This window comes from Malus domestica, chromosome 03 (assembly GCF_042453785.1).
Source record: "Malus domestica chromosome 03, GDT2T_hap1".
Taxonomy (NCBI): domain Eukaryota; kingdom Viridiplantae; phylum Streptophyta; class Magnoliopsida; order Rosales; family Rosaceae; genus Malus; species Malus domestica.
This window is the reverse complement of record NC_091663.1, coordinates 18620550-18692638: the sequence shown is the minus strand read 5'-3', so window position 1 is coordinate 18692638 and position 72089 is coordinate 18620550. Positions and strand designations below refer to the sequence as shown.

Below are 72089 nucleotides of genomic sequence, written 5' to 3'. Positions count from 1 at the left end.
GCTGTAATATTTTGGTTGAGAGGTTAGCTACTCTCAAGGGGAGATTGAAGGAGCAAATGGGCTCTATTAACTGGGAAACTCTTATTCAGCAGGTATTCTACTTGGATTCAGGGAGGGCTTATTTGCACACCCGTGCTCCTTTGTTGGACTACTACCATAATAGCATGTTATTTGCAGTCCCCCATAGGATTGAGGGAAGCATGAATAGCAATGGCCTTGAAATTATTGCTGCATGACTTCTTTTCTTTTTAAACATTTAATCAACTTATTGATTTGTTACAAATCCCTGCCATGGCGCTTCACACACTGCATCACTCTCTTTTTCTTTTTAAACATTCAATCAATTTATTGCATTTTTCCCAAATTCATAAATACATCATTGCAGTGTATCATTATTCTGTCAAAATGCAGGCATCCTTGGAAGCTGTGAACTTATCAGCAAGTTCTTACTATGTCCCTGATTTTGCTTCCATGAAGTACCTTAACTATGGCGCTGCTGTGAGTGAGGCAAGTTTGTGTTTAACAGTCTGTCTTCATTTTATTCTTGTGTATTTTAGTTCTTTTGCGCCCGTTGAATTTTCGACAACCTTTTATGGATGCAATGCCATAGTGCAATGTCACAGTCACACTATTAGGATGAGTACTACCAATTACTATCAGTTAAAATTTCTAGAGTAGTAACAATGAAACTACTTGATCACAGGTGGAGGTAAATGTCCTGACTGGAGAAACCAGAATTCTGCGATCAGATATTATCTACGATTGTGGTCAGAGTCTGAACCCGGCTGTGGACTTAGGACAGGTTGGCATGATTAAACTTACATGCTACTCGAAGTTTTATAATGATTTTCTGTGAATTAAGATCTAGAGGGGACTTTGGTATCTAGCGTCTTTATGGTCTGTCTATTCAAGGCATTGTAGCATTTTCATCATCTAGTCGTCTTTGGAATAAGAATCATAGTTTTCAACTTTTCTGTAATCTGCTAAGATCCATAAAGCCAGTTCACTTGCTCGTAGTCGATGTGGTTTAATTAAGTTTGACATTACATGTTTCTTGCAGATCGAAGGTGCTTTTGTTCAAGGTATTGGGTTTTTCATGCTTGAAGAATACTCGGAAAACTCAGATGGGTTGGTGATTTCAGAAGGTACGTGGACTTATAAAATTCCTACAATGGACACCATACCCAAACAGTTCAACGTTGAAGTATTGAACAGCGGGCATCACAAAAAGCGTGTGCTCTCTTCAAAAGGTATGCCATTCAAATATTTCTGAAACTCTTTTATGTTAGTACCATGCCGTGCCTTGCACACTTGTACTTATCTCAAATACAACTGATACCAGAAAAGATTTTTGTGTAAATAAAAGTACGCGGATTTTGATAAAAAACAGAGATATTATGTTATTACAAAAATTGAAAAGTCGAAAACTTTATGTTATTGCAGAATTTGAAAGTCGAAAAATATATGCTTGCCATATTTTTTTTAATTTTCAATTTATTACAAACGTTTCAATTTAAAGATCGCCAAATTTGAAAAGTGTCGTGAAACACATTGAAAATCATTTGTGCAGCTTCTGGTGAGCCACCATTACTTCTTGCGGTTTCTGTTCACTGTGCTACAAGGGCTGCCATTAAAGAATCAAGAAAACAGCTTCTCCAGTGGGGCGGCTTAGATGGATCAGCTTCGATATTCCAGTTGGATGTCCCCGCTACCATGCCGGTTGTGAAGGAGCTGTGTGGGCTGGAAGCTGTGGAGAGGTACTTGGAATGGATCACTGGCAGAAACCAAGGTTCACTCGACCGGCAAATGGTTCGTCATTCTGTGTAAGGACACTCTTCGGATTGCTGGAAGTGGAATGGGGATGTTTTCCGTTTATATTTACGCCTTAACCAACAAGACATGATACCCTGCAAAATCAAACCCCTAAATGAAATGTGACAAAACCCAATAAGCAAGGAAGCTCATGTGAGTAACAATAACAGCAAAACATAGGTGGTGCCGGTGGTGTATCCAATCGGATTCTCTTGAAGCGATCTCGTCTTTGTGGTTCTCTCGAAAATGGTAGTTGGGAGGCTTACCCTATCTTGGCAAGGGTTCTTCAGCTGAGTGGGGCTTTCCAGAATTGTCGCTGCTCTTGGGTGCCAAGATCAACCAACATGGCGGCAGATGCTCTTGCGTCGGCTGGTATTACAAAGATGTGTGATTTTGTGTGGGTCGATAGGCCTTCATCTTCATTAGTTCATGTCTTGTGTAATGATGGTCTCCCGTGTCCTCATTAGTTTAGCTATGGTGGTGTTTGGGGTGACACTTTACTTGGTTGAAGTGTCTGTTGGTTGTATCCCCATTCATTGCCTTGTTCTTGGTTGGTCTATCATGGTGTATGCCTCGTGGTAGGCTTTCTTGTTCCTGTTTGGCTTCTTAGCCTTGGATTGTGAATTCCTAGCTTTCAAAAAATAAAAAAAGATAGATATAGAAAGGGGGTTGAAGACTAAACTCACTCATATCGGCAAAATTAAGCAACAATCCGTCAATGTCGAGGATATCAGCCTATAATTCCATGAAATCGTAGGATGAAGGAGAAAACTCCAATATTCACAATTTTCAATATGTTTTTTGTAATTTAATACACGTTTTTGAGTTTTATATTACACTAGATCAAGGAAGAAAATATCGGAAATATCGGTAGTCCGAAAACACGGAAATATCGATGGAAATATCGGGATAATATCGATATCGATAAAAATTACATGGAAACCACGGAAATTGTAAGAAAAACTTGGAAATTTTTAATGAAACTTTGTAGGATGTTTATTTAGTCAATTATCTATTAGTTTATCACAAAAAATTGGAAGGAAATGCATTGCATGATGGATTTAATTGATTTAAGTTGATTATATAGCGAGCTGGCAAACATTGTGAGTGTAGAAAATATGTAGTAATTAATGAAAGAAGTTTAAACACACCATAATCATTTATATATAATTAATTAGTACAATATTTGGAGGTTTTATTTAGGATATTAAAAAAAAAAGGAAGTGAATAAAATGATGAAGAATAATGTGCCGAATTTGACACTTTAAATTTCTTACACATAAGAATAAGACTAAACTTTAATTTAGATGCCGATTATGTTTTTTCAAGTTTATATAAAGTAAAAGAATTGAATTTTGGAAGCCAGGAGTGTGTCAATTGAATTTTGGCCGGCATGCAAGGTATCAATCTCTTCGTCTCATCGAGTAGTACAACTTTCCTTTTTGTTTCACTCAATTTCGTTGAGTATTGAAAAAGTTATACTCATTTGAATCTTACCCAGTTTCCGGCGACCTCAGTGGCTTTCGAGGCAATTTCCGGCCAAACCACAACGAGTCAGACGTCGTGTGAGGTACCATTCTCGTCGTCTCTTCGAGGGCTACAACTTTCCTTTTTGTTTCACTCAATTTCGTTGCGTATTGAAAAAGTTATACTCATTTGAATCTTACCCAATTTCCGGCGACCTCAGTGGCTTTCGAGGCAATTTCCGGCCAAACCAAGGCGAGTTGGCCGGCTTGCAAGGCATCAATCTCTTCGTCTCGTCGAGTAGTACAACTTTCCTTTTTGTTTCACTCAATTTCGTTGAGTATTACAAAAGTTATACTCATTTGAATCTTACCCAGTTTCCAGCGATCTCAGTGACTTTCGAGGAATTTTCCGGCCAAACCACGACGATTCAGACGTCGTGTGAGGTACCATTCTCTTCGTCTCTTCGAGGGCTACAACTTTCGTTTTTGTCTTGCTTGATTTCGTTGAGTTTTGACAAAGTTATGGCCGTTTAAAGTGGGTGTAAATTTTCGGCCGAAATTCTGATTTTCTCCTATTGGGAGAGTCCCAAATCGCCCATGCTTGCTCACTGCCCTCGCAATTTGTCCTATAAAACCCACATTCCCCTGCTCAGTAAGCCATATCTTGTTCGCCCTTTGGGCTTTGATCAAGTGAAGTATGTGTTGAGTTTTCTCAACATATTTAAGTATTTTTTAGTATTATGTGACGATATTATCGATAATTTCGAAAATATCGTGATATTATCGATATTATCAATAATATCCTGATATTTTGACGAAAATTATTTGGATAGTTAAAAAAATATCGGATCTTCAAAAAAATGATAATATCGGCGATATTTCGCTGATATTATCGATTTTTTCTTCCATGTACTAGATGAATAGATTGTTTTTAGTATAATGATATATATGTATATATATTATCTAACTTTTATACAAAATATTTTATTTCAATATGTAAAATATCTATTCGATATCGAAATATCCGCCAACGTATGCGCAGCACTTACGCATAACCGCGACCAACACAAGATCCCAGCAAAACCTCCCCAGAAGCAACATCCAACTTAAATCACATTTATGCCAAACAAAAGACGAATCAATCAACAAAAAAAATCAATGCTAAGTGGCAAGATGGCAACTGTCGGACCGAAAAAAAGAATGCTGTCCTTTTCTAAAATTGTTAGATCAGTGATTATGGAGCCAGTTACTACTGTCATGCTCTCAGCAGAACCTCCCTTCCCCTCGAATCCGTCGAGCTAGCTCTAAATCCTTCTTCACTGGGGACACACAGGCAAGTGAAACCGGGTCAAGTTGTAAATTTTACATAGCATTTGGAGAATAACAATTAATTAAGCAAACATTAAATTCCAGAATTACTTACTAAGAGTGACACGCCTGGCATGGATTGCACAAAGCATCGAATCCTCAAACAGGCGGACTAAAAAATCCTCGGCTGCCTGCAAAGGTAAAAACCAGTATGCGTTACTAGTTTGCCTTCTAATAATCTACCCTAACTTCTTCATGCACTGGCACAACAAAAGCTTTAGAGGAATGCTATAGTGGCCTATGGTTGCATGGCATGCTTGGGATAATGAGAACAACTAAATGGCATAAGCAGCTGAGGAACCATCAAATGTACTTTCCTAGACGTCGATGATACCTACGCAGGATCGCTCATCAAGCCTGCTTATTAGAACTGACAAGAATATACTACAACTCACTGAAATTGGAAGGCAGATATTTACATTTGCATGGTAATTCTGCTACTACCAGGTGAAATTTCCTTTGAAACAAATAAAACATTTATTCACCTCTTGAATTGCTTGTAAAGCTTCAGGTGTCCAACGTACGGGATCTTTAGACATATTGATGCTGATCTCTCTCACCTATAATGAAGGACAACAGTGTCAGAATTTTGTGATCAATCAACAAATTTCACTAGCAAAACTAGCGCATGAAATCTAGTAGATATTATCATCACACGAAAAGTTAACAGAAATCTAATCACATTCTTGTTCACAAATAAAGCTTTAACTCTGAGATTGAAAAGATGTAAAGGGCAACTTGTCTAGACAATTTAAAATGCAAAATCAAATATACATCACAAGGAGAACCGAATTTGTTAAATTGGCAAGTACATAAATATCATGAGTGGTTCTCTGATTTCTGAACAGAGAAGTGCGACTAGCTGGCACAGGCATAACTCCTAGCACTAAACCTATCAAACATCTATGAGCACAAAAACATGCATATGTGGGTACAAGTGTGCAATACATCAACAAGGGAGATAAGAACTCACGGTTCTGATAAATGGAGCAGCGGGGATGATCAGATTCCACGTCTTCTGGTAGTATCTGATCTCCCGAAGAGCCACGGTTCCTGGCCTGTAACGCCATTTCTTCTTCTGTGTTGGTGGAGGATTCCTCTCAGATGGCTTCTGCTTCTTTGATTGAGGCGCTGCAGATGTAATAACAATAAACATTCAAAATAAACTCATTTCCACTACCATCATAACCACAACAATCTATCAGTGTCAAACCAATGGAAAGATGTATGGATAAACAATGAAGAAACAAAAATTTACTTTGAGGATTCCTCTCAGATTGCTTCTGCTTCTTTGATTGCGGTGCTGTAGAAGTAACAACAACAATCATTCAAAATCAATTCATTTCCATTACCATCATCACCACCAGCATCACCAGTGTCAAACAAATGGGAAAATAGATAAATAAACCATGAAGAAACACATATTTACTTGCTTGAGCATTCGTCTCAGGTTCCTGCTGCTCTTGAGATTCAGAAGCTATAAGGCAACAACAACAGACATTCAAAATCAACTTCTTTCCACTATAGCATTATCATATATCACCACCATTGTTGGCAACAAACTAATCAGAAAACAGATGAGAAAAAAAAAATGAAAAAACATATTTACTTCTCTGAGAACTCCTCTCGGATCTCCTCCATGGTGCAGATGGTTCCTTCAATTTATTGAAAATAAATAAATTAGGAATGTCAGAATTACAGATACGAAATTTTTCTTCAATGGATTAAGGATAAGTGATTAAGTTTCAAGGGCCTTAACTATTAGGATTTTAACTCAAGAAGGTGAGAACTAATGGGAAATTAGACCTAAACCAATAATATAACACTAAACTAAGTGCGTGGCTTAAATATTTTAATGGTATTTTTAATTTTTATACATATTTTATTTACCGCCTTTTTTTTAGCAACCAATCAGAGAAAATTAGAGGATTTCATGAAAATAAAAACACTAAGCAAAACTCCGTTTGGGCAACAAGAAATGAAGTGCGAGAAAGAGAAAGAGAATACCGGTTGTTTTGCAGGCGACGCCGCGGAGGTTCCGCCAGTACCTGGAGAGAATAACAAAAATTAGGGTTTCGGAAACGAAATAATCAAAATCCTCAACCCGCGCACACAAATCCAACAAAATCCATACATGAAGAGAGAGAGCGAGAGAGAGGGGTACCAGCAGCAGCTTCTTTGGGAGTTGACGATTTTCTGGCGACGGATTTTTTGTGGGCAGTGTGCTTAATCCTCGCCATTGGCGTCCAACTCCGAGAACCAAAAGGGAAAATAAAAGTGAATATTTAAGGTGATTGCATTTTGATTTGGCGTCCGCTTACAACAAAACAAAAAATCTCATCCGTTTCTTCCCGGTTCCTGCCAGTAAAAATGAAAAGCCTCCCGCTCCGTTACATTTTTCAATTTTTCATTATTCAAACAAAACCAGATACTTTTTTTTTTTTTTTTTGAACGAGTAATATTATATACTAAGAGGAAGGGTGAGCTTAGCCTGCTAGCAATAATGTGGTTTAAACTCGTTTTTGACGTGAATCCAATCTAAGATGTCTCACTTACAATTGAAAATGAATATCACTAGACCATAGTACTAAGTAGGAACAAAACCAAATAATTGAAAATTCCTAAATTAGCCAAATTTATTTAGAATTTTTATTTATACTATATATCTTTTTTAATAGAAGCAATATATTTATGAAAATTACACTAAAGAAGTTAAATGGTACTACGTTTTAATAATATTTATGTTCACTTGTTGTAAGTAGGGCTGGAAATTTTTCCCAAAGTCCCAAACCAAACCAAAAAATCCATATCCGATAGCGAAAATTCCCAAATCGATAATACCGAAATTTTCGAGATCTATACCAAACTGATCTTGAACCCTTCGGTAGTGGAATCGAGATTGCATATTCAATTGTTTGGGAATTCCGAACCAAATCGAAAAAATATATATATATATATATATATTTCTTTTGGTTGCATGCATGTTGAATGTTGAATTTCAGTAGTATGATAGTAAACTATATTTAGAAATAGAAGTATGAAATTAAGTTGTTTGGAACTTTAGAACGTCTATTTGACTTGGTATGAATGAATTGGTATTTCAATTTGTATGAGGTGAAAAACCTAAATTTCAATTGATATGAAATTGGGCAACAAAAGTTCAAGCCGAAAGCCCAAATTTTAGCCACAGCATAAAAATCTCAAATTTCAGCCCAAAAGCCCAAAATCCAGTCCTGATTCATTCTGAAGTACCAAAAACATTTCAGGAATCCCAAAATTTCAGTTCAGGATTAGTCTTCAAATTCTCGTCCCGAAAATTTTCGATTTGGGATTCGGGATCCCATACCAAACCACCCCTACTTGTAAGTGAGTGTCTTAAGTTTGAATCTCTTGGATGACAAGTTCACAATCAATTTATTCCATAACGTAGTGGTTTCAAGAGTAATTTCAACTAATTTAATCCACCAAACAATCTGCCACTTGCATCTATACTTTACTATATTTAGGAGAACTCTCTTTATCAATCAAAAATGGTAATGGTATGCCCTATTTTAATAAGGTTAATAATTACTTATAAAATGCGGATGATTTTTGTGGCAAACAATAATTATACCTACGCATTCAAATGTGGGTTCAATCCTTACCGATATCTCTCCCCTAACAACTAACTATTTAACCAACTAATGATATCGCTTTACGCAAAATAATAATAACAACAATTACTTATACAATAAATAAAGAGGAATAGAGCATAATATTCAAGTGATATCTTATAAATAAGATGAATAGATCATATTATACAAAACCCTTGTTGCTATCTCTTCTAAATAGATACTGACTGACAATGAAGCTTTTTTCTCATATTGCCAGAATTTGTTTCATGTCCAACGAATTGGTAAGAAATTTCCGCTGAAATTATAAATGAGGTCTGCTAAGGGTTTCATGCAACAAGGATTTCTAGCAAGCTTACTTGTTGATGAACTCAGCAGAATATTTTGTTGTCATTTGGGTGTGTTTCGTAGGAAATAATGGAGGAGTGGAGATGTATGCCATTTTTTTGAGTTAGTGAGTGAAGAGATAAAAACACCAATGTTTATTTTCTTTTATTTTCTTATTCTTATTTATTTAAGGGCAAACTTGAAAGTTTAGTACAAAATTTTTTTTAGTTGGGTGTAAAGATAGGATAACTGGGTCCAAATAAAATTTCTCTATTGTATATTGTTAAGATGAATTGTCATGGTGGAATAAATAAGGGACTTGAATCAAAATTTTCAAACTAACAAGGTTTGAGTCTTAAGTATACGTTGATGAGGCATTGAAAGCTAAATGTCTAAGTTCCAAGTTTGTGATGCTTCGACAGTAGATTATATATTCTTGGACCACGGAAGACTAACATCTATCGAACTGCAAGCACAAAGGCATATAAGAAATTCAGTCTTTAGGACATTACATTTATGTAAGCCTCAACTTTCAAGTTTGTCAATTTTCTACAACTTTTCTCTTTGATTTGTCGTTATAACAGATAGCCATGTCATAATCCTTAATTGTTTGATGTAAAATATACTCTCTATTTCGACTTTGTTATGACAAACACGTGAAGTGAGTTACTTCTTCTATTTGTATATAATTTTCTGATAGTTTTTTTTTATCACAAATGTCTTTGAAATTGACCCACACCATCAAGATTGTCCTTTAAATTGAGAATCGATCTCTGTAGTCTCTGAAAATAGGTGTCATAAATCAATGTAGTCATTTCCTTCATAATTCTGTCAAAATTTTTCTTATATGCCGATGTGGCATATAAATGGGACCCACAAGATTTATGGTTTTTTTATATAAAAAATAGTCCCTGAAATTGACCCACACCATCAAGATGATCCTTGAAATTGAAAATCGATTATTGTAGTCCCTGAAAATAGGTGTCACAAATCAATATGGTCCTTCTGTTAAAAATTTTGTTGCCAAAATACCTTTATGCATAATGGGATTATCTCATGGCAAAACTCATCGTTCTCCGTGTCACCAAGATCACCAAGGGAGCTCCCAACAAGCTCTCCAAGATTATGGTTGTGAGGATGTCGATCGCCCAAATGATAACGGTGATGTCACAGAAGTCATCACCAATCCAAGCTGTCACCAAAAGGTGGTCTCGATGATGGTCTAATTCAATGAAGGGGTGTAAAGATGGGTGTCTTGAGAAAAAAAAAATTTCAGAGAAGAGACTGCAAAGTCTACCATACATGGAGGTAGAAAAGTGTGGGTTGGGATCAGAGGTAATTGCGAGACTAGGTTTCTGGGTTGACAATTTTTTAAATTATTAAACCTATTTCTAATTTAAAATAAATTTAATTAGATTCAGCACATAATAGAATTTTTTATAGAATTGTGACAGAATGACCGTATTGATTTGCGATACCTATTTCTATGGCTACATTAATCGATTTTCAATTTCAGGGACCATTTTGATAATATGGGTCAATTGTGATAAAACGACTTATGGGCCCCGTTTATGTGCCACATCAGCACATAACAGAATTTTTTACAGAATTGTGACTGAATGATTACATTGATTTGCGACACCTATTTTCAAGAACTATATTGATCAATTTTCAATTTTATGGACCATCTTAATGGTGTAGGTCAATTTTAGGAACCATTTGCAATAAAAACTCTTTTTTGATATTTCTCCATCAACGACCATGCATCCGAATGATGACATGATGTCTAATATTGAGGCCCACAATACTCACCAACTATAATCACAATCAGACCTACATTCATCGAAAATAGAAGAAAACTAAGTGAATTGTATTTTCAAAACAACCATAAATTTATGAAACAGCTCACGTTTGAGTTAATTTTCCTCAAATTTTTTGCGCGACTCTGGGACAAATGTCTCACAAGCGTCATGGTGCCTGTAATAAAACCATTTCAAGTTGAAGTGGAAGCACTAAATACACCATCGCCAAACCACATCTTGAGATTCAACAAATTGTCAATCTATAAGTTGTATCGTTGTTGTTAAGCTTTTATTTTTGTTAGGCAGCTGGGTTATGTTGGAGTGGTAAGGGTGGGAGAGGTTGTGGGTAGGGGTGGGCAAACGGGTCAAGGACCCACGGGTCGAGGCTGGTATAGGGCGAGTCTAATTTTTTTTATAAAAGAAATGGGTCGAGCGGGGCGAGCGGTGGTATTTAAGGGGTGAGGTAGGTCTAAATCTTTAGAATTACGGGGCCCCGAACAGGCCCGTTTCTAAAATGGAATGATCAACAATCATCCAATCTCACTCGTTGGATTGGATTTGTTTCTCCAAGTGACCTAGTCTCTCCCTCCTCTTCCAGACTCCAACTCGGTTCATCTTTTCCCACTCATCTCCTCAACGACATCACCGATTCACCAAAACGACCTCTAGGCCACAAACCTCATCTTCTCAACCCTCCTTAATTAACCATTTCCGTTCCCAACTTGAAAGCCTCTTCGACTCATTTTCCTTCTATCCTAAGTCCCAAGCCTAAGATGTTGACAATATTGAAGATCCGCTGCCTCTCAACACCTGCAAGTCGAGAAACCATTAGATCCGACAAACTAAATACAAGAAAGTGCAAATGAGTCAGAGATTGGGAAAAGGTAGAGACATATCATCGAATCATGAAGTTGCGGCGTTAAGGCCGATTGAAGTTGAAAACAGAGAGATGACTTTTCACATCTCAGCTCCACTTCCGCCGTAGCACAATATTGTCCGCTTTAGGCCCCAACCACGCCCTTCCGATTTTGTTTCTGGGAACTCACACGAGCAGAACTTCCCAGTGGGTCACCCATCCTGGGATTGCTCTCGCTGTGATCTCGTTTAACTTCGGAGTTCCTAAGGAATCCGAAGCCAATGAGCTCTCAAAAACCCTCGTGCTAAGTAAAGATGGGAATATACATATTAGGCTAGTAGATCCATTCCCCTTGGGCGATGTGGGATGTAAAATCCACCCCCCTTAGGGACCCGACGTCCTCGTCGGCACACATCCCGCCAGGGATTGGCTTTGATACCAAATTGTCACATCCCGGTATTGTCCGCTTTAGGCCCCAACCATGCATTCACGGTTTTGTTTCTGAGAACTCACGCGAGCAGAACTTCCCAGTGGGTCACCTATCCTGGGATTGTTCTCGCTGCGATCTCGCTTAATTTTTAGGGTCCACCACATCCCAGGCTCCGCCTCCTCCTTAGCACGATATTGTTCATTTTAGGCCCAGCCATGCCCTCACGGTTTTGTTTCTAAGAACTCACACGAGCACATAACTTCCCAGTGGGTCACCCATCCTAGGATTGCTCTCGTTACGATCTCTCTTAACTTTGGAGTTCCTAAGGAATCCGAAGCCAGTGAGCTCCTAAAAGACCTCGTGCTAGGTAGAGATGGGAATATACATATAAGGCATAGAGGATCCACTCTCCTTAGGTGATGTGGGATGTAACATGAATGAAGTTGGAGACAGAGAGACGATTGAAGTTAAAGACATTGACATTGGCAGAGGCTTAGGTGATGTTGTTGTCAAATGGTGATTGTTGCTTCAGTTTTTCATTAAGGGAAAAGGGGAGAGAGAGATAGAGAGAGAATGAAGATAATGTGAAAAGGAGAAAGAAAAAAGACTCTGGTAGTATGCCTAAAGCAACAAAAAAAAAGTACTTAGACCTATGGACCCGTCTCGAACTGGCCGTTTGAAACGGGCTAGGTTAGGTCTGGTTCCAAAACTCAAAATCCCTCTACCCCACCCAACTCGCCCCATTACATTTTAAAACAGGTAGGGTCTGGTTCTTCCAAATTTGGGGTCGGCCCCGCCTGTGGCCAACCCTGGTTGTGGGAATGGCCGTTAACGCGGGCGGTCGGGGAAGAGAAAGAGGTTATGGTAGTTAGTGCGTCGGTGATTGGCTAGGTTGTTGAGGAAGGGGTATGGGTTTCTAAGTCATAAGGAATGATGTAAGTTTTGGTTTTTTTATTCGGAAAAGACTTGGCTTCTCAAAGATTGAGGAGGAACTCCTCTTTAATATACTTCGTGGCCAATTCACGATACTTCATGTTCATGCTTATGATCAGAACCGACCGTTCATATTATAAATCATCATGTAAAGATCATCTCTACAAAAAATTAAAAAACTATGATCAAACTGTACAAAAATAAATGGTAAGTATCAGTAAAACTATTACGAACCATTTACTATAGTTGATTGACTTAACAAACTTAGTTTTAGGGGATTTTTGGCAAAGATGATCTTACAGAGTGATTTATAATATAAAAAGTTCCAACCATAAGTACAAAGTTTTGTGAATTGACACAAAAATTGACCACGAAGTGTTTTGAGTAGGAACTCCTCAATCTTAAGGAGCCAAGCTTCTCTCTTTTACGTCCCCAACACCTTTAATGCCCCATTAGTCACAATCCTACGTAACCGAGCTCGACAAATTTTTTTTTTATTCATTGTTATTATTTTCATGATTTAAATTATCTTTGAAAATTGATTCTTTGATCCACATGGTATCATTTAATTGGACATGTGGGTCTACAAGTGTGCATGTCAGCACACGAATAGCAGTCAAAAGGGAAGGAGAACATTGATTTGGTACATCAAATTTCAAGTACGATATCAATCAATTTTCAGTTTCAATGACAAAATTAAGGAGTTACGAATATTTTTCAGGTACGATATTAATCAAGAGTGCTACTAGACTCATTCCAATGTTTTATTTATAGGGGTGGAAAAAAAAACCGAAAATCTTGAAAATTTCGGTACCCATTACCAAACCGATCCCGAAAATTCGGTATGGGAATCGGTTTCAAATTTGCATTGTTCGGTAATCCCAAACCGAACCGAAATAAAAAAAATATATATATATTATTTAATGTTAAATATATATTTGGAATTGTAATAGCCGTCCGATTTGGTTGAGATTTAATCTCAACTGTTGAATCCAAATAATCCCTAACTCAGAGTCGGAGACTCAATCACTCTCTCTTGACCTCACACCTCACCTTAGTGACCTCACCGGCTCACCCTCCTCATCGTCCTCGACCTCACCACTCTCTCGACCTCACCTCACCTCACCGGCTCACCGGCTCACCCTCCTCGTTGTCCTCGACCTCACCTAGTCACCCTCACTCAGTCACTCTGTCGACCTCACCTCACCAGCTCATCCTCCTCGTCATCCTCGACCTCTCCCAGTCACCCTCACTCAGTCATTCAGTCACTCTGTTGACCTCACATCACCTCACCTTGCTGGAGAATAACTTGTTTTGGAACTGTCTTTATCGCTGTCGTGCTGAAATTTGCCGCTAAGGAATTCAAAGTATGTAATTTTCTAATTGATCATTTGAGTATTATTGGAAATTTTGGATTCTCATTCATCAATGTCTAGACAAGTACCTAGGGAATTTAGAGAATGGTATATGTGGGATGTAGATTAAATAGGAACCAAGATGAATTGCAGAATAATTGAAGCTTTGAAACTTTGCATGCATTCTATCCACATTTTAGAAAATTGAAAATAGTATAAAAATCAGCATGAATCAAGTTAATTTCAATTCTTCATTATGTTCCCAAAATAAAAATTTATAAAATTAGGATGTTTTTGTGACTGATCAGACTTGTTCAATTTGGGGTTTTGCCGAAATTCAATGTAAGTCTCGAGTCTCTATCATGTATATAGGTTGTTTTAGTGATTGAAGAGATTAGGGTGGTGTTCAATTTTGAAGGCGAGTCTTAAATTGGCATGAAACAAGTTAATTTCAATGTCAATATTATATTCCTAAAGTAGACTCGTATAATTTAGGATTTTGTTCAAATTATAGAGCAGGTCTTTAAGTTCCAGTGTGAAAGCTATTTTTTTGGTCAATGGGGGGAAATGAATCTTTGAATATGCAACATAAAGGAGCTTTGGGAGCTGTAATAGTCTAATTTCTATGAGTTGATCTTGTAGCTGTTATTTATCGTCCTAGATTTTTAAGCCATTTTATGCCTCATATTATCGGTCTCTAGTCTTAATTCATATGCCATTTCTGTCTTCTATGAGTTTTTATCTTCTAGTATTATTGGATTTTCCCTTCAAGTTATTCCTAGTAAGAAACAACTCTACTACCCAAATTGTTTCTTGTTGTATAGTGAAGTTTCTGTCCAATAAACTTAGTCTATCTAGAGTTTGTTCCACGGGTATAGTATAGAGTCTAGCAAACAAGCTTTCTAATTAATTATTTCGGGATTCCTGAAAATTTGGTTTGGGAATCGAGACAAGGATTTTGGTTCGGTATCCCATATCAAACCAGCCCTACTTATTTTCCCACCCAAGTTATAATCTCACCCACCATAAAAAGTTTAAAAAATTGAAATATTATTTTCCCACCAAATATTATTCCTAAAATAACCTTTATATCGAAATTGTTTTTATTTTTATTTTTATATTGAGTAAAATGAAATCTACAAAGAAACGATTCAATTGATCAAGATGCACAACGAGGATCGCATATATACAATTCTACTTACATCTTACACAATTCATGGATCCTCTAGCATGCCACCAGCCCCGAGAATGCCGTGTTCCACTTCATCTGCGCCTCCCACCGCGGATTGTGGACAGACAAGCCTTTATCCTATTCTTCAAGGTTGTTTGCTGGTACTAACATCAATAACAAACATATCAAATTAAAAAGGCCAAAGGTACTGCGGACTTGATTTTTTGAAGATTTTAGAGAGGTAAGTTGTTTTAGAAGATTGGGAAGAACGAACTTGTCAACCTAGAGAGTAGGAGTTTTTCTTTTCTTTGGTCTTAGATGTCATTTTACAAGAGGGTGAAATTGGTATTAACTTTTTTATTAAGAGGTGGGTGGGGAAATAAGATAGTGAGGTGAGTTTATCAACACTCTTAATCAAATCACAATAATTTGGTCAATTTTAAAAACTGTTTTTGATACAAACCAAAGGACAAATAAGAGAGGAAAGTTCAAAAGAAGTCATTCGAAATGATCATTGCTCTATATTATGACAAATTAAAAAATCAATACTCAATTATATAAATTTAGGTATCAAAACTCCAATTGCATCAAGATTCATGGTCTAACGACAAATTTTGTCTTCTAGATGTAAATCTCTTGAATAATCAACAAAATTTTATTTAATATTATAAAGTAATTATTAAAAAAAAAAATCTTCACGCGGTTTAATAATTAGAAGGTCTTCATTACGGAGGAGGATTCTCTCCCCTCCTAATCTCTCTCTCATTCCCTCCTCTCCTATTTGAACATTTAGGAGTTTAGCCATATCAACACCTTATATTGATTTTTTTATAGAGACAATAAGATAAAAAACAATATATGAGAGAAGAGGAGGGAATAAGATGAGAATAGGAGGGGAGAGAATCTTACTCCCTTTATTACTGCAACGACATATTTTTCTTTGCCTTTTTGAGTAATTGTGCCAGTTTAAACTATTATAATGTTTCTGTTCCAATTGTACAATATTCACTTTTTGACAAATTCAAATTTGGCGTTTTGAATCCACACCCACATTGATTAAAGATGACGCCCACTCTCTCAGTATTAGAAGATTTTTTCTACCTACTCAGACGGTATATCACGTGTCATAATATAAATAATTTTTTTATTTTTTTTAATGATATTATAATATTTTGTAATGTGTCAACTTGTGTTTCGAAGGCATCAACAATTTCATCTTTGGTGAGTATTTATCTTTGAGGAGAGAATTTTTAGTGCCAGAAAAACGATTCGATACACCAAATGTAATATTACAATTAGGTAAAATTTTATTTTTCAAGTTTTCAACTTATTACACTAGATATACCGAACTATATTTCTAGCATATTGAAAAATTTCTCAACTTTGAGTCCCGTCATGGAATTGGGTGCCACTTTGATGATCATTTTCTGGTTGGATTATTATTCTTATTTATTTTTGTGGATAATCCACTTGACTACAAAATCCTGAATTATTGTGACCTCTACTAGTCTTCCTAGACACTGCCAAATGCATATTAATGATGTGAAATCAACTAACACACAAATTAAACCCTCATATTGACAATTGTAGTAAAGATGTAAGTAGGAATCGTTCTAGGCCGGGGATTAGGAGAGATTGCTAATCTACTTAAAATTGACTTAAAACACAAAACTAGGCTTGAAAACACTTAATTAGACTCAAAGAACTTAAAACGAACTAAAAAGACTCAAAATAACACAAAACAATCAAATAGACTCAAACTAAACACTAGAGAGTGATTTGGACGAAAATTGATTTTAACTTGACTCAAAACACTTAAAACACAATTTGGACATATTCTAACTAACTTGACACAACAAAGTTTAGGGGATTGGGTTTTTGACGAATTTAAAGTAAAGACAAGTAAATTAAAGACTTAGACAAGTTTAGCACGAATTTGGGGAAAAAGTATGGGTGATTGGCTGGCTAGCGGGTTCTTCTTCACACATGACACACTTGCACACAAATCGATTTCCAGTTGTTTTTTCAATAAACCATGAATCTCAACACCCCAGATTAACCGTGAACAGCACTAATTAACCTTCAGATTTTCCTTAAGTCATTGAATTGAATGGACAACACATCGGCAACCAAATTATTCTTCAATAGTCCCCTACATGAACAACAAAATAGAGATACAATCAAAGATCATTAAGTTTTATGAAAATCATAAGCATTGACAAGGCATTCGTAACTATGAACAACATGATACTCCTGCCAGGAATCCACTTAACGTGATTGTGACTAGCAACCTCCATTACTTATGAATATAAGTTCATAACGATTAGGTGAAACTCCCTTATATTCTAGCATCAAATTCATGCATGCAAACTAAGTATGCATCCTTAATCCATAAACAAGAATAAGTTTTGAATCAAACAGTTAAGTAAATTGCATTCATGATTTATAGAATCACAACTAAAAGCAATCAATTCATATTGCAAATATGTTCATGGCTTTGAATTTCCCCCTAGCTAAAACGAGTTTAACTCCTCATGTTCGCAAAACAAAGATAATTAAACTTAAACATTGTAAACAAAAGATGGATTACACCTAAGAATGTTCTAGCAATCCAATTTGAATGGCAAGCACGTCCTAAGGTCCTCCTTCTTCTTCTTTGCTGCGACCAAGGCAAAATGCCGATAATATCGGCGATATTTCGTCGATATTATCGGGTTTTCACGGTACTGATATTTTAATAGGTATCCAAGCGGTTTTCGTCAAAATATCGCGATATTTTAGAACTGTGCTACTCGGAGAAGAACACCGGAGCTTCTACAGCTCCGGTCGACTGTAAAAGAGGACCCTAGACTCCGATCTAGGTATCAAAATGAAATAGAAGACAAGATGAATGTTTTTATATATTCCGTTTGCTGTGAAACAGTCGGAGGTGTTCGGAAAGTTCGTCGACACCCACGGCCTCGCCGGAGATGGGTGTGCCTATTCCCGAGCCGATTTCGTCCCAAAACCTTGGAAAAACACGAGATAGAACTTAAAATTCACATCTAAGCTTCAATCTAGAACAGAAAGAGGTAAACCCGAAGCTTATATAACCGGACAAATTCAAGAAACTCGGCGGAGGGTTTCTGCGTTCGCCGAGTTGCAGAGACGAGAAAAAGAGGGAGAAAGGCGAGGTTAGATGTCAGTTGAAAGATTTATGGAGACCATTTTCATATTTAGAGAGAGGTGGGCACTATATTGATGTCATGCTGTTATGGAGGATTGGCTCTGGTTTTCTCTTGCAGAGCATGGAAGAAGAAGAGAGATGGATGAGTGAAATGAAGAGTCTTTCGTCTGTTCTTGAGAAATGCGAGGGCTCTCGAATTTCTATACTGCATTCAGAAATGAGAGAGAGATTTGACCTTTCATTTGGAATCCTAAGGAACAAATGCATGGATGCGCGACACGTGTTCTAAGCTGACATTTTTCTATGGGTGTTTCGAAATAATTATTTATTTTGACATAAAGTGAGAGAGCTTTGTCAGAAAATACTAACAGAGAGCTGTTGGCTCCGGCACAAGCAAAAAAAAAAAGCTGGTGGCTCTTGGCTCAAGGAGATGTGCAGACAAGGAACAAGGAACAAGGAATCCAATCTTCAATATAAATTTTAAATAAAACCCCCCACAATCATATAATTCTTAAATAAAAAAAATAAAGGGTAATAAGTCAATCATGTATCTTACCATGCAATGTATAAAGTATAAAATATTATACTAATTCATTATATATAAATGATTATGGTGTGTTTAAATTTCTTTCATTAATTACTACATATTTTCTACACTCACAATGTTTGCCAGCTCGCTGTATAATCAACTTAAATCAGTTAAATCCATCATGTAATGCATTTCCTTCCAATTTTTTGTGATAAACTAATAGATAATTGACTAAATAAACATCCTACAAAGTTTCAATAAAAATTTCCAAGTTTTTCTTACAATTTACGTGGTTTCCATATTATTTTTATCGATATCGATAATATCCCGATATTTCCATCGATATTTCCGTGTTTTTGGACTACCGATATTTTCGATATCATCGATATTTTACACCTTGGCTGCGACACAAAGTGTGGGTGAAGGTTTGAGTGATGGATTGTATGAAGGGATGTGTGTTTAGAATGTGATGTGTTGATGGATGCCTTAGAAGCTGCAGCAATGGCTTATATTTATAGGAGAAGGGAAGACATGGCTGGGAATTAAATTGGCAATGATTTAATACTCCAAATCCTCCAAGAAAAGGGTAACAAGACAGAATCCCAAGAGGAAAAAGGGATGTAGGATGTGGCAAGGAAAAAGGGAAAGGGGAATCCCTTGCCGTGCAAGGGAAAGGGAGATTTGGTGCGGCATCCCTCTTTGACTGGGATTAAGTCTTCTAGAATCATTTATTTAGTGTCCTAGAATAATTAGAGATCCTCCTTACAGCTGAAAATTAAGTGTTGAAGGATTAGGAAAATTTAGGACAAAATAAGGTAACTTTGGCTAACATTCCTTTTTTCTTGCTTGCATCCTTTACTTCATTTTCTTGAATTAATATCTTCACATCTTCAACATAATCCTAGCCTCTTTTGGTTTTCAAATTCGTCCATCCACCTTGCTCTACGCATGTGATATCCATTCCAAGCCCAAAACTGCTCCAAAAAGCTCCAAAATGCACATTCTTGCCACTTTAGCCCTGTGGACCTACAAACACACGAAAATAGTTTAAAATACTAAAATAACTAGGAACTAACAACATAAATGCAAGAAAACAAGTTAACTAAGTCGCATAAATATGCTCATATCAATTAACGAGGGCTTTTTATCCAAAATGGTCATTGAAATTTACATAATTCCTCGTTTTGGTATCTGAGATTTGAAATCAATAAAATCGGTCCCTGAGTTTGTCCGTCATCAATTATTTTGGTCCTTATGTGAAAAATCTCGATTAAATAAGAATAAAATGATCAAAATACCCTTAGTTTTTGTCAAATCATTTTGTGTATCTATCTATCTCTATTATTAAGAGAAGATGGCTTGTCAACTTTTTGCCCCATTTTCTTCCAATTTTGCCCTCACTTTTGAATACACAATGTTGAAATGAGGAGGGCAAAATAGTAATTTTGTATCTTTTGAACTTTTTCCCATTTTCTTCCAATTTTGCCCTCATTTTTTTATACACAATGTTGACATGAGGAGGGCAAAATAGTAATTTTGTATATTTTGAACTTTTCCCTTTTTTCCTATTTTGCCCTCATTTTTTATACACAATATTTACATAATGAGGGTAAAATGGTAATTTTATATCAAAATATTTACATAAGATAAAAAATATGCACTTATTAAGAAAAATTATCTCACCATCATTTTTTCATACACGTAAGTGAAATCATGATGTTTTTTGGATAGTTTGAATAAACTGAAGCGATTGCGCTTGAGGAGAACATAAGAGAAGGTGGGTGGTTTTTCCCTTTTTTTCCCTATTTTTCCCTCACTTTTGATACACACTATTGACAAAAATGAGGGCAAAATAGGAAAAAAATGGGAAAAAGTTGATAAGGAGGCTTCTCTTAATAATAGTATAGAAAAAAATATGCACTTATTAAGAGAAATTGTTCACACACACAAAATGTGTGCTCTCTGCTAGTAGTTTATTAAATTAAGGGCATATTTATCATTTTGATCCTTATTTAACATAATTTTGCACGAAATGACCAAAATGATTGATGATGGACAATCTCAGGGACCACTTCTATTGATTTCAAATCTCAGGGACCAAAGTGATGTGTTATGCAAATCCCATAAACCATTTTGGCTAAAAAACCTATTTACGAGTTTGCCACATTCTTCACATAGCATTTCGCCCTGATTAATAACAAATGTCATGGTAAGAATGTGATTGGAACTGAAAAACAAGCTCAATATCATTTTTATTTAAAATTGAAAACTGCTTAATCGCGAACATAATTTCAGACACAATATGTTACACAACTCGAATATAGGTCTCAGCTGGTACTCAACTAATAAGTCTATTTCATATAAATTAAAACAAAAATAGGTAAGTCTTAGTTTACTATCCTTAAGTTTTGTGATTTTCAATATTTGGTACATGAAGATTTTTTTGGTCCCAGAGTCATACCTAAAGTGTTAATTTTATGACAGTCTTATACATCGGTTAGTTTGGTAGTTAAGTCTTCCATTAACTGATGACGTAGAGTCCATGTGGACAATGACTGAACGACACGTATCATTAAAGGGTCTATGTGGAAATTAAAAATTAAATAAATAAATAAAAATTCCCTCTTTTTCTTCTTCGGTTCCCCCTTTCTGTCTCCCCCTTTCTGTCTCCCCCTTTCTTTCCACAACCAGCACCACACCATTCCTCTCTTAAACCCCCATCCTCATCTTCCTCCTCCTCATCATGCACCCCAACCCAGACTCAAACCCACCAAGTCCTCACCCACCGAACCCAAATCCTGCAAGTTTCCACCGTCCTCAACGTCCAATATGTCGTTTCTTTCTGTTTTGATTTCACCACCATTAACCACCATGATTCGTTAATGGTGGTATTAATTGCACCACCATTTCCCCTCCACCGCATCCAGTTCCACCGACACAACATCAAGCAGGACTCGCGCCTCGAAGGCCTCATCAAAATGGCAGAAGTTTTGTTCTTCATGGCGATTTTTTGCTTGATTTTGTGGTATTTTTCTTGATTTTGCATAATTTTCTTGCTTTTTGAAGGGTTTGGATTTGTGGGTTTTTCGCAGACGATTAATCTAGCGGCGATCTGTACTCCGGCAGACTACAAAACGCTGCCCGCTCGACACCATCTACAGCAACTTCATCGATGCTCTGCCGGTGGTGGGTTTTCGGCTGCTGCATTTCGGTTCTTGGTTTCTTGGTTTTTGGGATAGTGAAATTTGATAGCGAAATTTGGGATTTTGGGTTGGTGGGGGTGGGAATTGATTGAAGTAGATGTGAGATTTGATGTGGGTTTTCCTTACATTTTGCTATATTTTGTGATTAATTATTGTTAGGTGAAGTACTGCTCCGAAAACAAGAAGATTTCCAGAAATTGGTATTAATTGCTATATTTTGTGATTAATTATTGTTAGGTGAAGTAGTGCTCAGAAATTGATGTGAGAATTGATTGAAGTTGGTATTAATTTCACCACCAAGATTTCCAGAAATTGCAAATCTTCCTTGCGTGCTTCTGAAACAGCACATGATGGGAGAGACGTCGGGCTGCCTTGGAGGGAAAATGGTGTTGAAATTAATACCACCATTAACGAATCATGGTGGTTAATGGTGGTGAAATCAAAACAGGAAGAAATGACGTATTGGGCGTTGAGGGCGGTGGGAACTTGCGGGATTTGGGTTCGGTGGGTGAGGACTTGGTGGGTTTGAGTCTGGGTTGGGGTGCAGGATGAGGAGGAAGTGAGGATGGGGGTTTAGGAGAGCAATGGTGCAGAAAAGAAAGGGGGAGACAGAAAGGGGGAACCGAAGAAGAAAGGAGGGAAATCTTTTTCTTTTTTTTTGAATTTTTAATTTCCACATGGATCCCTTAATGACACGTGGCGCCCAATCATTGTCCACATGGGCGCCACGTTATCAGTTAACAGAAGATTTAACAACCAGACTAACGGATGTATGAAATTGTTCTAAAATTAACACTTTAGATATGACTTTGAAATGAAAAAATTTCATATACTAAATGTTGAAAATCATAAAATTTAAAGGGTAGTAAATTAAGATTTACCAAAAAAAAAAAAAAAAAAAAAAGGGATAAAATCTCATTTTTCTCTACGCCCAGTGTGAGTTTAACATTATTATTATTATTATGTGTCGATCATCAATTTGTAAGTTCACAATTGACAGGATGGTAAAACTGAACACGACTCGTTAGCACGTCTAAAACTGGATGCTTTCTCTTTATTTTGTTTCTATTTTAGACGTTTTTCTTTTGCCGGGTCAGTTAATTTGTTTAAAATTGTATAATTTTAGGAAGAGATAAACGCTTCTTATTATGTTTTTGGTTTCTATTTTTAGATCGCGTTCTACGTAATACGTCGTGTAAATTCAATGACTCGTCCATTGGTGACATATTTTACCATTAATATAATAGCATGCGTAAAAAAAATTTGTACATGATGGTGTACTTGAGATTCTTTGATAAAAAATCTTGTATGACGTCACTTTTTCATAATTAAAATAAAACATCACCGAACACGTGCTCCGGCGGCCATAAGCTAAATTTTCTCCCACGTCGCGGATTTTGTTGAAGTTTTACGTAGAGATCCTTTGGACGGTTGGATAATAGGCGAGTTGAAAAGAACAAGTCAGAAGATATCCGTAGATCATAAAGCTTCTTTCTATACGCAAGCACCCCCTGCAGGTCTCACTCCACTTTCTATCAGATCTCTCCCTCTGGAGTTTCTCACAATGTAAGTAGAAAGAAAGCTCTCATCTTTTCGAAATACTTGTTCTTCTTTGTCTACTTAATTTTCGCTCCTTTTCTTCCTCTATGTTTTCTAATGGAGCCCTCTTGCTTCTGCCCTCTCTGCAGATTACAGCTAACCCAGAAGCTCCAGTTAAGGTTCAACAATGGCGAGATTCTCGATACCCTTAGCGGGGCTTCTACTCTTATGCTGCTGCTTACTGTCAGCTCTGAGACTGACACAAGCCGACTACTTCAAATATAAAGATCCAAAGCAGCCACTGAATGCTAGAATCCGAGACCTCATGAAGCGAATGACCCTCGCCGAAAAGATTGGTCAAATGACGCAGATCGAGCGCTCTGTTGCAACCCCTGATGTCATGAACAAGTATTTTATTGGTAACCAAACCATCTTCACCCACATTTTCAATTCTTCATCTCACCCCATATGCATATTGTTCTGTTTGTCAATGCTGGATTTTTATTCCATCGATATTCTGATCTGATCTAAACTACGAAGGGAGAGATTCGAACTTGCGTGCAGAGAAGGAAAATGGTGAAATTACAGTAATGTCAATGTTGGTTTTAGTAGCAAATGAAATGAAATGATTGTAATTTGTAAATGTCTTAGTGGGATAATGGTGTTTTCTACAGGGAGTGTCCTTAGTGGTGGTGGGAGTGAACCAGCCCCAAAAGCTTCAGCTGAGGCATGGGTCAATCTGGTGAATGGCCTCCAAAAGGGATCTCTATCTACCCGTCTCGGGATTCCCATGATCTATGGGATTGATGCGGTTCACGGCCACAACAACGTCTACAATGCTACTATTTTCCCTCATAATGTTGGACTGGGAGTCACCAGGCAAGTCACATTCATTCTCACCCAAATAATTCGAAATCAACAGGCTTCATTCAAGCATTACAGAACGTGTATGATCTTTCGGTCAAATTATGTAGTTTGATGTTTCTAATCACTGTACTCATGCTTCATTTCGTGTGTTTTCCGTTTCAGAGATCCTAATCTTGTTAAGAGAATTGGGGAAGCAACTGCCCTTGAAGTCAGGGCAACCGGAATTCCTTATGTCTTTGCCCCATGTATTGCGGTAATTGATCAGTCTTATTATACAAAAGCCATAGTTAGAAACTCCAAAACTCAACCGAGCATTCCACTAAAACTATGTATTACTACTGTTCTTGCAGGTCTGCAAAGATCCGAGATGGGGTAGGTGCTACGAAAGCTATAGTGAAGACCATAAGATTGTTCAAGCAATGACTGAGATAATACCTGGTCTGCAAGGAGATATGCCTCCCACTGCTCGAAAGGGGGCTCCCTATGTTTCTACTGCAAAGTAAGACTTCGTTTTTTTCTCTTTCCAGCTTTAAAAAATTTGCTACTTGAGATCTTTTTATTGTTTTCACTGTTTAGGGTGAATTATTTGCGTCGTGATGGTTCTTATCCGTGAATAGTTTGAGAGTCTCAGACAAGTACCTCTACAAGCATATTTATTTTGATCATAATAACCACATGGTAGGCCTGGTCAGAGATTAGTGGTCAAGGTTTGATTGAGTACTAATACTTGAGTTCATAGAAGGCCTTAGCTGTGGCTCGATTGGTCGGATGCAAAACATTTATAAAATGAAAGTGACAGACTGAGACCATGCCTTGGTGTTCTTGTAGTTATATTTTAGACTAGAATTTGACCTAGAGCCGTCTTTTAATCGCTGGAGAAAAAATCAATTGTGTATATAACCTACCTGTGATGTATTCTATCATTATTTCAAATATCTGGACATAAAGAAAATTGGGCGTAACTCGTTTTCCTTACCATTTCTCTAGAGGGAAGGTTGCGGCCTGTGCTAAGCATTATGTTGGAGATGGTGGCACAACGAAGGGCATCAATGAGAACAACACTGTGATTGATTTGAATGGATTGCTCAGCATTCACATGCCTGCATACCTCAATTCCATCCGCAAGGGTGTTGCAACAGTTATGGTGTCTTACTCGAGTTGGAATGGAAACAAAATGCATGCAAATAAAGAACTTGTAACCGGATACCTTAAGGACAAGCTACGTTTCAGGGTAAGGAAAGTCATTTTACATAAATCGTCTACTGTGGTTATTAGATTATTACTAGTGCCGAGCATGACTTGTTTCTTTCGGCGGGTGCTGTCAGGGTTTTGTCATATCAGATTGGGAGGGTATTGACAGGATTACATCTCCTCCCAAAGCTAACTATTCATACTCAGTTCAAGCTGGAGTTGGTGCTGGAATTGACATGGTTAGTCTAATTAAAAGTGTAACTTTTGGCCACTGTATTGTAATAAACTTTCCGTCTGCTGTTTACATTAGAATACTACCTTCTCAAGCTGAGATATGCTAGGTTTTTATCTTCGTTTGCTAATGTATATCTGGGGTTGTTACAGATTATGGTTCCCTACAACTTTACTGACTTTATTGATGATCTAACATATCAAGTCAAGAACAATATCATCCCAATGAGCAGGATCAATGATGCCGTGCAGAGAATTTTGAGGGTTAAGTTTGTTATGGGGCTTTTTGAGAATCCCTTGGCGGATCTCAGCCTGGCCAGCCAGCTGGGAAATAAGGTCCGTCTTTCTAACTTTACGATACAAAATAACTTTGTTCTCTTTATCTGCCGTATTCAAACCCTTTTCTTCAAATGCTGGCTTTTCACAGGTACACAGAGAATTGGCAAGGGAAGCTGTAAGAAAATCACTTGTTCTGCTAAAGAACGGAAAATCTGCTTATAAGCCAGTGCTTCCCCTTCCCAAAAAAGCTGGGAAGATACTAGTAGCAGGAAGCCACGCGGACAACTTGGGCAATCAATGTGGAGGCTGGACAATCACATGGCAGGGCCTTGAAGGAAACGATCATACGATGGGTACGTGTTGAATTGACAAGTATGCGTTCATTCCTCTTTTGAATGATCTAGCAACCCATCTCACTGTTTGTTGGAAAGAATTTATATTTCTTACTCACGTGATCAAACTTTCTGAGCATAAAAAGAATTGCTCTTGCTTACTGTCAGTGATTCAATGCTGTAACAGGTACCACAATCCTCAGTGCTGTGAAAAGTACAGTTGATCCTACCACCCAAGTTGTCTACAACGAGAACCCCGATGCTAACTTTGTGAAGTCCAACAAATTCTCCTACGCTATTGTTGTCGTGGGCGAACCCCCATATGCTGAAACATTTGGAGATAGCTTGAATCTGACCATACCACAACCTGGACCAAGCACAATTGCCAATGTCTGTGGAGCTGTGAAATGTGTCGTTGTGGTTATTTCTGGCCGCCCTCTAGTGCTCCAGCCCTATCTTGCTGGAATTGATGCACTTGTCGCAGCTTGGCTTCCAGGAACTGAAGGCCAAGGTGTTACAGACGCATTATTTGGTGATTACGGATTCACTGGCAAGCTTGCACACACATGGTTTAAGACGGTAGACCAGCTCCCAATGAACGTTGGCGATCCACATTACGACCCTCTATTTCCTTTCGGATTTGGTCTGACTACCAAGCCAACCAAGAATTAGTAACACATGGTACCATTCGTATCCGTTCATGAAAAGTTGTTAGCTGTTCCATGGATGAGATTTTGTAGATCAACATTCCTTTCCCACGAGAGAGAGGGCATAACAAAATGTTGTATCATTACTGTCGTCGATTTTTCTGGAAACCGTAGAGGGAATGCTGTTTGCACCAAGTATTTGCAACTCAGTGTCATTGTCATGGTTAAAAGTTATTCAACATTTAGCATTCTCAATTTGCTTCAATGTGGCTTTTGAACAAGAGATAATCTCTCGTTTCATTAAGTCACCACTGTTCGTTTTACTGTCAGTACAAGTCACCACGTGAGAGATTTTTTTTGTTTATCCTGAACACTGTCACGTGTTATTACTATTCCACTCAAATTTTGATCCATGAAAGATAATCTCGGGTCAATGAATCTTAAAGTGAGGCTAATTCAATTATTATACATAGAATTCATATTACAAAGAAACACTAAAAAAAAGGGAACTTTAACGAAAAGCTCCCAGTACTGTTCACTTTAACGAAAAACCACATTTTTACACTAAAAAGTCAATCCAGGTACTATTCAATTTACCCTTTATTTTGTCCTTATCATTAAAACTCAAAGTTTTCAAGCCTTTTTTATTAGTTTTCCTTAAAAAAAAAGGATCCTACGATCGACTATGAGACTTTATTTCAACTTCTTTACATCTCAGAAAAACCACTAAATTTGCTAAGATTTCCTTCAACCGCAGGACTAATTTAGCTTTAGATAATATACCCCAATGCACATGCACTACTTAGACCCATTACTCAAAGTTTGCGCCGATAGTGATGGAGCCCTACGTATCGTTGACCGATGCTCTCGTGGCTGCGTGGCTGCCCGGAACGAAGGGCAAGGAATTGCTGATGTCCTATATGGTGACTCTGGATTCACTGGAAAGCTTGCTAGGACATGGTTGAAAAGGGTAAATCAGCTCCCTATGAATGTTGGTGATAAAGATTATGACCCCCTCTTTCCCTGACTTACAACTCAACCTATTAACGCCACTAACTCAACTTCGGCAAACTTGCAAGTAATTGTTAAATGAGAAGAGCAACTTACATATAACTGGTTCACCGTCACTGTAACTTTTCAGTCCAATAATGCAATGCAGCGTTGAGAAAAACCAAACACATGACATTCATTATTGGTTGGAGACGTCACGTGACACCTATTTTATATAAATCGTCCCCGTTAAATGAGGCATTGGGTTGCTAAATTCCTCATTAAGAAGAATCAAGTCATTAAGAAATTCTCAACAAACTAACATGGTGTCCGATGGCCGCTCCAAGGTTATCTCCCTCATCAACTTCTGTGGCGTGGTCAAGTGTGTTGTTATCGTTATCCCTGGGCACCCAGTTGTGGTAGAGCAATTAATTTCGTCGGCTGATGCTCTCGTGGCAGCATGGCCGCCGGAACTGAAGTGAATACCAAGCAATTACAGACGCTCGCTTCGGAGATATGCGCAAACAGAACTAGCATGATTAATTTTGTGCAATTGGAAAGTTATAAGAGTTGTGTTGTGCTAGAACCACATACCAAAAATAAACATTGTCCAACCAAATACACATTTCATCAACTAAGCATGAAGCATCATGTAACCTTTTCCAAAGGGAAACGAAACGAAACGAAACGAAACCAGCTCACAGAACCTAATTTCCTTAATCATATGCACACATACTCTCATGGTTCATAGTGACACCGGAATTCCGTGGAATAGTTTAGATTATAAGTATTATGTACTCATGGTTCATTCTTATGAGCAATACCTTATACAGGAAATTGTCAATGGATAAAGCTAATGGTTCTTCAGCATCTAGAATCGAGCCAACACCAGCAAACCTACTTTGTACAACATCTCACTCCTCTCAGTGTGAATTTACCGAAATACAGATTGCTCTAGCCGTCTTTCCTGTTCTTGAAACACGCTGGGACCAAAACAAAAAGTGTTGTTCGGTTCCAAAATGAAACAGGCAATATAACAGTAAAATAATGACCCCACAGCCGTTCAACTACAATGACAAGAACTCTTCAAGGGTTTTTTTTTCCGTGTCCATTGTCTTTGGTCTTAGAACTCAAAAGACCTGTAATTTGTTCCCTAATCAACTTCATGAAAAAAAAAATATTACTATGATGATGTGAATATAAAAGTTGGTCTAACCTTTACTCCGCATTGTGAGACTGGTCACGCTCTATGAAGTCCAATGCATCGTCCTTTGATGCAACGTTGACACGGCTCACCCTGTTTTTATGTTCAACAGCATATATCTTGTCAGAAACTTTCACAAGCTCTGGCCGGAATGTTGTGGTTATAAATTGAGTGTTTGCTATGTCTGCCAGGCGTCGGATCATGTCTATCAACAGGTAATTAAGGAAGCTGTATGGTAAGTGAAACTTCCAACAGAGATCAAAAGGAAATGCGTAAGAGGCTGGTATATATGAGTATTTGCCATGTCTACGCTTGTAACTGGGTACCTGCTACAGGATAGCTTTAAGAGCTGTGTTATTAAGTACTCTTTGGTTTAGTTTTTTCAGGGTTGTATCATGGTCACAGATAATCAATCCCTAAATGAAAAGGAATTTAAGGCGGATTTCTGTCCATCTGTAGGTTTTCTACATGTGGCAGCTTGGCCGGACAGGTAGGCCGACTAAAATTAAAAGGCTGCAAACTACGGATATTGAAAACTCATTTAATCTAAGGGAGTCACAAAGAATGATAAAGCTGTTGATAGAACTTGAAGAGGGGATATATAATTAGTCATTCACCCCTTAACCAACTTTTGCTCCATTGACATGTAGGATATCAGAACCTACTATCTGTCCCCTGAACATAGGGTGTACCCTAACAAAACAAGCATGGCAATGTCACTTTAGGAGATCTGAGCCAAGCAAACTGTACAGTATATCCAAATCTACAAACCTGTTGGCTGACATATGAAGGGTTCAGTGGCATAATATTTGAACGCCTGATGAAGCGCTTTAATTTTAGCAGAAAAAAAACAGAAAACAAAATATGACATAAAGGATACTTCCAACAGCGGTTCTGTACTGAGGATCCAGTGCTGCATCTATTTCATCAAAAAGATAAAATGGGGCAGGATCACATCGCTGGATGGCAAAAATAAGCGTCAGAGCAACAACAGTTTTCTGACCCCCAGACAACTGCTTCATGGACTGAGTCTCCCCTTGTCCAGTGAAAGAAACCTGCCAAAAGAAAAAAAAAAAAAAAAAAAAAAACGAAAAACAAACAAATTCAGAAATAAATACAACCTTACTGACAACCCATAACATCTATTTTTTTCTGTTTCAATTTAAAAAATTTTGTAACTGAGGCTGGATTAAAATTTAAGGTATCTAAATCAATTAAAATTATATAACTTTGCTACATCAATTAAAATTATATAACTTTGCACATCAATTAAAATTTAAGGCATCTAAATCTCTGACCCACAGATCCCAAGGGCACATGCAGACCCGCCAATCCAAATGGGTGGGACAAACAATGGGAGGTGGCCCTACAGGAGGGTACGCATCTGTGGGTAATCCCACTCAAGATCCATGCTTCCTGGGGCACTTATCTTGACCATTCCTACCACAGGACTAACTCCAGGGGGTTGCTCGACACTTAATATCACAAATAAATATGGTGGAGGCATCAGGTTAGTAAAAGGAACAACAGAATATCCGTGCCTTCACTTTTACACCAATATATTTTTCAACTCTTCCCTCCAAATCCGCTTCACGTGGTCCATCCTCATCCTGATCATCATCACCATGCTGACCATCCTGCAGATTCAATACCCATATTCAAGTAAAACCATTAGAAATTTAACTAAATGTCTATAATGAAGGCAACATTCGTGAAGACAGTCCTACATACTCGAGTCAATCTAGTTAGATCTAAGGCTCTTTTGATGACAAATACTGGAATGAAACCATTTTTTACGATCCTTCTAAAGGAGAAAGAAACTATATTTTTCTGAAAGAACATTTAGATGGGACAGAGTGTCAAGCATTTCTGGCCACTCAGCTAACAGAGCTGCATTAATGTTACATTCTTTCAGCTGATACTAAACCAATAAACACAAAGCATCAAGCTATGTCCACGCATATCAGGATTGACTAAAAAGAGGAAAGACTGAAGAGATCAAGCTCAGCAATAAACCTTTTTCTTCATCATAACAAGGTGCCCATGGCCACCTTGCACAAGTTCTGAGAAAACTTCTCGGAAGTGCCTAGCAACACCTTTAAAAGTACGTTCTATTGATTCATCTTTCCTTTGATCCAAAACCTTTATAAGTTCATCAATTTTCTGCAAAAATTGAAATAAAAAAATAACTGCCAAGACAACCTAATCTTAAGCCAATCTTTAGACGAAAAAAACCAACTCAATAAAAGAGATCTGACAGTGAATTGATACCTGATCACCCGCTTTCAGCTCAGCTTGCCTCTTCTGGAGCTCTTCTCGTTGCTCTGTAAAATTTACATATTGATCAAGTGCTTTCTTGTTGACATGACTAAACTGTTGCAGTTGTTCATTGCATCTATGCAGCGCTTTATGCAACTCTTTGATGCCCCTTCGCTTATACCTACCATTTCAAGCAGAACAAATCAATACGAACCTACCAACGGTGTTACATCTCAATGTAAGAATAAATAAATAAGAACCTAATCAACTGCATGCATCAACAATGGACTGTCATCACACAGGTTGAATACTAACTACATAGGACTCAAGCTCAAGTAACACGGCAGGTGGGAAGAAGTTGTTCTTAGATTCAAATCTTGGCAGGAGAAATGGTAAATGATCTTAAGGTGCAAATGATTTCAACAATTAGAAAACCTAGATAATACCCAAACAGATTATGAGAGTTTGGAACCTAAACAAGCTCCAAATAGTGTACATAAAATTGATATCAATTATTACGTAAAATAAAGGACAGAAACAATACGCTTCAAAAGCATCTGATGACAATGGACCTAATTCCCTGATTTTCTTTGAGTATTCTTCTTGTTTTGCAAGAAACATATTTCTTTTACTCAACAGTTGCTCTAGCTCTTTGGCTTCATCCTGAAGTGTCCTCTCATACTTGTCTTCCAAAGTCTGCATTCACAAGTAGTCATCTTAGCAGTGGCAGCACGCATTTACAATTTAACAATATCACCACCTTACCTTTAACGCAGTCTTTTCATCTTTAATTCTCTTGAGATGCTTTGACTTGCTATCTATAGTTTCAGAAACTCCTGATGAACAAAACTGTAGTTAAAACACAGAACAAAACTCAAAACTTCCAAATGGGCACTTCAAAAACAGCATATCAACGCCTCACTTTTGAGCTGCTCTGTTGCATCTTTAACCAATAATTCAGCATCATTAAGTTCCTGAGTCTTAATTTCAGCTTCACCATTATAATTGTCAGTCTCCACAGAAGATATTATGGCCTCTAGTTCTTGCCTCCGCCTCTCAAGGTTTGTGGTTAAATTAGTCTCCAGCTCTGCCTTTATTGTTTCAGTCTATAAATGTACATGAGTAGAAGGAGATATGCACATAAGGATACAATCACACAAATACTCTAAATATCAATCAACTATATTTGGCTAACCTCAAAACGATCCGTCTTGCATGAAACAAGCTTCTCTTTAAGATCCGCTATTTCAGGGTTTAATCTTGAGAGAAGATCCTTCTCCTCTGGAGATAAATGATCAAGGAGATCTGTGCCCATTTCAGCTCTCTTCATGGCCACACTGGCTCTAAGCTGAGTAATTTGAGTCTCCACATCCGCCAGTGATTTTTTCTACAGTTAAGAGGGAAGACTATAAGCACACACGACTGATAAATGATAAAACAATCAGCTAGTAACTGAAACTCCTCCAGGCACGGGAAATGATGTCATTTCAAATGCCAAAAATACCTTATTCCCACAAGCTTTGGAAATCAGACTCTTCTGCTTATTAGCATTAGCAATGTCCTGCTTAAGTTGTTCCATTTCTGATTTGTCATGGGCACGCTTGGCATCAATTTTCTGCTGTTCAGTTACGAGTTCTGTAATTTTTTTGTCTATCTGTGAGGTAAATTTAGTAAAACAAGGCTTTTTTTTGAAAAAACATAAAGAGTATATCACCACGAGAGAAATGAGAAGAATAATCAAGTGGACCAGCAGTTCACAAAAGGAACCCAAAACCAATAGGAAAAGTCAACAACAAAAAACAGGGTAAATGTTAAAAGAACAAAAAACCAACAAAGAAGGAAGAGAAAGAAACAACACCCCAATCTGAAAACAAAACTCCTACCAAATTTAATCAATATAACTGGAATGCTAAAAAATTTTAGATAATCACAAAAGGATTACCTACTTGATACTGGTAATTTTTATTCAATTTCCTTCTCAGATCTTCATCCAACTTAGGTAGTTAAGACAGGATAAAATTCAGGCAGGGGCCTCTGATTATCTTTCATCAGATTTTTCATTGGCTTTAGCAACCAGAAACGGGACTGGACAGATTCAAGGGCTTCAAAGCAATTAACATACACGACACGGCTCAGTCAAATCCATTTAGGAGTTTTTGTTATAGTCAATCAGTTCGAATTGGGTTTATCAAAATGTTAATTTCCAGAAAACAAGAATAGAAGTTTTGGTGGGAAATGATTAAAACCATTGGTTTCAAACTAATGCTCAGCTTATGAAGTGCATAAGATATCAAATCACTCCAGCTGACAAGACTGAAGAATTCAAGGTTTAGCTCTTTATCTAAATATTAACAAATCCATGTATTTTATGTGAAAATTCAACTTAGACATCAGCAGCAAACTTCTATTTTCAATCAAGTGGTTTTTTTTTTCACTCTTGCATTTTGGTAGCCTGGAAACTTTTTTTTACAGATAAAGTAAATTAAAAGGCTACGGAGGAAGATTACTGCTCTGCGTGTATATGAAATCATTTTCCAAAAGGATATCTTCAAGCATTTTCTTTACTTTCTCCAGCTCTTCTTCCTTCATGTTGATAGATTTTGTATTCTGCATGATTATATGCATAAACTTCAATTTTGACCGTCTATGGTCATAAAATCCTCCCGTCATGCCACCCTTCTTGCTGACTTGGTCACCTGTTAGATAATACATGGTGACTTGTCAAGCCATTAGAACTAATAATTATAAAACAGTGCAACACAATGCAGAGAAAGCCTCGAGCTCTGTCTAAACCTTCCAAAGTAATGCAGTCTAGACCATCATTACGAGCAACCCTTGTAGCCACATCCATATCTCGACAAACAACCGTTCTTGCAAATACCTACGTTAAGAGCGTATAATGATGACATGTCATTCTCAACATTGTTAGAAGCATTATTCAAGAATGCTAAAATACAAATAGATATGCACATATAGAAACCACCATACCCAGTAGAGAACACATAATCCTAAAGTGAACCAACTTAAGAAGGTATACCAATGAAATTTCAAACCCATATCTCTATCAAGCATGATACTGAGTTATTGCACCTTCTGAATATATAGGTTCAATGTCAATCATGTTTTCATCATTCACTCTATGAAGAAAACATAGGAACAAGATGATTACATACAAATGCATCACTACAGTTTTGCAATTAAATATTTTCCATTTTTTTGAACCCAAACAAGTAAATCAAGGTGTCATTTCATAAATCCCAAGCATGGGTGAGTTCCAAGTTTATTCTGTACGCAAATGCACCATTACTGTTATGAAGTTAAGTGTTAAGGTTTTAGTCGTCCTTTTGAGTGGTTCCATGTTAGACATATAGATAGTTGTAGGTAATAGAGTTAATTACACTAAATTTGTAAATCTGTACTTCGTGTATACTGGGGTTTCTTTTGCCTCCCTTTTCTTGAGTAACACAATGGTTCTACTGGATTAAAAATAAAAGTGATCCCCAACTTAAGATTATGTACGTATGTATGTATGTATGTATGTATGTATGTATGTATGTAGAAACAATACAAACAAAAAAAGGTCCACTTTTGATGTAATAATTGCCAGATCCATCACAACCAAGGTTTGACCACAATAGCTCAACTACCAAAATGATATAATGAATCTGACATTGACCCAATAACCAATGATTTATAAGATAAATAACTCAGGTAGAAGCTAACCTGGGAAAATGCCGGGGTATAGTTCGGAGCAAATTTTAATTTCTTCAACAGAGGAACCACATCTGAATTCTGTGGATAAGTTACCCGTGGAGCCTTCACCCTATTGAGGGGAATAAATGTAACTCGTCCACCCTTCAATGAATTAAGGTGCCTAATTATCTGGGTTGATATTTCGTCATTTTCAACCACAACGTGAAACAAGCTGTTCAGAAAGAACAGAAATCAATAATAGAACTAAAGTGCAAAGAAACAATGAAGGTGATAGCTAACAGATCATAACACCATTTGGTAAATGTGGCAACAGCTAAAAGAATGGGGGTAGAACCCTAATGAAACATTGAGTACCTGTTCCCAGCAGTTACTTCAACGGCTGTAAAAAACTTTTCGTCACAATCAAGCAACTCAATGATTGGACCAAATACCCCACGTATATTATACTCTCTGCAGATCTTACGAACAGAATTTAGCCCTCTCCTCACATCCTGAAAGTATTAGACAAGAAACAGAGAAGAAAAGTGAAATGTTACATATAGTACTGCCTAATGACTGAATATCAAACTATTTTAAACATGGAAAAGCGAGAAGCAAAAAAAAAAACTCATAATTTGAGATGCACCAATAGAAAAGCTATAGACATAATAAAATACATAATCACAACACAACAAAACAAGTGGAATCATAATGCAAACAAAACATATAAATTATTTTCTGCATTTATTAACTTAGAAACATAAGTTAGATTCTTTTTGCACTCTTTTCCAACATAATAACCTTTAAGGCTTTGGAAGTTCAAAGTCATTATATCACAAAGATGCATGAGGTTTTGAAAAAAGTTCTAGCATCAAATCCCAAAATGGTAAGCTAGGAATATTCATGCTTTAATTAGAAATGCACTATGTTTGCAACTTCATTTAAAAAAAAAAATTAGTTTCCAGTAAGTCAGCGTAAATATATATATATATATATATATATATTAACATTATATATTTTAATTTGGTTTGTGATCCCTCAGAAGATTTGTTTTGTGATTTCAAAAATAGTTTTCCGTAAGTCAGCATAAATATATATGTAACATTATATATCTTAACTTGGTTTGTGATCCTTCAGAAGATTTGCTTTTTGTGATTTCTCAGAATATAATATTGTATACATTTTAATGTTTAAACATTTACCGACGTTTATAGTAATTCAATCACTTTAAGTTTCACACAAATGACATCCATGTTTAGCATAGCAGAAGCTACAAAAAGTAAAGAAAGCAATTACTAACACCCGGAGTTGCATGATCAAGGCTCTTTTCAGCCTTTTCAACTTCTGTTCTCAGCTTCTCAATTTCAGTAGAAAGTTCAGTTTCTTTCCTCCACAGGGACCTAACAAAAAATATTTCATATAGGAATGGTTGTAACAAATTCATTGAATATTTAGTTCAAAAGACTCGTACTTGCGCTCATCCTGCATCTTGTCCCTCTGTGTCTTGTGATGACCAAACCCATCATGTGACTGAGAGATGAGAGATTCAATAGTGGCAATCTCAGTTCTTCGAGACTCAACGTAGACATCCCTGTCACTCAACTCAGCATCAAGCCGTGCAATTTCATCTTTAAGTTTTTGCTCCTGGAACATACAAAAGTAAAAAATAGATTAAAGTAAAAATTTGGTACAAATAATACAGTATACGTTGTTTATAAATGTTATGAATGACTAGAAAATTAAGCACTAAGGACATCAGATGTGGCAGCAGGAATGTCAACTCGCATGCCAAATCAAAAAGTGAACCAAAAGCCACAAGACTAAATGCCCAACCAAGGCAGTCTAAACAGAGCAGAACAAAGAATCATACAACATAACTCCAGAGCTACAATAAAACCACACAAACAACCCCACAGAACCGTTAGCAACACAAAAATGAATGAGTGAGATTAACAAAATACAGAAATGCTAAGCATTAAGGTAGTCAGTTGGCCTATGAAATATTTGGGCATTCTGCTATGTGTAATCCACATGCAGATAATTATTGGGATTTGGTTGTGGAGAAAATGGAGAAGTGGTTAGAAGGTTAAAAAAAAGTGTTTCAATGTAAAGGAGGTAGACTCACTTTGATTTAATCAGTCTTATGCAGTGTGCCAACTACCTCTCTATCTTTTGGATTCCAAGCAAAGGCACTAACATATTGGAGAATCCCTTAAAAGGACTTTTTTTTTATGGTATCTCATAAAGGGGATTTTTTTTAAGGTATCTCATTAAGGGCTTTACATGGGAAGGCTTTGGTGAAGGGACCAAGATCATTTAGTTAGATGGAATATTGTTGCATATTCTCAAGAGAACGGTGGTTTCATGGTAGGCAATTGGTGATTTCAAACACGTCTAATTCAAAGAAAGTTTTGAGAAATGATGTGAATTCAAGGTGAAATAATTTTCTTTTGGTCGAACAAGGTGAAATACTTAAATCAAGAAAAGAGGATATAATTGAATCTGTATGCATAGAAATCTAAACAAAAATTAAAGAAACAATCATTGGGGTGAAACAAGGAATAATAGCGTGCATACTTCTAGTAGTTGGAAATAAGAAAGACATACTAAAGTACTATATGGACTTAAGGAATACTTCAACTACACCTTGATATGACATAGAAGGTACAATATACACTTAAAAAAGAAGTCATTCAAATATTGCTGTGCCAAATTTTAAGAAACTAGCTCAAGATCATCAATTTCCTTTTGGAGCCCTTCAAATATACGGTTAAAAAAAAGAAGCCTCCATACCTGTGCCAAATTTGAAGAAAGAACTCGTTCAAGGTCATCAATTTCCTTTTGGAGCCATTTGTCACGAGCAGCTTTACTTGAAAACTGGGTGGCACGACCTTGTTTTTGGTACAGTATGCTAAGCTGCTTCTCGCGTTCCATTATTCTATATTCCAAGAGAACCAATTGTGAGATAATATATTAGCACATATACCAAGACTTCTCAAGGGTCCAAACATATTCCAGTATTTGGACAGACTTGATGTTCAACTTTTTCTGAAACTCAGGTTATCTTTGACCCACAGGTTTGTGTAGGTCCTTCATTCCAATGGAAGACGAAAATCCTGAGAAATGAATTTCCCAAGGACTATGAAACTTACATGACTCACAATCATGTCACCCTCTAGACTGCAAACCAGACTTCGAAATTTGAAAAACAGAACACCACTAAAAATCCTGCTCAAGAGGAAATCACCATCACCAGGCACCGGTTACTCAAAAGACGCCTATTCCTAAGCAGCAAGTTCCAATCGCTCATCTTTACACTTCAAACCTTCTACTAGACTAGAAATTGTTCTATAATATTACCTGGGCCAAATTAAACTTAATAACCTATCATCACTGCATACTGAGTAGAGGAAAGGGCAGAGACATAAGCACATGGAATAAGTGTGCAAGAAAAAAAATTTGTCTATAAAAGAAAGACTAGATGTAACAAATTGATTTTTGTAAATGAGCTAGAGTTGCACATGAATGTTAAGAAACTCCTTGTTTGTTTGAAGTATTGATAGATAATATTGAGTAATAAATGTTCTGTTTCAAATAGATCCATCAGAAAAAATGGAGGTTTATTAAACACCTATAATATATGTTATGATTTATTAATTAGTCGACATAATCCCCCTCTACTTTTTTTTCCACCAATCAAAGGAAAAATGAACATTTTCTCATGACTAGAATTAAACTACATTGTAAATGGGATAGAAATAAGAAGATTATCTAATATTACATAGACATACCCTTTTGTTATCTCCATTTCCATCTTGACTTGATTATCATACAGAGGATTTATTTTCTTAAGTTCTTCCTCTGAATCCTTAATTTCTTTCTGCAGACTCTGCAGCTGTTTCACAGCATCTTCCTGGAAGCATGTAAAGATCAACAAATGCATCATTCATGTCCCTCCTATGACTAGAACAAAGAAAACTGATACAAAAAGAAAATTAGAAAAACAACACAGCAGATGACACAATTTGAATATTACTTTGACCCGGGTGTTTCCAGTTTTCTTCTCCTCCAAATCGTTGACATCAAGCTGAAGCTCTGTGCGCTTCTTTATTGCTTCTGTTCTTCGCATTTCTATTGCTTCTTTATCCTTATTTAAAGCTTGAAGCTCTTTCGTCAGATCCTTCAAAATCTTGTCCAGGTCCTTAGACTTTTCATGGGCATCCAGCACTGTATTATACATCTTTGTTGAAGTTTCAGAAACCTTATTTCTAGCATCTTCTACCTGAATCAAGGTGAAAGAGCATATAATTTAGGCATCGAGGTCAGCATTGTGCATGTTTGTCTGCAGTCCGAAGAGAGTTAGGGCACAGGATGTGTGTGTGTGTGTGTGTGTATATATATATATCTGTATGGGTGTGTGGGACCGTTATTTTAGCTCTTCAATTTTGGATTACATTATTATAATCAAACTGGAGTTTTTACTATTCGAACTTTCTAAACGGAATAGTTACTAACACCATCATTCATTCTTTTAAAGATATGTAGAGTGAGAATTCTCATTGGCAGCACAAACACTTCTAAGAGAGCTATTTATTATTCATACATGCACTGAACATCAAACATGTCCACAGGTTACAAAAATATATGCAATGACAAATTGCATATGCTACCTAAATATTATTCCTGAACCACTTGGGGAAGGCCAAGAGCACAGCGGTGGAGAAGGTGGAAAAGGCAGCTTCAAAATTGGTAATTGGAAGGAATTTTTTTATTATTCAGAGGTGGCAGATTAACATTGATTCAAGGGTGCGGGAGTAGACGAACAACTGGACCAAGTTAGATACCTGGCAGTTCTTTGGGCCACTTCCGAATGAGTGTAAGGTTTATTCTCACTCTTCTATAATGATGTATGTGAAATGAGTTTAGGTTTCAAGTCTGGAGGTTTTTGTAACTTAGAATCTATTTGAAAGGTCTGATTCTGTATTATAGGCTCCATAAGATTGTGTACACCTCATTCACACTTCGTAATTGCATCCAATTTTAATAAAAATATATTTCTTATAAAATAAATATATCACTTCTCAAGAGCAATGAGAAGATAAACTGTGCAAACTTAGGGCTGGGAATTTTGTCCTGAAATCACGAAACCAACCCAAAAATTCCCAAACAGACTACCGAAAATACCGAAACCCAAAATCTCGGGGATTGGACAAATAAATATTTCTAATTTTTATAATACATAATATATATATATATATATAATTCTAAAGAATCCTAGCCGTCAGATTGATTGAGGTTAAATCCCAACCTTTCATTCTGAATAAAAGAGTCAGACTACTCCTCCCCCCCCCCCCCCTCTCTTCTCTTCCCTTCTTGAACCCAACCCTCTCCCTCTTGACTTCCACTCTCTCTTCTCTGTTTCCGACTCTCCCTCTTGCTCTGAACACCGGCCAGCCACCACTCTCCTCAATCTCCATCATCAAGAGCTTCCTCCACCTTCAAAACCAAATCTGGGTTTTTGGAGGAACCTCAACTTCATAATCGAAGTTCTCTGGACTCCCTCTCATTCTTCCACCTTCAATTACATCAAGGTAAATCTTTTGAAATTGATATTACTGAACCATCCTGAAACTGTTCATTTTCGGTATTACTAATTTTCGGGATACTGAAACATTTGGTTCGGTGTCAGTATGAATTATGCCCAAACTGAAACTTTCGGTTCGGTAATCGTGATATGAGTTTCGGTTCGGTATGCAAACCTTTTATATGGCCTAGCAATCTAACTCAACTAACCTCTGCCAACTTTTGGCGAGCATCCTGAAGTTCCTTGTCATAAATAGTGTATTCCAAAGATTTCCGCTGCTTGTCAAATTGCTGATACTGTCTTAGTTCCTCTTTCTCTTCATCCAACTCCTTCAATCTCTCATCCAAGTACTGAACAACTTGAACTATCTGTTTTATTTTGTTTCCTGAATAACAAAGAGAAAAGCTTGTAAGAAACCATATATAATAACCATAAACAAATAATTCAATAATGACTTGCCAGTTTCCTGCATAATTTTCAAACTTTCTCGACGCCTCTCCTCATACACTCGAGTACCACCAATTTCTTTCAGTAAATCCAGACGTTCAGAGTCTTTCATCAGTGTCAAGGATGCTATCTATGAAAGAGTCCAAAAACATGTAATTAGAAATACCAATTAAAAAGTGCATCAATCACAATCACAACAATACTCAAAATATAACAATGAATAATTTTCTCAGGTAAATATATGATGTCCAAACAAGTAGAAAATCATACCTTTCCTTGCTGCACAACATAATAAGGATTGGAGCGAGAGAACCCAGCACTTTCTAGTAAATTCATAACTTCCGTTTTCCTGAAATTAGAGTTATCATCCGTCGTTCAACAGAAACCATGGAAAAGGATCTCATAATAAAAACCCCATTATACACAGCATATTAATATTTTCCCAAAAATATATGCACTCACGTGATATGCTTTCCATCCAAGAAATACTCATCCTTCTTCAAACCAATGGTTCTTCGCAAGTGCACTTCCTCCTTATCAACCTATCGTGAAGTGATGCAAAAGTTGAAAGAGATATAACCCATATAAGAAAGCATGGCAAGTGCTTCAATTGGTGTTAAAGCAGTGAAGTAAGCTGAAGCTGTCAAAATGAACAATAATCCATAAACGCAATATCACTACTTGTGCATAAGTCTTGGACAAACATAAAACAGCAACCAAAAACAGAGGTAATTTGAAACTTGTCAAGTTGGAGTATCCAATCCAAAACCAATTAGCAACCACAGAGAGGCATCATTTTTACGTATCGAGGTGCAAGGCTTAGAATACTCGATGTGCGAATTCGATATTTGCCTTCTCAAATCATTCAAGTATGGACAACTAGGCTTAGAATACTTTATAGTTTAATCACCTACCTTTAATGTGAAACAACACTGTCCAGATATACAAAAAAAATGCATAAAATAGGGAATGAGGACTCCACTTCTAAAACAAGACATGAAACCTACAACATCAACACTACACTAACAGAGTATACAGCAACACAGTAGCAAGAAGATAAGAAATAAAAAATACAACAAAAAGAAAATTACATGGCCACCTGTATGTCCTCCATACATGGTTTGTGCATTAAATGCCTTTAGAAACAAACGTCATCCTTGCCCCTTGTTTTCCTTTTCCATAGAAACATCAACAGAAATAAATACTTAAACAGGAGCTCTGAAAGCAGAGCTATGTTCTACCGAGACTATTATTACAAGTACAAAGCTTTTCCTAAAAACTGAAGCCCTCCAATCAGAATAAACTACAAAAAAGCATTTTCCCAAAGAGTATTGTTATTGGCACTCCAAAAAAACTCATTATGCACCCAAACTTTCTATATTTAGAAAGAAAAATATAAATTATGAGGAGTGCACAAAAAAAAAAAAAAAAAAAAAAAAAACTCTATCCCAGAAAATATGTCCTCACCCTTAAAGCCCCCAAAATCCAAACCTTCTATTTCTATTAAGGAAACATAGTCAGTGACTGAACAGATCCCAAACACTTCAACATTCTTCACTCCGCCCAAAAACTTATGTCCACATTTTCATTCCTTGTTTCCTAAACAATTCTTCTATTCCTCTCCACGCACACACCCAAAAGATTGCTATGACAGCAGTCACTACCATGCCCTGACAACAAGCTGGGGGCAGGGCACATTTATAATTCAGAACTAGATATTTATGATATTTTAGATTTTAGAAAGAAAAAAAAAAGTTAATAAGGAATAGTTTTAAATAATTGTATTCTTCCTCGCTCTAATTCAACTATACACTAACATGTTACTTGGAAGCCCTCGGAGTATACTGAGTGTATCAGAGAGAGAGAGAGGACACAAGACACAACTCATCACGAGTTGTACCCGTTAAATTAAGCATGACACGTTTTGCCAGAAAATACAGGTCTTGTACTTGTTTTGACATTACTCCACTTGTGAAGATTGATAATGTATTTTAACTTCCAAAACAGAAGAGTGGAAAAAAAATCTCCCTAAAACTGAAACAGCTATAGAAACTCCATAAAGCTAACTAATTGCAGCTTTCCAAACAAGAAAATAATTGAAAAAGACAGGTCTATCCAATCAATGCCTCTATTACAGATAAGATTTTTTTCCTCAAATGGTAGCACTCACACCAAAACTTGATTTATATTAGAAAAACAAAATGTTGCAAGCACCATTCCTATAGTGATCATCTTTGCACAACCCATGCACCAAGTGGGGAAAAAAGATGCGACTAGGCAGCCCAAAACTTTCAAAGTGGGTTGAGTGCTAGGAGGTAGTTTCAGTAAATTTTCCATATTCACAAGGAAAAAAGACATACATGTGTACTGAGCGAGAGAGAGAGAGAGAGAGAGAGAGAGAGAGAGAGAGAGAGAGAGAGAAAGGGAACTATAAGTTACAGAAAATAACTGATAAGATATGATCAATAAACATTACCGGGATTCGATTGTCAGCATTATCAAAGACAATCTCCACAAACGCAGATATTACTTGGTGCCCTGCACCTTCCTGGTCAATCATGAGGAAGCATATATTGCAATACAAATTGTTTATTAGGCAATTAGTTCAACAAAATAGCTTGAAACAAAAGCAAACGGTCGGAGAGACCTACATGGAGTAGAGCATGCCTATCCTCGCTTCGAAGGTTTTGGAAAAGGTCACTTAGTACAAACCGGATCGCTAAATAAAATTTTTGAATCAACAAACGTAAACAAGTCAATGTTAACAGTTCCAAAAGGACAAATATATATACTGGCCGAAGGAAAGAAACAATGCAAGAATCACTCATACTTGATACTTACCATGGAAGAAGTTCGTCTTTCCAGATCCATTGGCACCAACTGCAGTAAACATCATTGAAATAGATATGGAATTTTATTAGAAACATGTTTTAGAATGGAATTAGAAAACAAGCAAATACAGATACAGAAGTACGATTGACATTTTTACTTTAATGGAGAAGATCTCGAATACACATAGGCATACTTTTACAAGAAAAAATGCAATGGTATCAAATGAATAAAACTATTGAAGACTCAATTGTTTTTTTTTTTTTTTTAAATCTCGGTTGAATGACCTCAAAATTTTAATACACAAGATTTTATCTTAAGCTGCAAAGCTGCACAGAGGTCTATCTGAAAAACCAAAAAGAAGGGCTCATGTTATCCAGAAGGATAGGTTGTGCAGCAATGAACGTTTAAAAACCCATATACACCATGAGCTTGGCAAGCTAAACATTCCTTGACAGTCATAAAACTCCTTTTTACGTCACACACCTTAAGAACCTAGATAAGATACTTCAGCACCTCATTTGTCTGATGTCTATTACTATGCTAACCAAACAAATACAAATATGGCACATCACCCTCTTGTAATCTAATACTTTGAAGTACATTATCCATTTTACAAAGATATTCCAATCAGTTACAGTTAAAATGAATATTATAAACTAGCATAAAACTAAGAAAATAAATAAATAAAAACATCCGTTGCAATTGCAAGGAAAGATATCATTACCAACACAATTAACTTTTGGGCTGAAGGCCTCAGTAGCAACTTGTTCCCTGTAGCTCTTAAATCCTTCAATAATAACCTAATTGCAGGACGGCACATATTAATAAAATATTAGAAATCTACGAAAAAGTAAATAGGGCCCTATAGATATCACTCGGAAAAAACAAGGTTAACAGTAATCCACCTATAACAAAAACTCACCTGCTTTATGTACATATTGAAACCACCAGATCAGCAACCTCTGAGAAAATGTGAAAGAAACATATAAGTGACAGTCATACTAAGTAAACAACTCAAGGATTTCCCTATGAGCCATAAACCAGAATACTAATGTAACTTAAGCAACTATTACTAGAATGTAATCGGGATGGGGGGCGTTGACGAACACACACACGAAAAAAAAAACCAAAGAAATCCTGAGTTAGTGGCTTCACAATTAGCATTCGAGAAGTAATTTTAACACAAACGGGAAGCATTGCTTGGAAAATCGACAATTATTATTTCAAACCTATAACCCAAATAATAATACTTCACTGCTCCATTAGCACAGTGGAAGTACTTTGCGGCCATCCCGAACAATTTTGCTTCACGAAAATGGGATCCACCAGAAAACAGAAATTATCCATTTCAATAAGGCTAAATCACAAACATCTCGGGTCGGACCTCCATTTCTGCCCAAGCGTGCTTGAGTGAGAGTGGGAGAGGGAGAGGGAGAGAGAGAGAGGGAGGGAGAGAGAGAGAGGGAGGGAGAGAAGAGACTAACAAGTTCTGTATGAACCCAAACCCTAGCTAATACCATATATATACGCAGTCTACGAAACTAGATTATCAGCAATAACGAAGACCAAAAACAAAAACTGGAAGCTCAGATTTCGTTCTAGGGTTTCAAATTTCCAGCACTGCAACTATTCTGCTTCTGAATTTACGAAAATTAAAGGCAAAGCTTGGAGAAGAAGGAGAGACCTACCGGTTGAAGTTGCCAATTCAGTTCGTGTGCTCCACAGTCGCACAGAGAGAGACGGGGGTAGGGGGTGGTGCGCAGTTTAAGCAGTGTGCGCTCACCGGTGACTTGTAGCACAGATCGACGAGGGAAGGGAAGTTAAAAGGCGGCAAAAGTGAAATGAAAATGGAAGAAGAAAATTTGGATTTCAGAAGATTTTAATACACTTTTTTGTAAGTGACTGATTTTAAATAATTTTAATAAATTGTACAATTTCATATAGATTTTGACAGATTTTATATGGATTTCTATTATGGATTTGTATGTATTTTTTTTTGGATTTCCTATGATTTTGTAAAAATTGAGAATCACACGAATTTTTTTTTAATGAAATCCAATGGTTGAGATTAACCTTTCAACTCTGTAGTTGAAACCCTAACAATTTTTTTAGTTTTCTATCGATGCTCCTTCTCTTCAGAGTTAAAATGCATTGTCAACACCTTGGTTAAGCACCATTTCAAGAATGGGGATCTTGATTTTGCTTTGGGTTGAAGGAAATGAAAGGTCCAAAATTTCTTGCCCTAATTTGATTTAGGTGCTCAGCTCTCATGGGTGGTCTCTGTTGAAGTGGAAGACTCACAGAAGCAATGGAGTTGTCCGAATGTATGATCTCAAAGGACCAAATTTTGCCCGATGTCCTAGCTTACAACATTTTGATTAATGGGTTTTTGCCATGGTGGGAAAGTCGGTAGGGCTAGGAAGATAGTGGAGTTTATGAAGAGCAATGGATGCAGCTCAAATGTATTCAATTATACGGCTCTGATGAATGGTTTCTTTAGAGCAATTCCGTCCCTAAAAAAATGTGTCAGCACCCAGCCTATTTAATCCACTCAATGAATAGTGATAAATCTTATGAATAGTAATATGCCAAATGCATCTCCACCCCTAACAAAAAATAACCTAGTCCATTTTATTAAAATATGATTAAATAAAATGCATCTCCAATTGGACTTTTAAAATAATGACATGTTCCCCCTCATTTGACTGGTTCTCTCTCTTTTCTTTCTCTCTCTCTCTCTATCTATTTTCTCTCCCTCTCTCTCTTTTCCAGCTCACTCCTAGGAGCTCGCCTTCTCCTTCCTCTTCAAACCCTTCAACAAATCAAACACAAAATATTATTTTTGTAATCCTTGGAGCTCAAGGAACCCAACCATGGCCTTGCATGTGGCATCGGTGCATGGTGCGAGGTCCTAATTGAAGCCGAGAGCTTGAGCTCTCAATCTCTAACCCATGAGATGTTTCTATCACTGTATTGTGTTCTTGAGTTTTAAATCATGTTGTGTTGCAATTTTTGTGGTTAATTCGAGGGCTTAATTCCCTGCATGTGATTCCAACAAAGGAAAACGGACAAACTCCGACGAGTTCAGGGTCTAATTCTCATTGAAATCTCTTGCATTTCACCTGGGTAAGTTTTCAAATTTTCCGACAAACTCGGGCCATCACTTTCAGGTGATTTGCCTTCTCCCTCCATGGCTCCTTCCCTCCTGACACCCTCTCTTGTCTCGACCAACTCCACTCCTCATCCTCCATAACAACTCCCTCTCTGGCGCAAAAAAAAAAAAAAAGATAAAAAAAGTGACTGACGTCAACCTGCGTCATGTAGGCTGTCCTATGATTTTGTCGATTCTGGGTCGGTCTCTCGCCTGGCTTGGGTTGGGTGCCAGCCTATCCGCTAGGCTAGAGTTCCAAGCCTGGGTGTCGGGCCATTTTTTTGGCTGGGTGCCGGCCTATCAGTTCCCTGACGGAACTGCTCTTAAAGAGTAGAGATTGGAGGAGGCCAAGGAAAATTTCCATGAAAATGATGATCTTCAGTATATAACCCGATACAGTTGGTTACACTACTTTGATTAATTGCTGCTGTACGTAGGACTGGGAAAGTGAATGAATGCTCTTGAGATGCAGGAGAACGACAACATTGATAGAGGATTTTGAATTATGGTTTTGAGATTTTTTTTTTCTTTAAGGGAAAAACTCATAAAATCAAACCTACAATTCGCAACATTTGTTTACGAATTTGAACTTGTTAAAAAATATCCATGGATGAGGATGGAGAAGATGAAGTCGAAAAGAACGATGAGATATAAGGAAGGGTTTTCTTATGTGGAAAAAGAAATATGAGAGGAGGATAGGATTCTTGATGGCATATGATATTTATACCATACTCTCTCAAATCCATCATTAATTGAAATCCTAGCAAATCCTTAGGCAAATCCTTAGGATTCTCACTACACCTAGATTTGGGTGGACATTTTAAAAATCATAATTGACTATCCATAGATTTCGATGTATTCTTTAAAATCATTTCAAATCTTAGTTTGACTACACCATGATTTCAAACTCTTTTAAAATCTTTTTTTCAAAATCCTAGTTGAATACGCAGTGATTTTAAAGTCTATTAAAATCCCACTAAATCCTAATTTGACTACACCTCCAAATCGTGGAAAGAACTAAAGAAAATTAAAGAACAAAACTTAATAAATGGTGTGTAGAAAGTAAAAAATAAGTTTGTGAATACCACTATTAAATAAAATTATGTGTTGATTTTCTTTAATTTTTGTTTTTAACAAAATTATGTATGCATTGCATAACACATATATGGATGGTTTAGGTATGATATTCCAAATCGAAAATGGGACGGGAATTTGAAGACCAATCCCAAATTAAAATTTCAATATTTCTAATTTTTGGGATTTCTGAAATGTTTTCGGTATTTCGAAATGGATATAGATTGGATTTTTAGTTCTGAGTTTTTTGGTTGAAATTTGAGATTTTGGGCTACGAGCTAAAAAATTGACTTTCAGCCTAAAATTTTATTTCCCAATTTCATATCAATTGAAATTTAAGTTTTTTACTTCATGCTAATTGAAAAAGCATTTCATTTGTACCAAGTCAAATTGATATTTGAAAGTTCCAAACTACTTAATTTCATATTTCTATTTCTAATGTAGTCTATTATTAAATTACTTAAATTCAACATTCAACATGCATGCAATCAAAATAAATATATATATTTTTTGGGTTCGGTTCGGGATTTCCGAACCATTAAATATGTAATCTTGATTTCTGTACCGAAAGGTTCGGGATCGGTTCAGTATGGATCCTAAAATTTCGATATTATCAATTTGGGAATTTTTGGGTATGGAATTGAAATTTTTTTTGATTGGTTTGGGATTTAACTTGTCAAAGCAAGTTAAAAAAAACATGATACATGTTTTAGGCTTATTCTTAGCAAGGTAAAAAACAAATATCGGGTATAGTACATACTAGTTTTTAGTACCCGCGAGTTGCCTCGGGTTTAAAATTAAGATGACATATTCTGTTAAAAATGTGAAAATTTCAATTACAAAACAAGAAGAACAATAATAGTAAAGACTTTGGAAAAGAGTTACACATAAAAGGTTCAATTTGGAGAACATAAAGAAAGATATTACAGTTATTCATTCCATTGTAGCAGTTGTGTGTATCTTTGGACCAGGAGGGTCGCATTCAGTTACAAAAATTAAGAAATCCTGGTACAAAGATACAAAAAACATTATAATAATTCATTTTGTCCTAATAGCCCCATGTAATGGGCAACCTGTTATAGCATTTGCATACAAAAAATGAGGAGATGCAAAACATATTGTTGAGTCCCGACTCCTGAGCAAAAAAAAGATATTTATAGGTTTTTAAACATGTTAAACATCATTTAATATAGATTAACAAAAGACGGGAAACATCCTTGAGCAGAGCAGTCAGAGACTTAGGGCTGGTTTGGTATTGCTGTGCTTTGAAAAAAAGCTGCTGTGAGAATAAGTGGCTGTGAAATAAATCAGCAGTGTTTGGTAAACTTTTTTGTAAAAGTGCTTTTGGAAAAAAAAAGTCTAATAGTGGGTCCTTTCATTAAAGGAGCGCTGTAGTTCCGTGTGCTTTGAAAAAAATCCAATTTTTCAAAACTGCAAATAGCAGCTTCAGCTTTTTCCTTTGATTTCAGCTTATTCTCACAGCAGCTTCCAAAATAAGCTTTTTTTTTTTCATTTTACCAAACACCTAAAACCCTGACAGCTTTTTTTCATGGGTGTTTTTTTTTTTAAGCACCTCACTCCCAAACCACCCATTAGCTAGGAATCAGTATCACACTAGAAAGCTACGAGATTAGAAAATGCATGAAAGATTATGTTTAAAATATATATAAAAAAAATTGTGTTGTAGTAAATTGTTTCAAATTAGGTACAAAACAATCATACCCAATGTTGTGAATAAAGGTTTTGTCTGGAATAACACTGATTTTATATCTACATTGCGGTTCCTGCTAGAATAAGAACAAATTTACAAAATGATTTGCTTATTTTGGTAAGAGATCAACAAATCAGGTATGATTTATGAGTAAATGTAAGAACGGATAAAACATTTTAAATAACTATAAGTTTTACAGAAAAGCTTTCAATCCAACATCATCCAAAACTATGAAATAACAAAATATATACCATGATTAAAAAAAAAAAATTCACATATTCAACTTTCACAATATTCAAATAAAAAAAATTGTTGGAGAAAATGCTGAAAGGAAAAATTCACAATTAAATACCTTGAGCATAAAGGGTTTCGAAAGCTGTAGACAAAAACCCTAGAAAATGAAGAGCAAAGTGTTCTGAAACAAAAAAAAAAAAAAAAAAAAAAAAAAGCAAATCATACAACCAAACGATCTAACGATATAAACAAAATATCCAAAATTATAAAAACAAAATTACAAAAAACGAAGAACAATGTGTTCTGAAACGAAAAATAGAAGCAAATCATGTAGCCAAAATTAGAATGAATGATTTCATATCTTCTAGATAAATCGTATTCTCTTTCGTTATGTATGATAAACATTGAAAGTTATAGCATGCCAATTCCACATAAGACTATACCCAAACCTTTAGACAGATGTCAGTAGATGGTCAAAAGCTGGGTTTTTGTTCATCGATCACTACAAAACAACACAAAGTTGTATATTGCTATGCGACATGTATCGAATAAATTCTAAAGGGGCATTTACAGTAAAAAAAAAAAAGCTCTACATACTTTTTCTTGGAATGTTAGCCTTCTTCGCCAAAACATTAACAATAGCTATAGCCCGTAAAAATAGGAAATCAACTTTTTACCTGCATCATCATAGAATGGCAGCCACGAAAATTACCTAGATAAAAACTGAATGGAAAAATTACCTGTCTCATGCCCTCGGAGAGGTATGGGTAGTCGTCAGTGATGGTATCAGAAGATTCTTCAAGTTAGTGAAAGCATCCACTGCTGAACTTGCTTGAGGCTCCTACAGCGCCACCTGAGTTGACGAAATTTATAATCTTTTATCAATGCAAAATTTATTTGATATCATTTTGATAAAAATTTAATAAGTATAAAAGAGATGAAAATTAAGGCTTACATGGTGAAGATTCTTTTTCTTGCTTGTCATACTGTTGAATTATTATTGTGTTTGCAGTCGATATGCAAGGGATATTAAAGTAAAGGATAAATTTTGTAAGAAAAAAGTTAACAAAATATGTAAAATTTTGGTTGAAGTGAAGTAAGTTGACATAAAAGAGAAAGCAAAATGATGAAACTTATCTTTCTTTTTTGCCAATTATTGCGAGGAAAACATTTATCTGCAAAAAATTAAATTTAACACAAATTAAATTTCAATACAAATTTTAGCTCTATTTATATTAGACAAAGATCCGTTCAAACAACCATAAACACTGAAATAAAAAATTGAAGAACCAACATTTTTCAAAAGCCACTGGCTCCACCCTCTTAACTTTTAAGTAATCTACTGAAGACGAAATTAATCTGAAATTAAAACAAACATCATTACTTAAATCAACCGAAAATGTAGAAAATATAGAATGACACAAAAACATACATCCTCAATTCCTTTCTACAGGTAAGAAAACAAAACATCTCTAAAACAACCAAAACCTCATTCTACATCAATTAAATTATAGCTTGAACTGTTAAAAAAAAAAAAATTGATTCCAAAACCTCTGCATCACTGATTTAAAAACTTGTGCCAAAAAACTGTAAATACCTTCAACAACTTAAGGAGCAAGCAATAATTTTGTTGGTCCGACAAATTCAATTAGTCTTTCTCCTAATTCCTATGTAACTTTCCCCAAAGCTTGCTGTAAAGACCATTATAATATCATCCCTTTAAAGTATGAATAAGCTCACATTATTATTTGTAATAATATTATATTACCCAGTCTAGCTTGATCAGTGGAAGATTTTGGGGAGTCTGACCATTTGTTCAAAACACAATGAAGTGGGATTCAAGACATGGTAGATACTGCAAGCTAACCACCAAGTTAAAATGACAAACCATAATTTCTCTCCATCCCTCTTATCTCCCTCACTGTTAAAGCAAACTAATAACCAATTCTCAACTTATCAAATCTAAGTAGTCCAGAAAATTATAAAGAAACCAAAATAAAAATCTAAACCCAAACTCTGATTTGAATATAATCAGACAACAAAAAAGCAAATATAAGTCTAATATAAAACCAGAAACCAAACAAAACTCTAAAATCTTGAAATCACTCACCTTAAATAGATAAGGATCTAAAGGCTGCAAACAAAAGGTCCAAATTCCAAAGAACCATGATTTCCTAAAGCCAATAATAAAACAAAATTAAACACCATGATGGGGAATCCATATTAGCAATGGAGGAATTGAATTGATAACTAAAACTGCAAGACCAAATGAAGGCCAGCCTAATAAGGCAAAATATGTAAGGCAGTAAAAGAAATTATTGCCCAGTAACAATGATAGATAAGCACTTATGAAAACTAAACAATTTTTTTTCATTTATGTCAACTCCTAAAAATAACCTATGCAATCCCAAAAATGTTGATACAAAGTCGGAGTATCGATGCTTGAAATTGGTACTTGAACCAACAACCTCCTCCATGAATATGTTTGTTTGCTGAATGGTTTTGGTTGAAGATGTGAAAGGAAATGTAATTTCTTAAAAGAAGGAGAAAACACAAAGACGAACAAGTGTAAGTATTCATACCTGAATCAAATTTGCAATCTTTACGTACAAAACCAAATTACATCTTTCAACAAAAAAGAATCAGCCTTCAATTATTAGCCTAAATATTGATTTGCAAACACAATGCAGCAAGAGTTGTTCAATAGCTCATTTTGGATTATAGGAAGTCCATTCAAAGAACTGAAAAAGCATAAATGAAAATATTCAAGAACCAACCTTTTTTCTGGAAACCATTGGTTCTAGTCTTGTGATCTTTGATTCATTTAGCGAGGACCAAATTAATCTGAAATAAAAAGAAACCTGTTTGTTAAATCAACTAAGAATTCAAAACTAATAGAGATTGACAATGAAAAAAGGTATTCGCACACACATAATGCAATACACACGTGTAATATACAATTGAGTAAGATACTTTGGTGTCATGTGGATCATTAAGTGTTCCCTTGGGCCACAATTACTCCTTTAGGGGAGTTGAGTAACTCAGAAGAGTGTAGAAACTACTCCTTTTATCGTCGAATCAGGAAGGAAGAAGTGGTTGTAGCTTTGAAGAAGATGAAGCATAGAAAAGCAGTGGGCCCAGACGATATACCGATTGAAGTGTGGAAAGCCTTGGGAGAGACAGGTATAACATGGCTCACTAACCTTTTCAATATGATTTTGAAAACGAAGAAGATGCCAAACGAGTGGCGAAAGAGCCCCTTGGTGCCTATTTACAAGAATAAGGGCGACGTACAAAATTGCATGAACTATAGGGGTATTAAGCTAATGAGTCATACAATGAAGCTCTGGGAGAGAGTCATTGAGCATAGATTGAGGCAAGAGACACGGGTTTCGGACAACCAATTCGGGTTCATGCCAGGGCGCTCAACCATGGAGGCAATCTATCTCTTACGAAGATTGATGGAAAGATATAGAGATGGGGAAAAGGATTTACACATGGTCTTTATAGATTTGGAAAAAGCGTATGATAGGGTCCCAAGAGACATTCTTTGGAGGATTTTAGAGAAGAAAGGAGTACGAGTAGTATATATCCAAGCTATAAAGGATATGTATGAAGGAGCAAAGACTGCCGTAAGAACTCACGAAGGACAAACCGAAAGCTTCCCCATAACTGTAGGATTACATCAAGGCTCATCCTTAAGTCCTTACCTTTTTGCGTTGGTAATGGATGAGTTAACAGGACATATTCAAGATGATATTCCTTGGTGTATGCTTTTCGCAGACGATATAGTGTTGATAGATGAAACTCAGGAAGGGGTAAATGCGAAGCTTAACCTTTGGAGAGAAGTGTTGGAATCTAAAGGTCTTCGCCTAAGCCGATCAAAGACAGAATATATGGAGTGCAAGTTCAATGCAAATGGAGGCCAAAATGAGTTAGGGGTAAGGATCGGAGATCAGGAAATACCAAAGAGTGACCGTTTTTGCTACCTAGGATCTATCTTGCAAAAGAACGGAGAATTAGATGGAGATCTCAACCATATAATACAAGCTGGATGGATGAAGTGGAAGAGTGCATCTGGCGTGTTGTGTGATCGTCGTATGCCACTGAAGCTTAAGGGAAAATTTTATAGGACGGCAATAAGGCCGGCGATGTTGTATGGCACAGAATGTTGGGCGGTGAAGCACCAACACGTACACAAAATGGGTGTAGCGGAGATGAGGATGTTTCGTTGGATGTGTGGGCACACGAGAAAGGATAAGATTAGGAATGAGGATATCCGAGGTAAAGTAGGAGTAGCCGAAATTGAAGGAAAACTGAGAGAAAATCGGTTACGGTGGTTTGGACATGTGCAAAGAAGGCCTACTGACGCTCCGGTTAGAAGATGCGACTACGGGACAGAGGTTCAGGGCCGAAGGGGTAGAGGAAGACCTAGGAAAACTTTGGAAGAGACTCTAAGAAAAGACTTAGAGTACTTGGATCTAACGGAGGACATGACACAAGATCGAGCACAATGACGTTCTAAGATTCATATAGCCGACCCGACTCAGTGACTTGGATTTTTCAAGTATCCAATCGAGAAGTTTTCCCCACTCGAGAAATTAAGGGAACACTACCTCAACATACATGCTCAACTCACAAAGCTTCAACATACAAGCTTCAACAAAAGAAAAATTCAAAGAACTTAGTGAAGAAGGCTTTGGTGTATTTAACACAATACGTTGAAATGAAACAAAGCTTATTTATTGATATCTCTAAGAAGTTACAAATATGTACATATACACGAATCAAAATAAACAAACAAGAGGGAGCCTTCACAAAGGTTGCTTAGGAGAAGTCTCAGCAGTCGGCAGAGCCCCAGAAAGAGAAGGCACCGGAGGGGGATCATTCGGAGCCTCAGTACTGGACAGCACCCTAGAAGGAGGAGGCATCGGAGGTTGATCATTTGGAGCTTCATTACGCGGTACAGCCCTAGAAGACGAAGGCAATAAATGCCTTTGGAACAAACCCACAAAACTCTGATGATCATGTAAAATCTGACCATCAGATTCCTTCATCTGGTCAAGCTCCCTCTTCATGTTTGTAGCATAGTCATGAGCGAGCCGGTGCAACTGTTTATTCTCATGCTTGAGCCCTCTAATCTCCTGTTTAAGACTCATCACTTCAGCCGCCAATGATTCAACTTGGCGAGTTCGAGCAAATAGGCGTTGGGCCATATTGGACACAGAACCTGCACACTGAACACTGAGAGCCAGAGAATCCTTAACAGCCAACTCATCAGACCGTTTGGAAAGTAGTCTGTTATCTTTGGGAGTGAGAAGGTTCCTGGTCACCACCGCAGCGGTCATATCATTCTTCATCACGGAATCCCCAACGGTAAGAGGACCAGTAGAGGATAAGAAGGATGGGCGCCATATGTTGTCTGGAGAAGGCGTGGCTGCCTCTTCAACAAGGTTCAAGTTAAAACGACGGTCGGAGGGGCCAGACATTTTCAAAGGTGTTGAAGAGAAAAGAGGTCGGACAAATCAAGATCTTAGAAATGCAAGAAGGGAGCTTCTACTGGTGGAGATTCAAGTGTGCTTTGGAACTTAATACCAGCCTCTATAAAAATCCACACTCGATAGAGCTTCAGAAATCGAAGAGGCGCATGCTCAGAAATCGAAAAGGCGTTTGCTTTCTCAAAAGCTGGGCTGCTCAGAGACCACGAGGGCCGATCTCAGGAATCGAAGAGGCGTTTGCTTTCTCAAAAGTTGGGCTGCTCAAAGACCACGATGGTCGATCGCAGAAATCGAAGAGGTGCTTGCTTTCTCAAAAGCTGGGCTGCTCAGAGACCACGAGGGCCGATCTCAGAAATCGAAGAGGCACCTGCTTTTTCAGCCTTGTCAGCACCTGTCACATGCACACTCAACTTTGCGGAAATTACGGGCATTCTGTCGAAGATTTCTAGTGAAGTAGAAAGCACGTGAATGTTACTGTTCAATCATTCACTTTCCACACGCAACATCAGCTCACGGGTACCACATATAACTTTGCCAAAAATCTCTGACAAAGTTTAGACACGTGAAGCTTGCAACTCCCATTACATCGCTATGACCAAGATGGGTAAAAGAATAGCAAAGAAACAGCACTAACAAAGTTTAGACACATAAATTTTGAAGGTCTAGCTACCATATTATTACCCACAAGGGTAAAGGAACAGGACCATTGCTGGATAATTGGAAAGTCCCTGTGGGTCAACCTCTGTGCTCCGTGGCAAGGTAGACTAGCAAACAGGCCTAACCTTTACTCACATCCGAGAAAACACTCCCAACAAGATTGCTTACTTCAAGATCGAAGAGGCATCGTCCTCCGAATCTCGAGAGCCAGACTCCCAACATGATTACTTTCTAAAAAAGCGACGAGACACCGCTCTCCGAATCTCGAGAGCCAGACTCCTACCAGGATTGCTTTCTCAAAAATCGAAGAGGCACCGTTCTCCGAATCTCGAGAGACAGATCCCTGACAGAATTGCTTGTTCGAAAACCGAAGAGGCACCGCTTTCTCAACTTCGAGAGCCCCTTAGATAAAGCTTGTCTGTAATCCTCACACCGCTTTCTCAACTTCGAGAGCCAGATCTCATTGGATAAAGCTTGTCTGTAATCTTCACACGTAACATCAGCTTTCCAAATACCACAGACCACTTTTTCAAAGTGCTCTGACAGAGTTAAAACACGTGAAGCTGGCAGCTCCCACTACCGTGCTATGACCAAGCAGGGTAAAAGAATAGTATTACTCCTTGGTAGGGAGACTCCTATATATGTTGACCTCCATCCTCAACGGACAGGCAGACCTGCAAAAATGCTCAACCCTTCCTCATATCTGAGAGGGCACTCCCAACGAAGCCTTTCGAAATACTCAGCTTTCTTTCCCCCCGAGAATACCTCTGCAAACAAGCTACACTAGAGCAAGAATATCTCATATCATCAGGGTTAAAAGCAAGAGTATCCTATATCATGCTTTTTCCCTGTCTTTTCCTTTGACCTTGTTCTTACCTGCAAGACAAGGAGAAAGAGAGCAATCAGTCAGCACTTGGAATCAAGCTTCCAGTCCGGAACTGACTGCCTGGAACCCCATTGCTCTCGAGTACTCATCTTCAACATCTTATGCTTCCCGAGAAGATACCACATCTGCCTGAGGAACAAATAGGGCAAGTGAGAAGGATACAAGGAAGCATGTGGAGACAAGCGCAACAGAACACGTGCCGATACATTCACTACTTTGTCAACAGCAAAAGTATCCCATATCAGCAGGGTCGAACGTACTCTAGATTTGATGGACTTGTTTTGACCCTCAAATTCTTGAGTCGGCCTTATACTCTGGCGGAAACAAGAAAACCCTCCAGCCCGGTTCAAGAATAAGCCTGTGGAAAGTTACTTTTTCAAAAGCAAAAGTATCTCATATCACCTTTTCTTCTCTTTATCCTTTATGCTACCTGCAAGATAAGGAGAAGGATAACAATCAGCCAGAACTCGAAATCAAACTTCTGATCTGGGACTGATTGCTTGGAGCTCTGATTGCTTACCTTGTCTGTCACCTCTTTCCGCAGATCCCCTAACTCGGCGACTTGGGGGACTCCTACTACATGGTTTGTATCGTGCTTGACCAAGCCTGAAACTACAAGTAAACGTCAAGTGAAATTGATACATTACCTTGTGCATCTCTACCAGTTAAAGATACCACCCCTGGAGGGAGGAAGAGTACTTCCAAAGAAGATGCCACATCTACCTATGAGACAGATAAGGCAAGTGAAGACGATACCACACTTCGGTACTTAAAAGTTTCGTGATTACGAGATCATTCTTCCACAATATTTCCTAATGTCATTTGTACTAAATCATTCACTTGTACTCACTAAAGGAGAGCTTGAACCTATATACTGTGTAAACCCTTCACAATTAATGAGAACTCATTTACTCCGTGGACGTAGCCAATCTGGGTGAACCACGTACATCTTATGTTTGCTTCCTGTCTCTATCCATTTACATACTTATCCACACTAATGACCGGAGCAATCTAGCGAAGATCACAAACTTAATATTTAAGATGATATTCTTTGGTGTATGCTTTTCGCAAACGATATAGTGTTGATAGATGAAACGTAGGAAGGGGTAAACGCGAAGCTTAACCTTTGGAGAGAAGTGTTGGAATCTAAAGGTCCTCGCCTAAGCCGATCAAAGACAGAATATATGGAGTGCAAGTTCAGTGCAAATGGAGGCCAAAATGAGTTAGGGGTGAGGATCGGAGATCAGGAAATACCAAAGAGCGACTGTTTTCGCTACCTAGGATCTATCTTGCAAAAGAACGGAGAATTTGATAGAGATCTCACCCATAGAATACAAGCTGGATGGATGAAGTGGAAGAGTGCATCTGGCGTGTTGTGTGACTGTCGTAGGCCACTGAAGCTCAAGGGTAAATTTTATAGGACGACAATAAGGCCGACAATGTTGTATGGCATAGAATGTTGGGCGGTGAAGCATCAACACGTAGGTGTAGTGGAGATGAGGATGCTTCGTTGGATGAGTGGGCACACGAGAAAGGATAAGATTAGGAATGAGGATATCCGAGGTAAAGTAGGAGTAGCCGAAATTGAAGGAAAGAGGAGAGAAAATCGGTTACGGTGGTTTGGACATGTGCAAAGAAGGCCTACTGACGCTCCGGTTCGAAGATGTGACCACGGGACAGAGGTCCAGGGCCGAAGGGGTAGAGGAAGACCTAGGAAAACTTTGGAAGAGACCCTAAGAAAAGACTTAGAATACTTGGATCTAACAGATGACATGACACAAAACCGAGCGCAATGGCGTTCTAGGATTCATATAGCCGACCCCACTTAGTGGGAAAAGGCTTTGTTGTTGTTGTAATATAAACTGGATAAACACAATCCATCTCTTTATATCCACGTCTCAAATAAAAAAAAATCCTACACAAAAATGTGACACACAAAGTTAGCGATCACATTGCTTCCCTATATCAACACAAATGTATGAAAAATAACGACAAATGAAAAGAAAAAAGGTGGACACATATCATATTTTCATGGTATATGCCATAAGTAAGACAAAGATCAATTCCAATTAAAGTTAAATACTCACTGGTTAAAATTGTCTACACTACACATATGCAAATAAATTCCTGGTAAATTAAGAGAACAAATAAAGGTAAGTGATATATTAATTTATGGTTGGAAGCATTTTGACAATCGGTAAAAGATCATCTCTTACAAAACTGAAAATAGAACGATTTGTACTCGAATATAGAAGAATGAACATAATATTGTCTTATTAGCTAAAATTATAAATTGAGTACACCTCAAAATACCCTATGGACTTGAAACACATATTGGAATTTCTAGTAGCAGACAGATAAAATGATGCAAAAAATGAATTACTAATAAAGATCCAGATAGCTAAAATATTATTACATTTGGAGAAAACAAGTGTTTGGCCACTAAGTTGTAGCAACACCTTCGAACAAAAAATAATTAATGTTTAAGATGTGTGAGATGGATGGTGAGGATAGCAAAGAGGATACCTTGGTGGCTCTCATGAATTACACAAATTTCTTAAACAACATATGACCATAGAGATTGAGTGGAGAAGAGAATGAGAGAATCCCAAATAAAATTCTAGAGAGAGAGAGAGAGAGAGAGAGCACTCACCATGAAATTAAAGTTGCTTGACGAATTTTCTTTGAATCTGGACGGCATTCACGTTTTTTATTTCTTGCAAAAAGACCAAACAAAACTCTAAAATCTTGAAATCACTCGCCTTAAATAGATAGGGATCTGAAGGCTGCAAACAAAAGCCCCAAATCCAAAGAACCATGATTTCCTAAAGCCAAAAATAAAACAATTAAACACCATGATGGGAAATCCAAAGCTACAAACAAAATCCCCCAAATCACAATAACAAAATTTAAACAAAAAACCCCATTCATAAATTAAAATTTGCACTACTAAATACATCATATTCAGAGCAGAGAATTACCCACCCCCAAATCGGCACTAAGAAACACTACCTTTTACTGCCTTCAAATTTTCTTCTAATTAACACCAAATATATTAACTGTTTTTCATCGACAGAAGCTCATCATTTCAAATTTTCCAGAAAAAAGATGTGTTTTTAGCAAGAAAGTGAGAGAGAACTCAAGATCGTTACTGCCATGAAAACTCGTTGACTCGCTTATGCGAACCACTGAATTTTTGTGTGTCCTGAATCTCAAATTCCCTATAACTTGGGGTCTCTTTGTTCCTAATCAGGCTTTTATCTAGGCAATACTTGAAATCGAGATAGAGAGAGAAAATTAACAACAACGAAAAGAGAGAAAATGGATATGCTGAGCTTGGACTTCAGTCCTTCGTTCATCCCGAAAACAATCACCACTTTCTCGCCCAGCTCATCGCCATTAAAGATGGCTCTCAAAGGTCTTCAAAGCTCGATGGGTACGTGAAAAGATTGGAAGATGAACTTAGAAAGATTGAAGTTTTCAAGTGTGAGCTTCCTCTCTGCATGCTTTCTCTTGAAAGTGTAGAAAGTGTTAAAAAAGATGTTTTCATTGATTAACTTTAATTGTCATTACACAAGAATATATATAGCCATAAACAAAATTGACCTTGATGAGATTCGCCAAAACTAACTCGTGAATATAATGATAGTCGATCTCCACATGTTTAGTTCGGGCATGGAATACCGGATTAGAAGCAAGGGAGATAGCTGAAATATTGTCACACCTGAGGGTAGGAACCTGAGAGAGAGGGAAACCAATGTCACGGAAGATTTTGCATATCCAAGTCAGTTCAGCGTGTGTGCAAGAGAACGGTATTCTGCTTCCGTTGATGATCGTGCCACAGTAGCTTGTTTCTTGGCACTCCAACTGATAAGGTTGGGTCCTAAAAATACAGTATAACCACTAGTGGAACGCCTATCAAAAGGACAACCAGCCCAGTCTGCATCTGAGAAGGCTGTGAGAGTAGTGGCACCTTTTTTGAACCATAGTCCTTCAGACACAGTACCTTTGAGATAACGAAGAACTCGTTTTGCAGATTGCATATGTTGGTCTCGAAGAGCATGCATGAATTGACAGATTTGATTCACAGCAAAAGAAATATCAGGACGCGTCCATGTCAAATACTGTAAACCACCTACAATAGATCGATACCAGTGGGATTGGACAAAAGAGGACCAGTGTGATCCAATTTATTTGATCCAAGTGGAGTGCGGCAAGACTTTGCACCAGCCATATTGGTTTTGCTGAGAAGATCCAGTAAATACTTGGATTGATGAAGGAAAAGACATATGGATGATCGTTGAACCTCTAATCCTAGAAAATAGTGCAATGGACCCAAGTCATTGATTGGAAAAATAGCACTGAGTTTTTGAATGAATAGATTGCAGAGTGAAGAGTCAGGTCCAGTGACTAATATGTCATCGACATACACAAGTACCAGGACAGGAGTTGTACTGTGAAGAACAAATAAGGAAGAATCTGAGGAAGATTGCTTAAAACCAAGCTGAAGAAGAGCTTGAAACAGTTTGTCAAACCAAGCTCGAGGTGCTTGTTTGAGACCATAAAGAGATTTCCGTAATTTGCAGACATGATGTGGCATATTGAGATCAGTAAAACCTGGAGGCTGCTGCATGTATACATCATCCTTTAAATCACCATGAAGAAAGGCATTACTTATGTCTAATTGATTTAAAAACCAATTGAACTGCACAACCAGTGATAAAATGACTCGAATTGTGACTGGTTTAGCGACAGGACTGAAGGTTTATTGAAAATCAATTCCTTCTTGCTGATGATACCCCTTTGCAACCAGACGAGCTTTAAATCTCTCGACAGTACCATCATGTTTCTTCTTTATTCGAAAAACCCACTTGCAACCAACAACATTGTAGGAGGAAGATGGAGGAACAAGTGTCCAAGTTCCTGTTGATTGTAAGGCATTAAACTCATCTTGCATGGCAGATCTCCAGTGAGCATGTTTAGATGCTTGCAAATATGTATTTGGGACAAAGTCAATATCAGATGGAAGAGGATGTTTTGTAGCTGCATATACTTTGGGTTTGAAGATACCAGCTTTAGAACGAGTGATCATAGGATGATTGTTGGTAGGGGGCAGGGAAATAATAGGGGCAGTATGCGGAGATTCGGGATGTGGAGGTGCTGTAGGTGATGCAGTATTTGTAGGAATGAGACCTTGAGAAGAACCAAAGTGTGAACCTGAAGAAGAACAATTAGAGTGGGATCTCAAATCTGGAACTGAAGATCCAGAAGAAACACAATGCTGTTAGGAACAGTGAACTGCAGATCCATATGAGCTGAAACAGAGTTTGAAGAAGTAACTAAACTGGTGGGAGGAGACTGAAAATGATATGTTGCTTCATCAAACTGTACATGTCGAGAAATGTAGATACGACTAGTGATTGGGTCAAGGCATCGATAACCCTTGTGTTGTAAACTGTAACCTAGAAAAACACAGCTTTTGCTTTTAGCGTCCAACTTGGAATGAGTATAAGGTTTGAGCCACGGGAAACATCTACAACTAAAAACTTTATGGCGAGAGTAATCTGGTGGCCTGAAAAATAGTAATTCCCAAGGAGATGTAGAAGGACCAGAGATTGGTAATTTGTTAATAAGGTACACAGCTGTGGAGAAAGCTTCCACCCAATAGAGATGGGGAGTATTAGAGGCAACAAGTAATGTTCTGGCAATTTCCACAATGTGTCTGTGCTTTCTTTCAGCACATCCATTTTGTTCAGATGTGTGATGACATGTTAATTGATGAACAATACCATGAGTATGAAGAAAAGACAGAAACATAGCACTAATGGGAAACTTATCTTAACACACAAATTAAACCATCTTGTTGTCAATTGTAGTAAAGAATGTAAGTAGGGATCGTTCTAGGCCGGGGATTAGGAGGGATTGCTAAAACACTTGAAACTGACTTAAAAACGTAAAATTAAGTTTAAAACACCAAACTAGACTCAAAAGATGCAATACAAACTAAAAAGACTCAAAACTAGTTTAAAAGACTCAAAACTGCTTAAAACAATGAATTAGACTCTAAACTAACTCTAGGGATGGTTTTGGACGAAATTAGGTTCTAACTTGACTCAAGACACTTAAAAACACAAATCAAAACAGATTTTGACTAATAAAACACTTTAAAGTAAAGGGGGAATTGATTTTGATGAATTTGAAAACAAAACAAACAGATTGTAAACTAAAACAGATTTTGGACAAATTTGGGTAAACTATGGATGATGGGCTAGTTAGAGGGTTCTTCTCCACACATGACATACTTGCACATAAACCAATTTTCAGTTGTTCTTTCGATCAATCATGAAACTCAACACCCCAGATTAATTAAGTCCGCTTAAATTAACCTTCAAGTTCTCCTTAAGTTATTGAATTGGATGGGAAAACGCATACAACAATTCAAGCATTCTTCAAAAGTTCTTTACGTGAACAGCACAATAAAGATACAATCAAAGATCATTAAGCATTATGAAAACTATAAGTATTGACGAGGCATTCGTTACTATGATGAGCATAAAACTCCTGCCAAGAATTCATTTAACGCGATCGTTTATAAGCGACCTCCACTACTTGTGAATATAAGTTTGTAACTATTAGGTGAAACTCCCTTATACTCTAGCATCATATTCATGCATGCAAACTAAGTGTGCACTCTTAATAAACATACACGAATAAGTTATCAATCAAGCAGTTAAACAAATTGAATTCACAACTTATGAAATCACAACTGAAGGTAATCAAATCATATTGCAAGCATGAACATGGTTTCGAATTCCCCCTAGCTAAGGGGGGTTTATTTCCTCATACTCACAAAGCAAAGATAAACAAATTTAGACATTGAAAACAAAAGAATGAAAACACCTAAAAACGCTCCAACAATCCAACTTGAATGGCAAACATGTCCAAAGGTCCTCCTTCTTCTCTTTGTTGCGGCACAAGGTGTGGTTTGATGGATGAGTGGTAAATTATGGTGGTGGATGGATATAGGTGAATTATGGTGAAGGGTGGATGGGTGGATTGTGTTCTCCTCTAGTTTTCTTCTCCCTTGTTATGGTGAAGGGTGGATGTATTTATAGGCTAGGGAGAAGACCACCATCTAATTAAGGTGGTAGTGATAAGTGATGTGGTAATGCGTGGATGTAATGGGTGTAGTGGATGAATGTTTGGTAATGAGTGGATGTAATGGATGTAATGGGTGTGGTGGATGAATGTTTGGTAATGAGTGGATGTAATGGGTGTAGTGGGTGATTGTTTGATAATAAGTGGATGTAATGGGTGTAGTGGATGGATGTTTGGTAATGAGTGGATGTAATGGGTGTAGTGGATGAGTGTTTGGCAATGAGTGGATGTAATGGGTGTAGTGGATGAGTGTTTGTTAATCAGTGGATGTAATGGGTGTAGTGGGTGAATGTTGTGGTAATGAGTGGATGTAATGGGTGTAGTAGGTGAGTGTTTGGTAATGAGTGGATGTAATGGGTGTAGTGGATGAATGTTTGGTAATGAGTGGATGTAATGGGTGTAGTGGGTGAGTGTTTGGTAATGAGTGGATGTAATGGGTGTAGTGGATGGATGTTTGGTAGGTGAATGGATGTGTTGGGGGAAATGAGTGGATGTAATGGGTGTAGTGGATGGATGTTTGGTAATGAGTGGATGTAATGAGTGTAGTGGGTGAGTGTTTGGTAATGAGTGGATGTAATGGGTGTAGTAGGTGAGTGTTTGGTAATGAGTGGATGTAATGGGTGTTGTGGATGGATGTTTGGTAATTGTAGGTCAACACACTTGCACACAAACATGTTGATTTCAAGCCTTCAATCTTCAAAAACGTCCATCATCATGTCTCCATGCTTGCGCTATCCAATTTTGGCCCAAAAATGCTCCAAAATGCTCCAAATAGCACTTTGTTGCTAACTTTGTTATTTGAACCTACAAACACACGAAAATAGCTTCAAGTACTAAAATAACTAGAATTAAACTAAGTAAATGCCAAGAAACAAGCTAACTAAGTTGCATAAATATGCTCCTATCAAGCACCAATGAATTCACCACCAGAATCTGAATGCACAACTTTGATTTTATTTCTAAGTAGATTTTCCACATATTGTTTGAATACAACGAAAGTGGAATAACCATCAGATTTAGCCTTTAATGGAAATAACCAACTATATCTACTGTAATTATCTACTAGCAACAAGTAGTACTTAAAACCACTAGGTGAAGTGATGGAGGTAGGACCCCAAAGATCACAGTGTAACAATTGGAGACTTTGAGTAGTTGTAAAACTAGCAGATCCAAAAGGAAGCTTGTGACTTTTAGCTAAAGCACAATCTAAACAGAAAAGATCACCAGTAGTCCTACCTTGCACCACAAGTTTATTGCCTGAAAGAACCTTGCGAAAGATAGAAGAAGATAGATGACCAAATCTTTCATGCCAAATCTGTACATGAGCTTTGACACTGATGAAAGCCGAGGGTGATGAAGAAGTGAGATGACCAGAGCCTTGAAGAGAATAGAAACCATCTTTAACTTGTCCCCGCAAAAGCGTCTTCCCCGAAACACGATCCTTTATAGTGGATCCATCAGGGTCAAGAATCAAGGCACAATTATTATCTTTTAGAAATTGGTAGGCAGATAATAAGTTGTGTTTCATAGCAGGTACATGTAATACATTACTCAACTTAAAGGAAGTATGAGATGTATTTGAAGAAGAGGTACCAATATTGTGAATAGACAGACCTTTACCATCTCTTATATAGACTTTGTCTTCACCAATGTAAGGAGAGGCAACTAAGAGATTGGCAATGTCATTTGTAATATGGGATGTGGCACCAGAGTCTAACAGCCAGGACGGGGATGGTTTTAACGAGTAGTGAGCACAAAGAGCTGCAAATTCGGCTGGTGGCACCCATTTAAAGATATCAGGATTCATCCTGTCAAAACAATCAATAGCTTCATGACTGGTGGAGCCACATATTTGACATGTGTTCTTATGAGTAGATGAAGAGCCTTGATTGGTAGACCGGGAGCCTGAATAAGAGGCACGAGATTGACCTTCACGATAAGAACCAGTGTAATGTCCACGATTAGGACGAAAATTACGATTGCCTCTGGAAACATTACGATTGTTTCTGCCTCGATTAGAATTGTAATAGAAAGAAGATTGAAGAGGCTGACTATATGCAGCAAGGGCCTGTGGAGAAGGCGTTGGCAGCAAAGGTGCCTGAGATTGGACAGAGAACGCCTGAAAGGGCTTAGTAGCAGCGGTGGACAAAGGTTGCTTACGACGAGCCATGGAAATCTCTTTTGTCAGCAACTGACCATGTAATTCATCAAGATAAGTAGAGGACAAACGCAGCATGATAGAGTCAATAAAAGACTCGAATTCATCAGGAAGACTGTGAAGTGTTGCAGCAATTAGATCACGATCAGATATAGTGGCGTCGGCAGCATTGAGAGAATCTGAAATTTCCTTGATTTGTTGTAGATATTCCGAGATCGATTGAGATCCTTTTTGAATTGATTAAAGACGAGAGCGAAGCTGGTAGACATGAGCTTCAGAGACTCCACCAAAACGTTGTTCAAGCTTCTGCTAGAGCTCTCGAGACGTGGAAACACATACTGTGAAAGGAATGAGATCTTCAGATAGGGTCGAGTTGAGCCAGATCAAGAGATTTTGATCTTTTTCAAACCACTGCTCAAACTCTGGATTCAAGGATCGATCAGGAAGAAGTGGAGCCGGACATGGCTCAGTACCATCGATGAGACAAAGAAGTTTGTACCGGCGCAAAATCAGAGCAAATAATGCACGCCATGGGAGATAATTGGTGCGTTTGAGTTTGATTGGCACCATGCTACCAATATTTTGAATCGTAAGAGACATATACGAGTTATGAGGTTGAGAATTTGCAGAAAAATTAGGGTTTGGTAATGGTGGTGAGGGAATTGGAGACGAAGAGTGAGAGGGGGAAGCCATGATATACAGAAGCAAGATTCGAGAAAAAAGAGAAATCAATCAAGAAATTGAGCGATAAATAAATCAAAGATAGAGAGCACAAAATCGATCAAGAAATCGAGCAAGAAATCGATCGAGAAATGAGATTGGTGAGAAGAAGAAAATCCAGATATCACCGATGCAAAGACGCCATTACCGATCAAGAACAGTGATCAGAATACCATATCAACGAAGAACTCCGATCAAACTCAACAGAAATCAGAGAAATTGAGCGGAAGAAATGGAGGATCGAGGAATGTCGGGAGGCGGTTGGCGATGAAACCATGTAGAAAGTGTTAAAAAAGATGTTTTCATTGATTAACTTTAATTGTCATTACACAAGAATATATATAGCCATAAAGGCTCATTACATCAGTCCCCTTATCTTCTACACCTAATTACACAAATACCACAATTAACTATTTACTGTTGTAACTAACATGTGATTGGTTTAGCTCTCTGAATAGAAAGATGGTGGGTTTTTGCTCTCTCTCTCTAACTTTCTCTCTCTAGGATTTGGTTTTTGTAATATTTTTGAGTTGGAGTTTTGATTAGGTTTGATGGGCATGTAGCGATTGTTTTTAGTAAGAAAGTGAGAGAGAACTCAAGATCGGAGATCCAGAAAATGCGCGGTTTTAGAGCTAAAAAAGCTAAAGGTGAGGTTTCAGAGCAAGAAAAGCTTTTGTGAAGAAAAAGACGGACGCGTGGCTCGTGAACAGTGCTAGAGCAATAAAGGACAAAATAATGAAACCAGAAGCTGGAGGAATAAGGGAAGCATGGGTAATCAGGGCATAAAGGTCATTTTACTGTGGCAAAATATGAAAAAATGGCACACAAAAAGCATTTAGAGGGCATTTTAGTTTGTTCACTGTTAATGAACAGTGTTTTTTGTGTTGGGTTTTAGTATATGTATAATTTGAATGGAAATGGAGCAAAAGACAAAGCAACATGAAACCATACTTGCCTAATTATTTTTTGCAGTGCTGGTGTTCGATTTTGCATGAGTCGGGGGTGATTTTTTTTTTTTTTGAATAACTTGATGGAACCTCATCCAATTCTTTTGGATCAACTTCTGAAATTTCTTCTGGTTCACTGGTTTGAATGATTATACAACATTAATATATTTGTATACAAAAAGAAGAAAATATGATTCCTAGTTATAATTCATAGTATTCTTACGTAGTTTTAAGAAAGTTGAGATGAATACATGTAAATTTTTTAAGACAGGGAGGCAAAATAAAAACATCATATTTGAGAATAGTATGGAATTAGATCTCAAACCTTTGTTCACCAACAATGAAAAGGGCTCTCCTCATAGATTCTCTTTTTTGTTTATAAGATTGACCACTTGTTTCAGGCGTTGAGGTGGAAGAGGATACAGTGGTAGAGGACACTGTCATTTCTTTTGGTAATGTGTGTGGAGTCATTGGTTCCATACTTGTATCTTCGGATACATTGTAAATCAGCACGTTGTTTAAGTTAAAATTATTCCTCCTATTTCCAAACTGCAAGTGAAAGATTTTCTTTTGACCAATCAACCTTAAAAATTCGTTTGGCAGTTGTTGTTGATTAGCAACCTTTGATTCAAAACCAAATCTTTGCACACCATCCCAAAAAGCTGTTCACCAGATTTGCCGATTATTAAAGTACTGATTTCATTACAAGAACTAAATTGACTTTATACCTGCAGATGAAAGTCAAGTTACTTGAGTTTTTTATGAGCTATAACTCATTGTTAACACATTAAATGAAAAACTTGGACCAAGACAGATTACAAATTTGAAGTAATTTTTTATGATTATATTAATACCATGTAGAACTAATTCTGATGAAAGACTTAAAACAATAAAAATAGATATTTATATCTTAACGTTACCAAGGTGTTGGAATCTGGTTTGAGTGTTTTTGGCAAGTGAGTTGTTCAGTTGTTGGATCCTTGTGCATTTGCTTCACACAATTGGGGCAAGCACTATACCACCAATTGTAACGTGTGTCAAAACGTTTAACAGAAGCTTTGCATAAAAATGTATCATCCTATAAAATATTTATTAGACATTTGTGTGAGGAAGAGTAATGATACATTGAATCTTTGTTAAATACGAAGAAATGTAGTTACATGCTTTAAGAAAAGATGAAAACACATCATTCATTTCTATACCTTGTGCAGATCAGGGTCCAAAAAAGCTAGCTCATCGATTGTTACTCTCCTCGCGGTGCGCAGAACCTCAGCCTCATTGAGTTGCCTTGAAGAGGGGGGCAATATTTTTACAGGGTCCTTAGAGTTTGAAAACCTGTAAGTTTGAGAACAGAATACGGGCAAAGACAAAGCTTCCACCAATAAAGAACAAAAAGCTTCTGCAACATTTGTCCACAATGTGAGACATAACTCTTATCTCCTGCGTATAAAACAAATGAGAAATAAATGTTACATTTTTTCATAACCCCTACAAAAGAATTAGTTGAATTATCCAAAACCACTGTGATATCGTTGAACCGCAGTTATATGACGAATGACATCTTACAATTTAAAATGTCAAGACAAAGAGTTAGCCAAAATTTCTTTTAGAAAAAAAGAAAAGAAAAGAAAAAACAATACAAATATTTCCAATCGATGTATAAATGGACACATAAATAGATAGGTGCGCTAACATTACCCATGAGAATATCAACTCTGTTCAAATGGGGATACTGAGTATTATAATTAGAGATGGGTAACGGTTATGGCGGGCAAGTAATCGCGGTTATTTATCCATAACCGTTTATTTTCATACCAACATAACCGTTTACCCGTTGGGTAATTATCTAAACGGTGTTTATAAACGGTTAACCATACCCATAACTGTGTACCTATTTAATCGTAACCGTTTAGTACCCGTTTACCCATTTATCATTTTTAAACCCGTTTATCCTTTCTTTTTTACTATTTCCTCCTTTTTCACCCGTATATATGTTTTTTTAACAACTTGAAAATTAAAAAAGAAAAATTTATCATAATTGTTTTTCTAACAATTAAACACCGTTATAAATGTTAGCAATGAAGGTAATATAAAATTTGCTAAGTATTCTTGGGTTACGAAAACTGTTAAAAGACAGTATTCTTGGGTTATTTGACTCGGAATGTAAAATATTAACATAATATATATAATGGACTATGAAATTTAAAGTGGTTAAGGAAAACTATATTATATTAGCTATAGAAATCATGCACTATAGTCAATAGCATTGATCTAAGTTTTGTTCGATAGGGAACATGGTTTGTGTTAATTTTACATATATAAAATAAATGGGTAAATGGTTACCTGTTTATAACCGCGGTTAATACCCATAACCGCCCATTTAAATTTCGTGGGTAAACGGTTATACCCATAACCGTTTATTTATTTAAACGGTTACCCATAACTGTAACCGTGAAATTTAAATGGGCAAGTAACCGCGGTTACCCATAACCGATGGGTATTTACCCATCCCTAATTATAATCCTGGAGAAAGAAGCGGTGTCGAAGTATGAGTGGAAACACGCTAGACTGTTTTCTAAAGACCGTCGTGGCAATGAGCACGATCTGAGTTTCGTGCAAAACGACCTTGTATTGCCCCCCTGATTCTAACTGTTCTAAAATTCATAATCTCATAGCAACAACTGGCCACAATTTTTGAAGCCACAGCTTCATAGTCAATGTCCAGTGTAGAGACTTCAACCGCATGGTTCTTCGCAGTTGATTAAAGCCAAAAAAAAAGGGAAAAAAAAAAAGGAGTTAAAAAGGCAACGAACAAACAAATGATAAGAAATATTATATTTTGATATAAATAGATTTAATTGTGCCCACAGACATACTGACTGAAAAAAGTAAAAATATCTGAACCAATGTTTAAAAACCATTTGATCCTTGTAAAAAAAAAAACAGAACACAAAAAATATAACAATTTAAACACAAATGAAGAAAGTAATAAATGGGAAAAAAAAAAATGATACACTTATATCATTATAATCTGTAATAAAAATAATAACACAATAACCACTCACCACCTTGTGAACCAAGATACAATGTACGGTGACATATTTTTTAATAGTTCCGGGAATGCTTGATTTCCATATCCTGCACACATGGACCTTTATTTTGTCTGTTTTCGTATATGGACGCAGTCGGACAATGGAGGTCACTTCTACAGCTTCCATTTAACCTACCAAAAGCGAAGACAAATTTTATAAAGTTATGAATTAACACAATAGAAATTCCAAAAGATGCAGCATTCCGAAAACAAATAAGGCAGTTAAAACCAACTAAAGAACAAAATTTCACAAAAAAGCATGTGCCCATAACTCCAGCAATAGCACCGAAGAGGAAATATATAGTCCATGTACTTTTGTGGTTAGCAGAAAACAACCATCGTGTCATAAAATTGAGATTTTTATTATTGTCCAACCACCGGAAACTTTTGCTATTAAATTGCCACCGCATCCGATCATTCTCTGTTTGCAATTCTGTTTCCAACACTGTGATGTGAGAACAGTCTGCATCACGTTGCTATTGGTACTGGGACACCGACCGTCTTAGCACAAATGAGAAAACAAAATATAAATGTTGTCAGAACAACAGATAAAAACAACAAAAATAAACCGTACAGTATTGCCTCATCTAAAAAAAAAGGTTCAAAATTTTAAATCATATACAAATCAAGTTTCCATTTGGTCATTCTTAGAAAAAATTCTTTCATTCTTCACTTTACAC

General features: G+C 37.1%; 4 protein-coding genes and 1 long non-coding RNA gene across 13 annotated transcripts in view; 2 read left to right on the top strand and 3 right to left on the bottom strand.

Annotated features, from left to right (window-relative positions):
- The window catches only part of LOC103425610 (abscisic-aldehyde oxidase), an 8282-nt gene extending 5789 nt beyond the window's left edge, over positions 1-2493 (top strand). For both annotated transcript variants that reach the window (XM_008363703.4, XM_029099966.2), the window contains exons 6-10: positions 1-92; positions 412-507; positions 704-802; positions 1061-1250; positions 1571-2493. The exon at positions 1-92 is cut by the window's left edge and continues 874 nt beyond it. In XM_008363703.4, the coding sequence (XP_008361925.2) occupies positions 1-92; positions 412-507; positions 704-802; positions 1061-1250; positions 1571-1827 (734 nt within the window). In that variant the 3' untranslated portion in view covers positions 1828-2493. The remainder of the gene's footprint in view (positions 93-411; positions 508-703; positions 803-1060; positions 1251-1570) is intronic.
- Positions 2494-4246: 1753 nt separating this feature from the next.
- Positions 4247-7085, bottom strand: LOC103425602 (histone H3-like centromeric protein cnp1). 2 transcript variants are annotated; one of them, XM_008363697.4, is made up of 9 exons: positions 6811-7085; positions 6654-6694; positions 6256-6301; positions 6076-6123; positions 5905-5949; positions 5620-5777; positions 5132-5206; positions 4702-4777; positions 4247-4597 (listed from the first exon to the last, which is right to left on the bottom strand). In XM_008363697.4, the coding sequence occupies exons 1-9, from the start codon at positions 6884-6886 to the stop codon at positions 4542-4544; spliced, it is 621 nt and encodes a 206-aa protein (XP_008361919.3). In that variant the 5' UTR covers positions 6887-7085; the 3' UTR covers positions 4247-4541. The 2 variants fall into 2 exon arrangements, with proteins under 2 accessions (XP_008361919.3, XP_070675209.1); XM_070819108.1 differs by having other exon boundaries at positions 6781-7037.
- A 16268-nt stretch (positions 7086-23353) lies between these two features.
- LOC103418926 (uncharacterized) lies at positions 23354-27370 on the top strand. Its single transcript, XM_008357043.4, has 10 exons — positions 23354-23595; positions 23718-23987; positions 24243-24447; positions 24598-24688; positions 24786-24934; positions 25423-25666; positions 25761-25865; positions 26011-26193; positions 26285-26489; positions 26656-27370. The coding sequence occupies exons 2-10, from the start codon at positions 23756-23758 to the stop codon at positions 27138-27140; spliced, it is 1899 nt and encodes a 632-aa protein (XP_008355265.3). The 5' UTR covers positions 23354-23595; positions 23718-23755; the 3' UTR covers positions 27141-27370.
- Positions 27371-28177: 807 nt separating this feature from the next.
- On the bottom strand, positions 28178-46078 carry LOC103425575 (structural maintenance of chromosomes protein 3-like). Of its 7 annotated transcripts, XR_011579320.1 has the most exons (32): positions 45813-46078; positions 45047-45086; positions 44849-44924; positions 44134-44172; positions 43944-44011; positions 43769-43840; positions 41755-41834; positions 41563-41641; positions 41305-41422; positions 41055-41230; positions 39298-39543; positions 39053-39174; positions 38055-38199; positions 36733-36905; positions 36562-36661; positions 35637-35773; positions 35292-35493; positions 34362-34449; positions 34115-34264; positions 33073-33224; positions 32764-32955; positions 32491-32674; positions 32334-32404; positions 32113-32264; positions 31581-31749; positions 31326-31472; positions 30851-30946; positions 30190-30364; positions 29322-29514; positions 28930-29088; positions 28429-28578; positions 28178-28331 (listed from the first exon to the last, which is right to left on the bottom strand). XR_011579320.1 is itself a non-coding variant. In XM_070819106.1 (31 exons), exons 7-30 carry the CDS (start codon positions 42408-42410, stop codon positions 29324-29326), a joined length of 3372 nt encoding a protein of 1123 aa, XP_070675207.1. In that variant the 5' UTR covers positions 42411-42464; positions 43769-43840; positions 43944-44011; positions 44134-44172; positions 44849-44924; positions 45047-45086; positions 45813-45973; the 3' UTR covers positions 28868-29244; positions 29322-29323. The 7 variants fall into 7 exon arrangements, 4 of the variants coding, with proteins under 4 accessions (XP_070675207.1, XP_070675205.1, XP_008361897.3 ...); XR_011579321.1 differs by lacking the exon at positions 28930-29088; XM_070819106.1 differs by lacking the exons at positions 28178-28331; positions 28429-28578 and adding an exon at positions 42384-42464 and having other exon boundaries at positions 28868-29244; positions 45813-45973.
- Positions 46079-49249: 3171 nt separating this feature from the next.
- LOC108170203 (uncharacterized) lies at positions 49250-53138 on the bottom strand. The gene is made up of 7 exons (XR_011579323.1): positions 53072-53138; positions 52405-52468; positions 51250-51469; positions 50892-51147; positions 50744-50796; positions 50413-50475; positions 49250-49484 (listed from the first exon to the last, which is right to left on the bottom strand). It is a non-coding gene; the product is annotated as an uncharacterized lncRNA (long non-coding RNA).
- Between the last annotated feature and the right edge of the window lie 18951 nt (positions 53139-72089).

Bases quoted from the DNA above. Each gene is read 5' to 3' on its own strand.
- LOC103425575 (XM_070819104.1), bottom strand. The intron at 32,405-32,490 runs GTGAGGCGTTGA...TTTGTTCATCAG, and splicing joins TGCAACAGAGCAGCTCAAAA to GAGTTTCTGAAACTATAGAT. The intron at 31,473-31,580 runs GTATCAATTCAC...CAATTTTTGCAG, and splicing joins AGCTGAAAGCGGGTGATCAG to AAAATTGATGAACTTATAAA.
- LOC103425602 (XM_070819108.1), bottom strand. From the start codon at position 6,886: ATGGCGAGGATTAAGCACACTGCCCACAAAAAATCCGTCGCCAGAAAA. The intron at 6,695-6,780 runs GTATGGATTTTG...TATTCTCTCCAG, and splicing joins CTCTCGCTCTCTCTCTTCAT to GTACTGGCGGAACCTCCGCG. The intron at 6,124-6,255 runs GTAAATATGTTT...GTTGCCTTATAG, and splicing joins CGAGAGGAGTTCTCAGAGAA to CTTCTGAATCTCAAGAGCAG.
- LOC103418926 (XM_008357043.4), top strand. From the start codon at position 23,756: ATGGCGAGATTCTCGATACCCTTAGCGGGGCTTCTACTCTTATGCTGC. The intron at 25,866-26,010 runs GTTAGTCTAATT...GGGTTGTTACAG, and splicing joins TTGGTGCTGGAATTGACATG to ATTATGGTTCCCTACAACTT. The intron at 26,194-26,284 runs GTCCGTCTTTCT...GGCTTTTCACAG, and splicing joins CCAGCCAGCTGGGAAATAAG to GTACACAGAGAATTGGCAAG.